Below are 72,089 nucleotides of genomic sequence, written 5' to 3' on the forward strand. Positions count from 1 at the left end.
TTTGCGCCATACATCTCCAGAGACGCAGACACTGTTGCTGATTTGAAAGTGCAAGTACATCCTATAGACCTGCCACATGGCGCTCTTGGGCAGACAAGTTGGACAGAGGAGAGAGCAGAGCGCAGGAGCGAATGTGACACGTGCGCTGTTGGGGAACTCAGATTGCCAGGGCTCGGATACATCGAACAGGACCAGAGCACCATCGACAAAGCGCAAAGGCGGCGGCGCATGGCTGCTAACGCCCGGGAGAGGAGGAGGATGCTCGGCCTCAATGTTGCCTTCGACCGCCTCAGGAGCGTTATCCCTAACCTGGAGAGCGACAAGAAGCTGTCCAAGTCAGAGACTCTTCAGATGGCGCAGATATACATATCGACGCTCAGCGACTTGTTGCAGGACAGGCCCTGCGTAGCGGAATTCAGCACCACTGAACTTGAGAGCAAGGCGAAGGTGGACACGGCCCCAACGGGAAGGCCAACAATGAACTCCACAGCAGAAGACCCAGCTGTAAAGCTACCTGGGCCAGGTACATACAATATATGTAGAGACAGTGGAAACGTGATGCGCGCGCCTTGCGAAGAACAGAAGACAGAGCTGCGAGGGTTTACGAACCTGTGGGAGAGAACTAGTGGCACAAAATAACAGATTGTATTTGTTTGTGCTTACTAATGTATTTTTTTTCTCATACAAAACATGTTGATTCTTGTTTGAAACCTATTTACGCATCAATATGAGCTTTATCTAAAAGCTTCGGCTTCTTTCGCATGTCTGAAAGTTTATGCTCTAAAACGGGCAATCGATTATTCCAAAACATGATACAAAACGTACAGAAGTGTACAAAAATACAAAAAGTATCAGACACAGGTATACTGAAAGTAGCAATTTTTATTCTAGTTAAAATTATATACAGGTAACCAAAGACATTCTTGAAATTGGTACAAAGATCATGTTCCTGCATTTGGCTTTGTATACCTTTTTAATCTGACTTTCAAATAACACAACTGAGAAATGCTGTATAAAATAAAAATAGGATTGGATTCAGAAAAGTAGTCTACCATTTCTAATTTCCAATAGGAAATATTTACAAATTTATTTACATTATTCCATTCATTTCCAGATTTGTGAATAAAGCTCTTGTAAACTTTAGAAGTGTTGAAATAGCTTAGAAAGTACTGATGAGGGCGTGTGTCTTAGCACACCCATGAGAAACAAAACGACACGTTGGAAACACACCAAATGAAAACAAATGCAACTTAAGAACATAAATCTTAGCCTCCCAACCTCAACATCCAAGCTGGGATAAAATGATTTTAGTTTTATGGGAGAAATCTATGGGAAACAACATATGACCAATGCAGTAGCTGACACTGTGCTTAAGCCGATAGCAGTCCCAATCTAGCCTGAAATTAACAAAACTGAGAACACCGGCTATGAAACTTAGATGGAGTATGGGTACAGCAACTGCTACAGGCTCGGTTCATGAATAGTCATCTTATCAGTTCTAGTACTTAATTTAAAAAGTTTGAAATGCTACAAATATGGTAGGCTTCCAGTCCCGTTGATTTATTATGTTGAAATTAATTGAGAAAACCTCAATAAAGCAATTGAAGCAAAGCAGAGAAAAGGGGACTGGTTTGTATTTATTCAAAGACAGAAGTGTTGCTGGCGAGATCAGAAACCAACAATTTGTGAAGTGTTCTACAGCCTTCAATTGGTAGGTGAAGCACTGTGGTCATTCAGACTAACAGAGGCTCTCCAGTACAAATTAAAAGGCACAAACATCCATACTTTCCTCTTGGCCATAATTAATAATGATGGGGTAAGTATAAGCTAAATTATGTAGTTCTCGTACATTAGTGAACAGTACAGATGGGGACCATTTCAGGTCTGTCCTTGAAGAGCTAGAATCTCTAATATTGACTCAGACTGACCAAACTAACAATTCTGTCTCACCCTCACCTCTTTGTGCAATTTGAAAGAGAACTCAAATCTATTCGAACTGGACAAAAACTGGTTGAATAAACGTCGTTGCCACATAATTTCAACAACTAAATGTATGTGATGACAATGAATCAACGTGGAAAACTGATTGGATTTGCAAAACTCCTCAACGTAAGGGCATTTAATCTATTGTTCACCCAACTTTGAACCTAAATCCAATGAAGTAGTGAAATCTTGTTGATTTCACATTAGCTGACAACTCAACCAAATGTAACAGATATTGAACGGATGGACATCTGTGCCTGGTGGGTTTGACACCCTCCACTCAACTACAAAGAGGTTTTTAGAACACAAAAAAAGCGGAACAGTCGTGAAAGCAATACAATGGCATCAGTGCTGCGGGACTATGGGGCTCTGGTGGATTTCAGCATTTCAAAGAAGGCTGAGAGCACTGGCTTCTGCGCTCCTATTCCAGTTCTGTGGGTCACTGCCCAACGCTTTCTATGGATTCAGAGGGGGGAATTCAGGCACTTTGATGACAATCGAAAGTTAATAGAGGAAGGAGGCAGGGAAAGAGCCATATTTTACAGCAGACAGAAAACAAAACCCAAAACAAAGGAGGAAATGATGTCACAGTCTGGCCCTTCCACAAAAACATGTCCAGGCCTATAGCTGTAATAAGGAGTGGAAATATTGATTTGGAATACAAGGAGTTTTTATATAAATGTACAACCTGAATAGCACAAGTGGGGAAATCAATTAAAGAAAAAAATCATATTGAATGAATATCAATGAGTCAATCATAAATTATATTTTCATGAGGGAACAGAAAAACCCAACGTTGAGAACAAAGTCAAGAATAAAACGGGAGTTTTTTGGAATTTACTTCTCTGGTTATTCCAAGCAGACGTCATAATAATAGGAGAGGTGGAATGCTGAAATAGTGCCTCAGGCCTCACGTGTGTGAGGGGAGACCATCACAGTTTGTATAGTGAACGTGGTGATCACAATGATGATGATGGGTGGTCGTTATTAGCAGGCTGTGTGTGGTCTCTGGGGTAGGGTCCATCCAACTGTCCTGGTCTCTGTGTGAGGCGAGTGTTCAGTCCCCAGTGTGGGCCCTTTCTGCAGAGCCAGGCCTCTCTAACAGTGCTCTAGATAGTCAATGACCCGAGAGATGGACTTCTGCCCTGCGGTGCCCACATCACACTATGGACAGAGGGGGAGAGAGAGTGAGAGAGAGAGGGTGAGACAGAAAGGGTGAGAGAGAAAGCAGAGGTCAGTTACCACACACTGAAGCACTCTCCACACAACATCCCTATTTATACACAAGGCTACAGGAACCAGAGATGGATACTACTCATGAGCCTGTACAAGCTCAATGACACATTAAAGAAGCCACAATAAAGACATTTAAAAACAGACATTTTGCCTCCCGAGTGGCGCAGCGGTTTAAGGCACTGCATCGCAGTGCTTGAGGCATCACTACAGACCCGTTACGTCCGGGTTAGGGGAGGGTTTGGCTGGCTGAGATTTCCTTGTCTCATCGCATTCTAGCGACTCCTTGTGGCGGGCCGGGCACCTGCAAGTCGATTTCAGTTGCCAGCTGGATGGTGTTTCCTCCGACACATTGGTGCGGCTGGCTTCCGGGTTAAGCGAGAAGTGTGTCAAGAAGCAGTGCGGCTTGGCAGGGTCGTGTTTCGGAGGACGCATGGCTCTCGACCATCGCATCTCCCGAGTGCGTAGGGGAGTTGCAGCGATGGGACAAGACTAACTACAAATTGGATATCACAAAATTGGGGAGAAAAAGGGGTAAAAAAAGTTATAAAAACTGAAATTTTTTTTATGTGAGAGAACTTACTGTAAGATTCATGAAATTGAGGAACTTCTTGAGCATTTCAGTCATTATTGAGAAATCTCCTTTGGGCAGGCTTTCCCTCACAGTAGTCACATTCATCTGAAAGAGAAGACTATGAATCAGCATTGAAACCTTTGTTAGTTCAACTCAAGTCCAATCTCTGATGACATACAATCACAACAGGCAGATATAGAATGTCAGCAAACAGTAATTCTAGTGATAAACTAATCTCCATGTCCAAATCATCTCTTCGAGGGAAGACGCACCAGAACCGTAGCCACCATAACCAAGGTTGGTCGTGCGCAGCGGATTAAATGCTGGGTGTCAACGAACAGTGGTGATACATGTAGAATCGTCGAGAAAAGAAAATGATGGCCGGTGTTCTGTGGTCAGAGGCCCTAGAATGGCCGGTCCACTCAGCCATCCATCTCTCTGATGCGGTTACTCCATTAAAAGCAGTATTCAGTTAGTTTAGGCTAGTTTAAGTTTCATTCATTGGAACTTGTCCAGTCCTTCTAGTAAACCCAACTAGTTATTTTGTTTGATATATGTTTTTGTTTTATTACAGATGACAGAGGTAGCGAGTAAAAGTTGGAGAGTGCGCTGAAAGAACAATGAGCCGGGTTTGGACCCATTCTGGCAGCAGTACGTATTCTACAGGCAGTGCCTTGGACCGCTAGACCACAGTCATTTTGTTTTAAGACGAAAGTCTTGTTTAAAGTCTGAGGCGTGACCTTTACGAGATAGAACACAGAGCCCTGTCCAGATAAACCTGTACCAGTCCCAGGCTGTAGCTTTTATCAGAGAGGGATAACGTCCATGGCACATCAATCACAACCTAACTGCCTTATGGGAGACTCAGTGAGAGAGAGTCCATTACTGCAGATGTACTAAGCTCTCAAGGCATCATTGGATCGCTAATAACATCTTCAAAAGAGAAATAGCCATTAATGCCGGAATAACATTATCACAGCTTTAATTTTCCTTTTCGACAGTCGGCCGTGAAACTTTTAAGACGGCAATTTTGAAGGAAATCATTGATGGTCCCTGAGAGAGGCTTTAAAATGACACAGATGATGGATGTTTATTACCGACATTCGAACGAGGCATCGCAGACGAGTCAACTTGTCTAAATGGTGATGTGTGTATTTGAAGTGAACGTTGGGTACATGAGAAAACAACAGTCTAGTTTAACATGCATAATGGGGTGACCGCAGCACTAGCTATGCTGTACACAATGGATTCGTTTGCCTTACCTACGTCTGGATAAATGGCCAAAATGTCATGTACAGTGCATTCAGAAAGTGTTCAGACCCCTTGACTTTTTCCACATTTTGTGTCGTTACAGCCTTATTCTAAAATGGATTAAATTGTGTTTTTCCACCCTCCATCTACACAATACCCCATAATGACAAAGCAAAAACAGGTTTTAGAAATTCTGGCAAATGTATTAGAAAAAAAAATATATATCACAAGTATTCAGACCCTTTACTCAGTACTTTGTTTAAGCACCCTTGGCAGCGATTATAGCATCAAGTCTTCTTGGGTATGACGCTACAAGCTTGGCACAACTGTATTTGGGGAGTTGGTCCCATTCTTCTCTGCAAATCCTCTCAAGCTCTGTCAGGTTGGATGGGGAGCATCGCTGCACAGCTATTTTCAGGTCTCTCCAGAGATGTTCAATCGGGTTCAAGTCCAGGACACTCTAGAACCTTGAGACTCGTCCTGAAGCCACTCCTGCGTTGTCTTAGCTGTGTGCTCAGGGTCGTTATCCTGTTGGAAGGTGAACCTTTGCTTCAGTCTGAGGTCCTGAGCAGTCTCAAGCAGGTTTTCATCAAGGATATCTGTACTTTGCTCCGTTCATCTTTCCCTCAATCCTGACAAGTCTCAGTCCCTGCCACTAAAAAATATTCCCACAGCATGATGCTGCCACCACCATGCTTCACTTTAGGGATGGTTCCAGGTTTCCTCCAGACGTGACGCTTGGTATTCAGGCCAAAGAGTTCAATCTTGGTTTCATCAGACCAGAGAATCTTGTTTCTTATGGTCTGAGAGTCCTTTAGGTGCCTTTTGGCAAACTCCAAGCGGGCTGTCATGTGCCTTTTACTGAGGAGTGGCTTCTGTCTGGTCACTCCACATGAAGGCCTGATTGGTTGAGTGCTGCAGAGATGGTTGTCCTTCTGGAAGGTTCTCCCATCTCCACAGAGGAACTCTGGAGCTCTGTCAGAGTGACCATCGGGTTCTTGGTCACCTCCCTGACCAAGGCCCTTCTCCCCCGATTGCTCAGTTTAGCTGGGTGGCCAGCTCTACAGACAATTCCTTCAACCTCATGCCTTGGTTTTTGCTTTGACATGACCTATATAGACAGGTGTGTGTCTTTCCAAATCATGTCCAATCAATAGAATTTATCACTGGTGGACTCCAATCAAGTTGTAGAAACATCAGAAGGATGATCATCGGAAATAGGATGCACTTAAGCTCACTTTTGAGTCTCATAGCAAAGGGTCTGAATACTTATGTAAATAAGTTCTGTTTAGAATTTTTTTATACATTTATAAAAATGTATTCAAACCTGTTTTCAATGTCATTATGGGGTATTGTGTGTAGATTGATGAGGAAAACAAATAATTTAATCCATTTTAGAATAAGGCTCTAACTTAACAAAATGTGCAGAAAGGGAAGGGGTCTGAATACGATCCCGAATGCACTGTAAACTGTAGCCTAAAGTCCACGTGTCTAATGAACAAGGCCAAACTAGGTCTATGCAACCCATTATGTGATGTGACCTTGTCTCATTGCTTCAACATGAAGGGCTGCATCGGTTCAGGGTTAGACAGTTGTGTAGAGAAGGGATCAATGATTTCACTGTTATTATCAACATTTGTTATGTTTCTTTATTCAGCTCTCTTCACCTATTACTTGTGTTTTTATCATTTAAATGATTTTCTGTAATGTGTGTTCCTGATTTCAACTGCAATTTAAATAACAGTTGATTTGATTATGTAGAGCAGCCATGCCACTCAGAGCCGGCAGTGGGAGTGTCCGGAGTGCCCTTACCGGACTCCCCTGACAGAGACAGCCCAGTAGCAGTGCTGTGTATGAGGCCACTATGCTGTCCTCCATGTGCTTCCCAGCATGCTGAAGAGCTGCAGCAGGAAGGGATGGAGGGAGAAGGAGAAAGTGTCAGTCGCCCAAATATTCATAGAATAACCAATACAGCTCCTAACCTATAATCCAAACATGGGTTCTTCTGAATCTCTTTTCAGAGTTACCTAGATGCCATTATGTATCTATTACATTACACCTAGTTAGTTCGATTTTATTGATTTATTTTGTGTTTATTTAACCAGGTAGGTCATTACCTTTGGTAAGGTCTATCTCCTCGTTCTCCTCCTCTTTCTTGGCCTTCTCTTTCTCGCTGATGGCGTTGTTGTTCTCCGAGGCCACCCATTGGATCTCGCCACCCGACTCCTGCCACTCGCCGCTCTGGTCCAGCTTGGGCTTGGGCACGTCGTTGATGAAGTCATCTGTCTCCGCCTCTGCCGCTATGGCCGCTTGCTCCCGCTGGAGGAAGAGCTGAGGGCACAAACACATTCGGGTCAGAAAAGGTCGCATGTGCATGTAAATCAGTAATCAACTCATCCATAAAAAAAGTCCAATCAAATGTTATTTGTCACATGCACCAAATACAACAGGTGTAGACTTTACCACGAAATGCTTACTTACGAGCACTTTCCCAACAATGCAGAGTTAAAAAGTTTTTAAATGTAAAAAAAATAAATAAGGAAATAGTAACAATAATGAGGCTATATACAAGGAGTACCAGTACCGAGTCAATGTGCAGGGGTACGAGGTAGTTGAGTTAATATGTACATGTGGGTAGGGGTAAAAGTGACTAGGCAATCAGGATAGATAATAAAAAGAGTAGCAGCAGTGTAATGTGAAGAGTGAAATAGTGTGAAAGTGTGTTTGGCGTCAACATGCGTGTGTGTGTGTGTGGATGTTGTCTGCGTGTGTGTTGGAGTGTCAGTGTAGTATCTGAGCGTGGGTAGAGTCCAGTGAGTGTGCATAGAGCCATTGCAAGAGAGATAAAAAGGGGGTCAACGCAAATAGTCTATGTAAGGGATAATCAACGAGGGGCTCTGCGTTCTCTGGAAAATAACGAACGGCATGGAAGTAGTGTTCCACGACGCGCTAGCGGGGTGGAACTGACCTCCCACAGAGATGCATTATTTTCCAGAGAACTCAGAGCCCCGAGCTGATTATCCCTTCTATACCATGGCTATAATTTAACACATTTACTGCTGTTAATGTGTTTATTTGCAGGTAGACATGTGTTCAACATCCACTGAAGTTGCTAGCAAATTTACTAGATAGCGACAGTAGTTGCCTAGACAACCAAAACCAGCAGTCCTAGCTATTATGAAAATTTTATTCAACAATGTTTTCAATTTGACTTTTGCTTTTCAAAGCAGCTCAAACAGAGCATAGCCATTGAATTCTACCGTGCAAATAAACCATGTGTTATAGGGAAATAATGCACGCTCTAGAATGTCCATCAAGCCAATCAATATTCAACAATGCCATGGTATAAATCCCTTTCTAAACTGGGTGGTTCAAGCCCTGAAGGCTGATTGGCTGACAGCCGTGGTATATCAGGGGTATGACAAAACATATATTTTTACTGCAATAATAGCAATAAGGCACTCTGGATCTTCCTGTGGCGGTCCTCATGAGAGACAGTTTCATCGTCGCACAGTTGATAGTTTTGGCGACTGCACTTAAAGACTCTTGAAATATTCCGGATTGACTGATCATGTCTTAAAGTAATGATGAACCGTCGTTTCTCTTTGCTTATTTGAGCTATTCTTGCCCGAATATGCATTTTGTCTTATACCAAATAGTGCTATCTTCTGTATACCAGCCCTACCTTGTCACAACACAACTGATTGGCTCAAACGCATTAAGGAAAGAAATTCCACAAATTAACTTTTAACAAGGCACACCTGTTAATTGAAAAGCATTCCAGTTGACTACCTCATGATGCTGGTTGAGAGAATGCCAAGAGTGTGCAAAGCTGTCAAGGCCAAGGGTGGCTACTTTGAAGAATCTCAAATATAAAATATATTTTGATTCGTTTAACACTTTTTTGGTTACTACATAATTCCAAATGTGTCATTTCATAGTTGATGTCTTCACTATTATTCTACAATGTAAGAAAACAGTAAAAATAAAGAAAAACCCTTGAATGAGTAGGTGTCCAAACTTTTGACTGGTACTGAATATATAACTCCAATAATAAACACTGCTCAAAAAAATAAAGGGAACACTTAAACAACACAATGTAACTCCAAGTCAATCACACTTCTGTGAAATCAAACTGTCCACTTAGGAAGCAACACTGATTGACAATAAATTTCACATGCTGTTGTGCAAATGGAATAGACAACAGGTGGAAATTATAGGCAATTAGCAAGACACCCCAAATAAAGGAGTGGTTCTGCAGGTGGGGACCACAGACCACTTCTCAGTTCCTATGCTTCCTGGCTGATGTTTTGGTCACTTTTGAATGCTGGTGGTGCTTTCACTCTAGTGGTAGCATGAGACGGAGTCTACAACCCACACAAGTTGCTCAGGTAGTGCAGCTCATCCAGGATGGCACATCAATGCGAGCTGTGGCAAGAAGGTTTGCTGTGTCTGTCAGCGTAGTGTCCAGAGCATGGAGGCGCTACCAGGAGACAGGCCAGTACATCAGGAGATGTGGAGGAGGCCGTAGGAGGGCAACAACCCAGCAGCAGGACCGCTACCGCCGCCTTTGTGCAAGGAGCAGCAGGAGAAGCACTGCCAGAGCCCTGCAAAATGACCTCCAGCAGGCCACAAATGTGCATGTGTCTGCTCAAACGGTCAGAAACAGACTCCATGAGGGTGGTATGAGGGCCCGACGTCCACAGGTGGGGGTTGTGCTTACAGCCCAACACCGTGCATGAAAGCAGGTTCACACTGAGCACGTGACAGACGTGACAGAGTCTGGAGACGCCGTGGAGAACGTTCTGCTGCCTGCAACATCCTCCAGCATGACCGGATTGGCGGTGTGGGGTGGCATTTCTTTGGGGGGCCGCACAGCCCTCCATGTGCTCGCCAGAGGTAGCCTGACTGCCATTAGGTACCGAGATGAGATCCTCAGACCCCTTGTGAGACCATATGCTGGTGCGGTTGGCCCTGGGTTCCTCCTAATGCAAGACAATGCTAGACCTCATGTTGCTGGACTGTCTCAGCAATTCCTGCAAGAGGAAGGCATTGATGCTATGGACTGGCCCGCCCGTTCCCCAGACCTGAATCCAATTGAGCACATCTGGGACATCATGTCTCGCTCCATCCACCAACGCCACGTAGCACCACAGACTGTCCAGGAGTTGGCGGATGCTTTAGTCCAGGTCTGGGAGGAGATCCCTCAGGAGACCATCCGCCACCTCATCAGGAGCATGCCCAGGCATTGTAGGGAGGTCATACAGGCACGTGGAGGCCACACACACTGCTGAGCCTAATTTTGACTTGTTTTAAGGACATTACATCAAAGTTGGATCAGCCTGTAGTGTGGCTTTCCACTTTAATTTTGAGTGTGACTCCAAATCCAGACCTCCATGGGTTGATAAATTGGATTTCCATTGATTCTTTTTGTGTGATTTAGTTGTCAGCACATTCAACTATGTAAAGAAAAAAGTATTTAATAATATTATTTCTTTCATTCAGATCTAGGATGTGTTGTTTAAGTGTTCCCTTTATTTTTTTGAGCAGTATATATTATTCATATCTATGCCTACGAGATCGCATTATTGCTCATTGAAGTGTATGAGGTCTCTATACGACCCATGAACCCACAAACATACACACCCCTCAGTTCTCTAACCCACCTGCACCAGGGCAGCGATGGCAGTGAGCGATCCTTCTGTCTTGAGCTCCTCTTTGTCAGCCACCAGGACAGAGTTGAAGGGAGCTCCTCCATCCATCGCCATCTCCACCAGGCAGTAGCGGTTCCTGGCACTGTACTCCACCAGGTTGATCAGCAGGCCCAGCCCCTGGAGAATCACCACACTTCAGACTGGAGAAATACACACACAAACACCCTCCTACACACACAACCCCTCCTACACGCCCCCCTCCTACACAAACACCCCCCCCTCCTACACAAACACCCCCCCTCCTCCTACACAAACACCCCCCCCTCCTCCTACACAAACACCCCCCCCTCCTCCTACACAAACACCCCCCCCCCCTCCTACACAAACACGCACCCACCCCCACCACACAAACACGCACCCACCCCCACCACACAAACACGCACCCACCCCCACCACACAAACACGCACCCACCCCCACCACACAAACACGCACCCTCCCACACAAACACGCACCCTACCACACAAACACGCACCCTACCACACAAACACGCACCCTACCACACAAACACCCCCCACACCCACGCAAACACCCCCCCCACACAAACACGCACACACCCCCCACCTACACAAACACCCCCACAAACACGCACGCACACCCCACCTACACAAACACACCCACCCCTCTACACAAACACACCCACCCCACCCCCTCTACAAAAACACCCCCCACCCTACACACCCACACCCTCCTACACCCACCCCCCCTACACAAACACCCCCCCTTACACAAACACCCCCCCCACACACCACAAACACCCACCCCCCACACCACACACAAACACCCCCACAGCCTCCTATACCCCCCCCCCCCACACACACAAACAGCCCCCAGGCACCCCCCCCCCCCCCCCCTACACCCCTCCCCCCTACACCCCCCTCACCAGCACGCGGATGTCGAACCTCCTCTCCTGAGGAAGGTACTGTGGGACCCGGAGCACACAGTTCAACGATGTCATCATCATGTCCTCCTGCTCGCCTGTCTTCGTGCTTCCCCATTCTACACACACGGGGTAGAACACAGTCACTATGGGGCCTCATCAACAGTTGTGCATAACACATATTTTGGAAGCCGAATTTCTTCATGGGTCAAATTAAAAAGCATTAACACACTTCTGTGAAGGAGCGGCGAGTGCTGCCCAGTGCACAAGATAAGCATACCTACACTATGTCCTCAATAACCATAATCATTTACGACCACCACAGTGGCATTGGCAGCGTCTGCTCATTCTGTGTCCAGATGATACTGTGTGAGGCACTGAGTGTGTGCGTCTCTATATTGAAGTGTGTATGCGCACGCCTCTCACCGTTGTCGTGGGTGAGGTTTAGCAGCACGCCGATGATGGCCCTCATGCAGTCCTCCACGGCTTTGCCCACGTTGCTGTGGCTGGGGTAGGGCAGGGCGGTACCCGCCAAACACAAGGCGCTGTTCACTCCCATCTCCCGGCTGTAACGCTGGATCATCTCCTCACAGTGCCACAGGGCCCTGTCAACACCCCCACACAAGGAAAATTGATTATTCATTAGTTTATGTACCAAGGACCAAGCAGGCACAACAGTATTGAACCAGAGGTAGTGAGCTATATAGTGTACTTCCACTTAAGGCCCCTTACATCCACTCAAGTTTGAAGATTCTCATATTTCAGCACTGAACTTTTAGCCTTCTGATGTTGTGCTGGGAGATAACAGCCTTAATATTTGATGGGAGGATTGTTTGGCTGACAGACTGGACTGAAAGGGTCTGGAAGACAGCTCTGGAGGGACTTGATGCTGAATTAAACACTACCACAATGGCAGTGTGTGTCTGGCAAATAAGCTTCAAAGATTTCTTCAGGGCAACAATTCTTCCTATTGGGTTTTCGTATTATTCAGACAACGCGGAAAGCTAGTGCTTGTAAACCAATGAAAAACTGGTATGAAATAATTTTGATGCAGTAACACACGTTTCCATCGGGTCTCTTTACATATACAGCGGGGTCCGAAATGATCGACTCCCTTGATTAAGATGAGCCATAATGACTGTATAAAATACACAATTCAAATACTGAGCTATATTGCATGCAAAAAAGGGGGGAAATTATATTGTATACTAATACAATTGCTCAGAGAAAGAGACCCCCAAAGGGTATTGGGTCAAAATTAGACACCCCTAAAGATTCTTATAAAGTAGTCAAATGTTTTGTATTTGATGTCATATCCCTAGCACGCAATGACTACATCAAGTTTGTGACTCCAAACTTGTTGGATGCATTTGCAGTTTGTTTTGGTTGTGTTTCAGATTATTTTGTGCCAAATAGAAAAGTTGTCATTTTTGACTAACTTTTATTGTAAATAAGAAAATAAATGTTTCTAAATCCATCTACATTCATGTGGATGCTACCATGACTACAGATAATCCTGAACAACTGGTGAATAATGACGAGTGAGAAAGTTAAGAGGGTCAAAGACCATTACCTGCCAGAAGCGCTAACCTCTCACCATTACCAATAACGGGAGGGTTAGCATGTCTTGGTGGTATCATCTTTGACCCTCTAATTTCATCATGCATAACTCTTTACGATTCACTCAGGATTATCCGTAATGGTAGCATTCACATTAAATGTAGAAGAGTTTAGAAACATTCCATTCTTATTTACAATAAAAAAAGTGACAATACATTATTTACCATTCATTTTGACTGAGCACAAAATGTATAACCAAAATGAACTGCAAATGCATCCAACAAGTTTGTAGAGTCACAAGCTTGATGTATTCAATGCATGCTAGGAATATGGCATCAAATACTAAAAATGTTTGAGTAGTTTAAAAAAATCTGAGCAATAATGTACTTCCCAATTTTTTTGGAGCATACAATATAGCTCAGTATTTTGGGGGGAATATATTTATTTTAAATACAGTCATTATTGCTCATCTTTTTTAAGGGTGTCAATTTCGGACTCCACTTTAGACATATGCCTACACCATTAGGCAGACAGCATCCCCGACAATACATTTAAAAAAGGCAGTGCAAAGCGGGAGAGAACGGAGGGTGAATTTAACCACAACAAAAGGTTAGCAACAGACGTGCATGACTGCAGCATGGCTAACCAGCAGCAAAACAGCTTCAAGCAAAATATAAAAAATAATGAGATTTGAAATAATGGGGGATCATCCGTTAAGGCAGAGAGGAGAGCAGAGGCAGAGTTAATATATTATTTTGGGGGGGCTGTTAATGAGGGCCTCTACGCTGCTGTGTACTGCTGTGTGGCTCGACCCCTCTGATTTCTCCCCCCGTAATCGAATTAGCGCGGCCGGCTGAATGCGGCTAATGACGCTGCTGTGTGCGATGTGAGAGCGGCTCTTTGTTGACCCAGTCAGAGAGGCCTCCTGGCTGGGGGTGCAAGGATAGTTCACCAGGGGTGACGCAGGGGTTAAGAACCTGAGCAGAGCGACCAAGGCCCTGGCTGCAGGCAACGAACCCTGCCTGAGACAGGGCTAATTCAGTTATAAAGACGGAGAACAGATAAGTGGCCGTGGTGGGACGAGGGGTGGAGGGGGTGGGGCACTGGAACGATTGGGGGGTGGCTGAACCATACGAGGGGAGGGGGGGTATTGAAAGGGAGATGGTAGGTAAGGCAAACATATGGGGCGGAGTTTGCTTTAGACGGGCATAGGAGCAGGGCGAGGGGGGAATGCTGTGATTGACAATGTCAAAACGGAACCCAACACACAGCATAATGAAAACGGACATTTCCCAATACAGCTGCATACAGACACTTTTGTACATTAATTACTCTTGTAACACAATGTAGTGTCGGTGAGGCGTCCGGTGCATTTCTGTAGCCAAAGACTGAATCGTGTGGGTGTTAGTGGCCCACTATATGGCATGTATCCAAAATGGCACCCTATTCCTTATAAAGCGCACAACTTTTGACCAGGGCCCCTATGTAGGGAACAGGATGACCCTCTCAACCTCATGACCAGGGCCCCTACGTAGAGAACCGGTTGACCCCTCAACCTCAATGAGATGATGTCTGGCGATACAGGTGATAAATGCAATACACAGTCTGGAGCTTAATACACAACACACAGTGTGTGTGTGTGTGTGTATATATCAATACAGGCCACTTACTTGGCTGAAGAGCAGATAAGCTGGGAGTCCTTATAAGCGATCAGGTAGCCCTGGTTCTCTGGGTTGTGAACAGTTACCTGCACAGAGCAACAACAGTTAGAGGAAATACAACACTTTATCTCAAATCAACTGAACGCATTACTGCACACAGAGCCCCTTCTAGAAGACTCCCACTGGATTCACTGACTGAGTTGATCAATAAGCACAGGCTTAGTGCCAGGTTAGCGCACACACACACACACACTAATCTAGCCTCAGCAGACCTGCAATCTAAACCTTCACTCTGTACTCGGGCTGAGAGTGAAACCGAGCACAACTGTAGGCTTAGGAGTCATGAACAGCTGTTACTAAGATCAATGTTTCCCATGGATACTTTATAAGTGACATTAAATAAGATCTAGGAAGCGCTATGAGCGGGGCCCCGATGAGGAATCAAGCCTTCTGGTGGCCAGAAGTGTTGTCCAAGACATTAGTATGTGTACTCACGCTCTCCAACACCCGTAGACACCTCTCAGCTCCCCACAGTGACGCCATCAGCTTCTCCTCGTCATCCTCGTGGCTCAGGTTCTCCACACATTCTTTTACTGCAGAAACAAGAAAAGTCAGTTCAACCACAACCACCTAAATCAGGTAAGAGTTCAACCGAAACAATGAAAACGCCACGTCCGCCCTTGGGGGATAGATCCAACATCTCATTGCCGGACATCAAAATTTGCCTACGTTTAGGCTATTCTTTATTAGTGATTAAAAAAAACATATCACAATATTATTTTGGACGATATCATAGCAATACTAACTCAAAGCAAAATAATTGCTAGGTAGAGTTAGCTAGTGCTAGTCGGTTGTGCCTGCGCCAAAACACCGGTATTTATCATCCTATAGCTTGTTCTCCATCTTTTTAAATAGTGAGCCAACATGTTTTCAGCACTTTTATTTCCATAACTGACCAAAATGAAATTTCTCCTGCCCTCATCTCTGCAGCATAGTGAGCAATATGTTTGGAACATCAAATCGCAACACATATAGAATCATGAGAATCTCAATACATATCGGCATCGAAGTATGGTAATAATATATTGTGAAGTCCCTGGCAACTCCCGGCTCCATTGTTTATACGTTGGGGTAAAAATCTAACTATAATGCTGGTATGGATGGCTCAGTCTCCATAGCAACGGCTCCGCTTGGGCTGCTCTGCTCAATGAAGAGACATAAGAGAGCAGTTAACGACTTGTCACTCAAAACTGTCACTCAAAACTCAAGTAACATTTTCTGTGAAATAATCTCCCTCTATATTTCACAAGGTTGAAGCACTTCTTGCATCATGTTCTGATCTTAATGAGACATGACTATATCACTCCAGAGCGACTTGAACAGGCCCTACCCGGCCCTAACCGGCTGTATAATGTCAGGGTCCGTGGGGCTCGGGGAGCAGAGCTCTAATGTCAACGCCAATACTTTCATGTCATCGCCACCAATCAACTGCATTACACCTAAGAACGACTTCAAATACCACCGATTTCCAGTGGTGTAAAGTACTTAAGTAAAAATGACTGCTTAAGTCGTCTTTTGGGGTATCAAAACTGCCGATTTCTATGTCCTAGCTATGCCACCAGCTTATCCAAAGAGGAGTTGGCATTTAGCAGTCACAATTTTCTAAATCTGAAAATAACAACCTCTAAATATTATGGAGCGAAAAACAGCCAAATATATCCAAATTGGATATTAACCAGACTGTGGGCCTCTTTGAACACAAATACAGTGGCTTTCGAAAGTATTCACCCCCTTGGCATTTTTCCTATTTTGTTGCCTTACAACCTGGAATTAAAATGGATTTTGGGGGGGGGGGTTGTATCATTTGATTTAAACATGCCTACCACTTTGAAGATGCAAAATATTTTTTATTGTGAAAAACAAGAAATAAGACAAAAAAAACAGAAAACTTGAGCGTGCATAACTATTCACACCCCCAAAGTCAATACTGTAGAGCCACCTTTTGCAGCAATTACAACTGAAAATATATTGGGGTATGTGTCTCTATAAGCTTGGCACATCTAGCCACTGGGACATTTGCCCATTCTTCAGGGCAAAACTGCTCCAGCTCCTTCAAGTTGGAAGGGTTGCGCTGGTGTACAGCAATTTGTAAGTCATACCACAGATTCTCAATTGGATTGAGGTCTGTGCTTTGACTAGGCCATTCCAAGACATTTAAATATGTTTCCCCCTAAACCACTTGTGTCGCTTTAGCAGTATGCTTAGGGTCATTGTCCTGCTGGAAGGTGAACCTCTGTCCCAGTCTCAAATCTCTGGTAGACTGAAATAGGTTTCCCTCAACAATTTCCCTGTATTTAGCGCCATCCATCATTCCTTCAATTCTGACCAGTTTCCCAATCCCTGCCGATTAAAAACATACCCCCAGCATGATGCTGCCACCACCATGCTTCACTGTGGGTATGGTGTTCTTGGGGTGATGAGAGGTGTTGGGTTTGCACCAGGCATAGCATTTTCCTTGATGGCCAAAAAGCTCAATTTAGTCTCATATGACCAGAGTACCTTCTTCCAGATGTTTGGGGAGTCTCCCACACGCTTTTTGGCGAACACCAAACGTGTTTGCTTATTTCTTTCTTTAAGCAATGGCTTTTTTTCTGGCCACTGAGGTGTGTACGGCTTGAAGTGGTCTTATGGACAGATACTTCAATCTCCGCTGTGGAGCTTTTCAGCTCCTTCAGGGTTATCTTTGGTCTCTGTTGCCTCTGATTAATGCGCTCCTTGCCTGGTCTGTGAGTTTTGGTGGGCAGCCCTCTCTTGGCAGGTTTGCTGTGGTGCCATATTCTTTAATAATGGATTTAATGATGCTCCGTGGGATGTTCAAAGATTCGGATATTTTTTTATAACCTAACCCTGATCTGTACTTCTCCACAACTTTGTCCCTGACCTGTTTGGAGAGCTCCTTGGTCTTCATGGTGCCGCTTGCTTAGTGGTGTTGCAGACTCTGGGGCATTTCAGAACAGGTGTATATATACACAGGTCATGTGACAGATCATGTGACACTTAGATTGCACACAGGTGGACTTTAACTAATTATGTGACTGAAGGTAATTGGTTGCACCAGATCTTTAGGGGCTTCATAGCAAAGGGGGTGAATACACATGCATGCACCACTTTTCCATTTTTATTTTAAAACAAGTTACCCTTTTCACTTCACCAATTTGGACTATTTTGTGTATGTCCATTACATGAAATTCAAATAAAAATCCATTTAAATTACAGGTTGTAATGCAACAAAATAGGAAAAACACCAAGGGGGATGAATACTTTTGCAAGGCACTGTAGTGACAGATTTGATGAATATCCACTTCATTTGACAAGCTTTTTTTGAATAGGCACCAATGACCGCGTCAGTGTTCTGTCCCCCAACAGTCTGTGTTCCATTGATCTCTGAGCCAAAATGTCCACCCAGCTACAACTCCTTGTAAGAACATTGTTTCATTGTGTTATGGAATAGGTTAGGTAGATGGCAGACTACAGCTTACTACCACTTCCACACTCCATTCCCCCTGGTGGCAGCAGCAACCTTGTCCAGATGTTGAGCCTGGTTGATTAGCACTTTAGGTGCTGCCAATTAGGGTGATCGTGAGTAAGTAAGGCTGCGGGTTTGTTTGGTGGCCATTTCGTTTGGGCATGCCTTTGGTATTTTTCCTTTTTGTACATATTGATGTTTAGTCAGGCATTGCTCTGATTCCGGAAAATCAAGGAAATTAACGAGCACCACAATGTCTACTCCACCCATGCTCTACCAAGTTTTTCCAGCACACAGCTTTGACCCACTACAGTAGCTATGTTGGTCTATTGTACTTCAAACAATGTAGGCAGGTTGCGTAAGATAAACGGTCTCAAACTGTTGGTCTCTCAAGTCTCCACCGTTCTCTTCTCCGTAGAAGCAAGACGTGCGCAGTAGTACACACACACACACACACACACACACACACACACACACACACACACACACACCCTGTCTATAGCCACTCAACAATGCTGTTTTAAGAGCAACCTAATAAGTGAAAATAAGCACAGACCGTGTGCGCACCGGTGCGTGTTGGGACTGGGAGCGGGGTGTCAAAACTATACACTAAAGTGAATGGTCAAAATGTCTCCGCCGAGAGGCAAATCCAGGACCTTCAGATCTTGGTGACATTAAACGTTAAGCTACGAACCCTGTCATGAACGAGTTATCTTGAAACTATTTATTAAAATGGACAGTCTGGTGATGACAGGAAGCTTTCGTTGCACAATGTTTCTGTTGTTCATTCACTCAGTACTGACTGAACGTTGATTTCTCTTGCTTGGTAAAAAGAAAAAGAAAAAAAAAGTAGTCTAAAAACAGTTGTGTTGAAAACAGTCACACAGCCAACCAAGTTACCAAGCATGGCATCATCCTTTGAATACGCAAAGGTCACGCAAGCAAGCAATGTTTGTGTTGTTTAACCTGGGTGCACTCGCACCGCCAGGCTACTTTTTACTTAGATGGCAACTTCAGGTTTTAGAGAACACACTGAAATGTAACTTGACACTGATAGTCAGCGCAACACGTGGATTATAATGACAAGAAAATTGCATCGACAGAGGGAGTGTACTGAATCAATGCATAAGGTAAGGGCTGTAACATTTGCTAGCTACATGGCTAAGCAAGCCAGATTGACCAGTGTATGGAGTAACGTTAGCTAATGTAAGATGAACAACACCCATTGAATGTTTTATACATTAGCAGCGTGGCAGTCTCCCAAAGTTTGGTGTTGACTATGAACTTTATTTACTTTAGCTAGCTGTGCTTTGTGGAAGAATATCAAAATACAGCAAGCGTTAGACCCTTGTTGGCTTGTAGCTAGCTAACGTTACTGGCTAATGTTAGTTGGCTACCTTACTGGCAATATAGTGAATATCCTTGGCTGTTCTTATTTGTGTTTGTGCTTTGATTACATGCTAGTGTCAAGGCCAACAGTTTGAACAGATGACTTCAGCCATGTGAAAAACCTTCCATAGCAAAATAAAGCTAGCTTCCTTTGCTTGTAGGTAGCTTGCCTCCCATCAGACTGGTGTTAGCTAGCTAATAGCACTGTTGCTGCGCAACTCAACTGCTTTGATCCGGTTTTAGAACTCCGTTTCGGCTGAAAAGATGTTAGCATTGTCAGAAATGCTACAAAAAGGTAGCACCTCGTTGGTTCTTAAAGGCAGAAATGAGCACGTAAGTGATAAATTATACATTTAATAAAAACTGTTTCACTTACAAACTTAGTCAATCTAAAAAAATGTCCAATGGTAACTTTATGGACACTACATTCTCGTTTTAATTCAAAGTCTAGAATTTGAGCAGAAAATACTAAATTGCTAAAAGTCCGATGTGTGGTTGTTGGTAATAGCCAGACTGCTCATGACGAGAGGCGGGGAGTGTGTTGTGTCCCTCTAATTGATTTGCGAATATTCGATATTGGTGTCATATTGGCTTAGATATGATGGTAGGGAGATTTGAATTTAACATTGAGCTTCAACCAATGCCATATTGAACATTAGTATACTGCCACATAGTGATTCCACCATTTGGGCTCTCCTTGATTTCCCCACAGGGAGTCATGAGTGAGCTTCATCAGGGCTGTCTGTACCCAGACAAACACAATGAAAAAGTAACACATAAAATACTAATAACATTCAATACAAATGAATTTTTTGTCATACCAACAATGCATTTTGAATCTAATTGAATTGTCAGCTCCTAGGATCAGGGAAACAATCCTTTCGGGGTGTTTAGCCTAGACACAGAACACACAGTTTCAGGGTAATGTGGTGTAGGTCTAGCTCACCTTTATCCACTATGTGGTCCAAGCCTCCCAGAAGCCTTAGCTCCTCTTTAAACCAGTCCCCGGCCCGCTTGGAGGTCAGCGATAACAAGGTCTCCATGGCTAAATGCCCCGTCTGCGTGCGCACACACAAACACAGGGAGTAATGAAAACACAGTTACATCACACATACAAATGGTATAAATGGACATTGCTGACTGTGAACTGTGATTCAAATAGGCCAACTATGACAGACAATAACAGGAGGAGGAACAGGAACAAAAATATGACTTCCTTCATTCCAGTGAAGGAGGGTGCCAGGAGAAGCTAGTTTGCATGCAGGTGGCGTTTGAATCCAACCACAACAATACCGCCGTCTCTAATTACATTGTCGATAGAAATACGCTTTCAAACACTATAATTAAATATTTTAAAGCAAACTGTTGAGCTCAAACGATAAGAGAATCTAATGATTAATTCAACATGGAAGCTAACAGTCTAACATTCAGAAATATAAAGAGTGCTTAAACGAATCAAAATAAGTTGGAGGCATTGAGGTGAATGGTCAGTCTGCTCTGTGAAGAATAGGGCTACATCCCAAATGGCACCCTACTTTTGATCGGTGCCCTATGGGCCCTTGTCAAAAGTAGTGCGCTACATAGGGAATAGGTTGCCATGTGGGACACCGACTACAACATCAGCAGAGAGGATATTTATAGAGGATGGGAGGGAAAAAAGACAGACATCAAAAGGCCTTGTCATGACGTCATCAAACGTCCAAATTAATCAGATCAAACTGTTTAAACTCTGTGCGGTTTGCCAGACCCAATTCAAATACACGATTTCCATTGGCTCTACCGTGCCAAGCCATAGTGTCAGAGTAGACTGTTCATCCATTTCTACAAGGGGATAGGTCACAATTTGTTTTATTTATACATACAGTATCAGTCAAAAGTATGTACACCTACTCATTAAAGTTTTTTTTTACCATTTTCTATATTGTAGAATAATATCGAAGACATCAAAACTATGAAATAACACATATGGAATAATGTAGTACCCAAAAAGTGTTAAATCAAAATATATTTTAGATTGTTCAAAGTAGCCACACTTTGCCTTGATGACAGCTTTGCACTCTCTTGGCATTCTCTCAACCATCTTCACCTGGAATACTTTTCCAACAGTCTTGATGGAGTTCCCACATATGCTGAGCACTTGTTGGCGGCTTTTCCTTCACTCTGCGATACAACTCATCTCAATTGGGTTGAGTTCGGGTGATTGTGGAGGCTAGGTCATCTGATGCAGCACTCCATCACTCTCAATCATGGTCAAATATCCCTTACACAGCCTGGAGGTGTGTTTTAGGTCATTGTCCTGTTGAAAAACAAATTACATCCAATCTGGTTTGCGCTTAGTGGGACTGGTGTGTCGCTGCAGAATGCTGTGGTAGGCATGCTGGTTAAGTGTGTCTGGAATTCTACACAAGTCACAGACAGTGTCACAAGCAAAGCACCCCCACACCATCTCCATGCTTCACGGTGAGAACCACATGCGGAGATCATCCGTTCACCTACTCTGTATCTCACAAAGACACAGCGGTTGGAACCACAAAACTCAAATTTGGACTCATCAGACCAAAGGACAGATTTCCACCAGTCTAATGTCCATTGCTTGTGTTTCTTGGCCTAAGCAAGTCTCTTCTTCTTATTTGTGTCCTTTAGTAGTGGTTTCTTTGCAGCAATTCAACCATGAAGGCCTGATTCACACAGTCTCCTCTGAACAATTCGGCCAAAAAGGCCTGATTCAGTCTCCTCTGAACCGTTGATGTTGAGATGTGTCTGTTACTTGAACTCAGTGAAGCATTTATTTGGGCTGCAATTTCTGAGGCTGGTAACTCTGATGAACTTATCCTCTGCAGCAGAGGTAACTCTGGGTCTTACTTACCTGTGGCGGTCCTCATGAGAGCCAGTTCCATCATAGCGCTTGAGGGTTTTTGTGACTGCACTTGAAGAAACTTGAAATGTTCCAGATTGACTGACCTTCATGTCTTAACGTAAGGATGGACTGTCGTTTCCCTTTGCTTATTTGAGCTGTTCTTGGTATAATATGGACTTGGTCTTTTACCAAATACACTACTGTTCAAAAGTTTGGGGTCACTTAGAAATGTCCTTGTCTTTGAAAAAAAAAAAAAGCACATTTTTGGTCCATTAAAATAGCATCAAATTGATCAGAAATACAGCGTAGACATTGTTAATGTTGTAAATAATTACTATTGTAGCTGGAAACGGCTGATTTGTAATTGAATATCTACATAGGAGTGCAGAGGCCCATTATCAGCAACCATCATTCCTGTGTTCCAATAACACATTGTGTTAGCTAATCGAAGTTTAGCATTTTAAAAGGCTAATTGATCATTATAAAACCCTTTTGCAATTATGTTAGCACAGCTGAAAACTGTTGTTCTGATAAAATAAGCAATAAAACTGGCCTTCTTTACACTAGTTGAGTATCTGGAGATGCATTTGTGGGTTCGATTACAGGTTCAAAATGGCCAGAAAGAAATAACTTTCTTCTGAAACTCGTCAGTCTATTCTTGTTCTGAGAAATGAAGGCTATTCCATGCGAGAAATTGCCAAGAAACTGAAGATCTTGCACAACGCTCTGTACTACTCCATTCACAGAACAACCGCAAACTGGCTCTAACCAGAATAGAAAGAGGAGTGGGAGGCCCTGGTGCACAAATGAGCAAGAGGACAAGTACATTATAGTGTCTAGTTTGAGAAAGAGACGCCCCACAATCCTCAACTGACAGCGTCATTAAATAATACCCGCAAAACACCATTATTCACATTGGCGAAGAGGCGACTCCGGGATGCTGGCCTTCTAGGCAGAGTTCCTCTGTTCAGTGTCTGTGTTCTTTTGCCCATCTTAATCTTTTATTTTTATTGACCAGTCTGAGATATGGCATTTTCTTTGCAACTCTGCCTAGAAGGCCAGCATCCCGGAGTCGCCTCTTCACGCCAATGTGAATAATCCATTAAAAATCTATTGTTTCCAGCTACAATAGTCATTTACAACATTAACATACACTGTATTTCTTATCAATTTTATGTCATTTTAAATGGACAATTTTTCTTTTGCTTTCCTTTTAAAAACAAGGACAGTTCTAAGTGAGCCCAACCCTACCTTGTCACAACACAACTGATTGGCTGAAACGCATTAAGGAAAGAAATTCCACAAATTAACAAGGCATACCTGTTAATTGAAATGCATTCCAGGTGACTACCTCATGAAGCTGGTTGAGAGAATGCCAAGCGTGTGCAAAGCTGTCATCAAGGCAAAGGGTGGCTACTTCGAAGAATCTCAAATATATTTTGATTTGTTTAACACTTTTTTGGTTACTACATGATTCAATATGTTTTTTCATAGTTTTGATGTCTTCACTATTATTCTACAATGTAGAAAGTAGTAAAAATAAAAACCCTTGAATGAGTAGGTGTCCAAACTTTTGACTGGTACTATCTATATAAAAATGTTATTATAAGTCATGTTTTTTTGTTAACCGTTACAGATACCTCTGACTGGCTTGATGAAATTTGTGGGTTTTTTCCCCAACAACGCAAAAGAGAGAGGGGCGGCAGGTAGCCTAGTGGTTAGAGCGTTGGGCCAGTAACCTAAAGGTTGCGGTAGCCTAGTGGTTAGAGCGTAGGGCCAGTAACCGAAAGGTTGCTAGATCGAATCACCGAGCTGACAAGTTAAAAATCTGTCGTTCTGCCTCTGAACAAGGCAGTTAACCCACTGTTCCTAGGCCGTCATTGTAAATAAGAATTTGTTTTTAACTGACTTGCCTAGTTAAATAAAAGGTTAAATAAAATATAAGACAAGAGGAGGACAGAGGGTTGCAGCTAGCCTCCATCCTCTAAGCAAAAACCAGGGTCATATTCATTAGGGAACCAAATGGAAAAAGAATGGACTGAAACCGGGAGGGACCACCTGAACTTGTCCAATAGGGGAAAAAAAAAAGTGTTCTCCATTGCATAACATTTGTAGTTGAGACGAATATGACCCAAGGAGGACTATCTCTATGGGAGACCCGTACCGTGATGTTCTCCAGGTCCAGGTGCTTGTTGTGCACCGTGTCGCACAGCTTGCGGATCTTCTCCTTGACCTTTGACATCTCCTTGGTGGTGAGCTGGTCATCCTTGGCCACTGAGTGGTCCCCATCCAGCTCCAGCAGGCGGATCATCAGGTCTAGACTGGCCCGGTCCAGGTCCATGTTGAGTCTGTCTCGGCTCAGTATGTACATCAAACTAGCTGTGCACAGGGACAGGTTCTAGAAGGGGGAGGGGGAGAAGGAGGACAGAGAAAGGATATGTGAACCTGATATCCTGACTTTTTAAAGTGGTGTCACTAACGCAGGTTGTCACTTGGCAGGCTCCAGTTAACGGACTGAGCTTCTCCACTGATCTGACAGAAACCAAGTCAAGTCAGCCACAGTCTCTGGAGAGGCAGGGGCCTTTACTTACCGGGTGCTGTGGGGCGTCGTTGAGTGTCTTGAAGACCTGGGCCACCTTCCCCCTGGCTCTCAGATGCATTCTGAAGCTGGGCATGGCACACCTGGTGGCCAGGCTAATGACACTGCAGGGGAGGACAGATAAATACTGTTTTATTGAATTGAACAGAGAGGAGGGGAGTGGAGGGTCACTGCCTCTGCTAGATCATCAAGCTCTTAACTGCCCTGAATCATTACCTTAACCATAATGGAGATGCCAAAGAATGTGACCATGTACCAGTGGTTAGCGGAAGCGAGTCTTACCTAAGGCAGCGTGTGTTGAGGGGCTGGCCACTCTTCAGGCCGGTGGCCAGGTACTCGAAGTCGTCTGTGAACTCCTGGTTCTCTCCAAACTCCACCACGTCGTTGAAGTGTTTGACATGCTGGACTACTGTGTATAGCTGGGACAAAGAGTTGTTGGGTTAATCAAATCACATAACGTAGGTACTAGATCAAGCTGTAGAGCCCAGTCCTGCTATTCTCAGCATCAGAGCTATACACCCACCAACCGCCTGCCTTGTTGGTCAGGAGCCAAGACCACAAACACAAGACAGCAAATTAAACTGCAGATGGAATTTAAAGATGTGAGATGCCCATTACACTGCTCCTGCCTATGGAACTGCCCACACTGCAGTTCCTAGAGGGGCTAACACTGCTTAGCATGCAAGACACTGCTGTAATAAGATAAATAACTACAGATGGTTACATTAACCACTGTTTAGGGATTTAGGGATCCTGCAGTATTGTCTTATAGGAGGTATGGAGTAATCGATACACAGCCTCAGAATTCACTGATTCGTTTCAAGAGGCCTTTTCTAAATAAGATGAATTACCCCTGACCAAACCAGGTATGTCCGATCATTATCCTTTCAGTTGAATTGGTGCTTTTGTTTAACTCCATTTCAACATTGTAAACCAGGGCCCATATTCATAAAGTGATCAAGGATCAGGTCCCCCAGTCCAAATAAAACGTATTCATTATGATCTGGAAGGCAAAACTGATCATAGATCAGCACGTTTAATCTAAGATGATTGATACATACAGCCCCAGGACAATTGCTTGTTTTCTTATAGGCTGTGCTTTATAGATACTGAGTTCCAGACACAACCTGTGTTCGAATACCCATACTGTATACTACATACTTAATGAGTATATACACACACTACGTACTATTAGTTCATTTTAGTATACTGTAAACGAACGCTATCCTTTCAGTTGAGCATACTAGTGCTACACCTGTCTCCCAGAAGTTGACGCTGTCGCTATGCAACCTCTTGTTAGCATAACAAATTACTAGCTAGACATTTTACAACTTCGAGTGCATTCTTCAATTCAATCTGGAGTGCCAGAGTGCGCTCTGGGCGTTCGTAAATTCATCAGTTATTCTGAGCTCTGGTACACTCGAGAGTGCTTTGAAATCGGAGTAGCTAGCCAGAGTGAATTTACAAAAGCACCCAAATGTCCATTGAGAACACACGACTATACCACTTAGCTAAGAATGACTGGAATAATCAATAAACGTTGGGTAGTTAGTTAACAGTATATTAACTATATGCTATCTAAGTTAAATGTATTAGTAGCAAACTAACGTTAGGTAGCTAGCTAAAATACCGGTACATACGGCTGTAATGATATGCTATGTGGCGTGTAAGGATAGCCTAGCTAACATATTGTTAGCAAACATAATGTGTAAGGTAATTTATTTGAAAAGTCATTATTTTATTTCTCAATTATTTACAGCAAAGAATTTGTATCCGCTCTCGTTGGACTTCGGCTGCATATTTTACGCCATTTTCTGAAGAATTACATTACGGGCCCTAAAAGCATAGAAATAGTGTCCACTGTTAGTATACTTCGTATTTTGGCAAATTTAATACAACATCCCAGAACTTTTGGCATACTAACTTTATCCCATACTATGACCAATAAGCATACTACATACTCAATTTACATCACAAATAGTACAGTTAGTATGAGTATTCAAAACACAGCTACAGTGATGGGTTGCCAGGTAGAACAGAGAGCGTGTTGTGTTGAAGCTCACCTCCTTGTGCTCTTTCCTACATTTCAGTGCGGTGACGATGTCCTGGTAGGGCTCAGTGGGGAACGACACAGACTTGATGACTTTGGGAGGCGGGCACGGCGGCGCCTTGAACAGGCCATCGGCTTTGTGAGAGTTAGCAGAGTCCTTGCTGCCCCCGCTTGACTGGCTAGCCTGGTAGACGGATAGAACGAGAGAGAGAGAGAAACGAGAGAGAAACGAGAGAGAGAGAGAAACGAGAGAGAGAGAGAAACGAGAGAGAGAGGATAAGGAAGGAAGGAAGGAAGGAAGGAAGGAAGGAAGGAAGGAAGGAAGGAAGGAAGGAAGGAAGGAAGGAAGGAAGGAAGGAAGGAAGGAAGGAAGGAAGGAAGGAAGAAAGGAAGAAAGGAAGAAAGGAAGAAAGGAAGAAAAGGTGTGTGTGTGTGTGTGTGTGAGAGAAGGGCAGAAGTAGAGACTGGGTTCAGAGGGAGACAAGCAGAACCACACAGCCACCTGCTCTCAGCTCAGTACACAGCGCTGCTGCTGATTCATGCTGTTGAACACCAGCCAACAGCCTCCTGCCCCTTACATAAGGCCAGATAAGGCCCAGTAAAAACACTCAGTTTCACACCACACACAGGCTATGAGTCTCTTCTAGCAGTCCGAGGGAAGGCAAGGGATGAGGGAGTTATAGGGACCTGTAATACATGGCTAACATTACGGATAAGGAGGAGTGTTCAGAGCGGTACTAACATCATTGGTAAGACGGAGGAGTGTTCAGAGAAGTACTAACATTATCGGTAAAGAGCGTTCAGAGCTGTGATGCATTTTTAAAAGGATAATGAATTCCAGGAAATGGCACAGTGCCACACATGCATCTAATGACATATGGAAAATGAATCAGACGCAGGGTGCATCCTCAATAGCACCCTAGTGGACTATAAAAAGGGAATAAGGTGCCATTTGGGACACAACATGGAGCAGTGGCCTTAAGGAGGTAAACTACAGTGAAGAGACCAACTGGAGCATGGTTTGTGGTGGAGGGAGCGTGAGGGTGAGGATGGAAAGGGAGTGTCGTATGGAAGTTATGGGTCGAGGGTATGGAAAATTGCATTAGAGTGTTCACTGTCCCGTTTCCATGTGACTGATTCAGCCATGTTGCTTGTACTTGAACAGAGAGCAAGAGAGAATGAGACAGAAAATGAGAACAGTTTGTGGTGCAGTGTTCACCAGCTGCAGAAATCTCATACCTCTAGCTAGCTGGATAGGCAGGCTGATGGGTGTGCCAGGGCTAGTATTTGGCGTGGGGTTGGTGGGTGACACCCGTAACTTGGGTGGTGCTTAGGGGGGGAAGGGGGTTACTCACGGGTGCAGTGGTTGAACGGAGTAAAGGCGGCGGGGGCAGCTCCTCTGGCTCTCTGTTCCAGTGTCTGGCATTGTACACAGCTTTAGTGGGAGACTACAGGGGAAACAGAAAAACATGAGGTAAGTCCATCAGGTTACTTCACATTCCATCACAGTTCAGCCTTTCCTGCTAGAACAGTGTTACTTAGAACACATCAAAATGAGAATCATTGATCATCACACTACAACCCAACTGCAACAGTATACTGTGTTTAAAAGCAACAAAGCTGATTCAAAGTGTAGTCAATTCATCCTAATTTGAGGAGATTTCTGATACTAGACATGATCTCAATGTCTTGGAACATAGCACCTCAATTCACTCATCAAAGTAGAGCAGGGGTTCCCAAACTGTGTTGGCCCGTGACCCCATTTTGATAAACATTTCTTGGTGACCCCACCATGTCAAAAAAAGTGATGTAATCAACAGCCAAAGTTGATTTGTTTTTTTTTAAATTGGGGCCATGCCAGTCTATTACAAATCAGTCCGATAGAACTTTGACAGTATTTTAATCTGAAAGAAATATGGTTTGAAGTGACTGAAATGCATCAGAAAGGTATTGGGAAGTTCAGAAGATCATCAGGCAATAATGTTGTATGATCTTCTGTGTAGAAAACATCATATTTTTCCCCAGTCTAATTTAGTGCCTGGTCTTGTCCACTCAATTCTAACGGCTTGTGGGCATTGTAGAGGGAAACATTACGTATCAAATCAAATTTTATTAGTCACATGCGCCGAATACAACAGGTGTAGACCTTGCATTGAAAGGCTTACTTACGAGCCCCTAACCAACAGTGCAGTTAAAAAAAAATACAGATAAGAAAGTATGTACGTGTTCATTAGAGTTCTATCTTTCAAAATATTTTGTAGCATAAACCGTTCAAAAGATAGCGCCATATTTGTAGGAAGAAAACAGAAACCGCTGTTTACTATAACCGCATCTAGCGACTACCTGATGTAACCCCGGTTCTATGAACCAAAGAGAACTTTTCTCTCGCACCCCCATTTAGAGAGACACGATACAGAGAGCGGATTGGTTACAAGACATCAGTCTTTGTTGGATCCTGTAACAAAGAAGCCCCAGAGAGAGAGAGCGAGAGAAACTAAATGAATGCCTATTAAACCACCAGAGGCAGCCAGGACTGCTCAAACAGCAGGACTGACTAGAGACAACAGCCAGCGCTGTGTACATACACAGACAGGCGTGGGTATGCACACAGTCACACAAACCTCCTCTCTGCTTAAAGGGAGCCTATTGGCTCAGCCTGTTGCTGGGATATTAATAATGAATCAAAGAAAAAGGAAAAAGAGAACGAGAACAAACGTTGTCTGAGGACAGAGCACTGCAGGAAACAATGAACGGAGAGTACGGAGACGTTCATTTAGGCCCTCTACTCTTAATGATCCTAATCAAGAGGACACAGACAGGAAGATTCAACGCCCACCCCGCACCTCACCCCTATGGGAGTGTGAGCTCATGTAAAAGGCATTTTCTGTAAACATGGGCACTTACCGGTCACACGTGCACACACACACACGTGCACACACACACACGTGCACACACACACACGTGCACACACACACACGTGCACACACACACACGTGCACACACACACACACGAGAAGGTCAGATACAAGGAAATGAACACTTGAGCCCTCCCTCCCCAACACTGCCAAATTAAGTCATGTTTGACCAAGGCCCTCAGACTAGACACACACACTTAGCAGAAGACTGAGGAGCTGTCATTTACAGCTGTAGGTGGGGTTCAATTAAACCATTCAACCAGCCATCAGCTGTTGTGCTCCAGGACCACTCAAGACAGTAACAGCAACCCTGCTCTGGTCTTATGAGACATGGGCAATTCCATGATAACGGAAATACGCTGAGACTCCGATTTGTCACTTGAAATTTTTTTTTTATACCAATCAAAAACCATTGAAATCAAAGTTTAACCATAGAACAAGGACTACTTTTAACTTCCACCACTGAATATTTCACAAAAAACATTTATAGGAAGAACTGTGCAGATACAAAGTTTGTAAATTGTTCAGAGTAGTCTTTGTGCATATAGTTGTATGCTTTGTTAAACTGAAATCAATAGTTTTTGTTTGACATACATTTAAGTGAAACATCGGAATCCCAGCTTAGTGATTCCGATACACATGCAAACATACTTGTATGACTCATGAGTACACCATCTCACACGCGCTAATGTCGTTAAACCTCAAATGAGCCTCAGATTTAAACGCTGTCATTAAAACACCAAAACAAAGCTGTGAAAGAAAATAGAAAAAAGCCACTTCATGTTCCTGCCAGCCATCAGCCAACCCAACCCTGTAAACCAGTTAGTTTTGTTAAAGACAGACAATCACAGAACGTGTGGAAACAGAGGGCATTACTATGTATGAATCCAACATGACAACCTACACCAAACATAGCGCCAAAACCTGTGACCTGTGACTAGTGTACTTCATATGTTAGGGAATAGGGTGCCATTTGGAATGTACACTACCACCAGCAAGGTATCTGACGAGATTATTGCCTCTTTCTCTACCGTATTCATCCCAGTCTTCTACGCCATGCTGTCGGTGAGCCACTGAAGTCATTAAGCCAGAGTGAGAATGATTATGATGAGGAGTGGTGGAATGCTGGGTCTTTAAACACCTGTGCATCTCTACCGAGGAGAGAATTGGGCTTGACACTATAAATAACCTGTGGCGCATTCTTAGGGTTCTCTGCAGGATATTTTAACAAGGTGATATGCCGAGTACGGCGTAACTGCCATTTCCTGCAATATAGAGCAAAAAAGGCCTTAAAAAGACAAACCCTGATTCTAATTTAATGACTTTTAACCGTCTGAAATGAGTCATTACCAACCGTCATAAACACCCACAACGTTAAACCCCGTGAGGAGAATAGCTCTCAAGGAAGGTTAAAAATGTTCTGAGTCTTCCTGCAATCCAATGCTGCTGTTTTAAGCGGGCCAGCACCACCCACCCAACCAACCAACACGCATCCTGTTACCGACGCCTGGCCTGCAGAAATCATTTTCACGGCGCAATGAGAGCACACATGCTCTCAGGTTCAACTGTTGCACGTGAAAAAATGCCCAACATCCATCTTGTGCACAAACATTGGAGCTCAAAGCCAAGAGAAAGCAGGAGCCATAAGCCTCTCCTTAGGCAACGGGCACACAAACAGGAAGAGAGGTTGGTTCAGCAGAACCAGACACAATAACAGATTGAAAACAGGAAGAGGAATCCTAGAAAAATCTATAAAGCAATAATAGCAAGACTTTTAAGAGAGATATGGGCCAAATCACTGCCTCGGGACAACCACCAGGGAGATAAAGAGAAAAAACAGCCAAGTTAACTGGAGGACTGAGAGTGGGGAAGATGGACAGACAAAGAGAGTTGAAAAGAGTGTGGGCAAAATGAGAGAGAGTCGGTAGATGTATCATATCCATGATTAATGTAGGAGAGCCAGTCTGGCTCAGAGTCTAGAAGTGTGCTGTGAACAGAGGGGAGGGAAGGGCAGCCTTGGCCTGTCCACACGCAGCAGACAGAGCCCTAACCAGCCTGACAGAGAGCGAGAGAGAGCTACTCAATAAACACAACACACTCGCTGTTCAGCCACGTCCACTCATCCAGACTGGAGCAGTGCTAGGTGCCCATAAACAGAAATGATATGAATTAGTCAGAGACGACATGATAATGATGGTGGCCGTTAAATCAACCTCGAACATCTGACAGCCGACATCAACAGATTGGCATATGGGCAAATCTACGGTAACAGAATGATGTGGAGACTCCAATGTTTCACTTTAAAATGTACGTCAAACAAAAACCAATGACAGCAAAGTTAAACAAACCAAACTCTATGCACAAGGCACACTGAAACTTTGACAAAAACACATTTACTTTAAGCACAGTGCAAATGCAAAGCTTGGTAACAGAATGAAGGCACAAACAGAACAAACCGTCATTCTTTTACCAAACTTTGCATCTGCACCGTTCTTCAAGTAAATGTGTTTATTTTCAAATTCAGTGGAAATTGTTATAAATCGTCCTTGTGCATAGCATGTTAAACTTTGCAATCATTGGTTGTTGTTTGGCATACATTTTAAAGTGACAAATACAGAGGCTCAGAATGTACATACACAAATAATGCATCAAGCACAACTGGTTATGCAGAATGAAAGAGGGAATTGTTGGATTATTATGCAAAACGGCAGCATTTTTCCTGTAATTTGTAAGCAAACTGCATGAGAAGAAGAGATTGTTATGCATCCAATTCAAATCGTTTTTTGTAAGGGTTCTTTAGTTACAGGCTTTGCCCCAAATGGCACCCTATTACCTACATAGTGCACAACGGGGCCCGGATCAAAAATAGTGCACTATATAGGGAAGTGTGCGCAATTCGGGACATGTCTATGTAAACTGCATGCGACAGAGTGCCACTTCACTACCCCTGCAGTTGGGCCAGTCGCAATAGAAAACGCTTCCTTTTGACGACTTATGAATACCCAGGTCCTTTTGGAGGGCTATTGTTTTTCAAATGACTTCAGCGCTTTTATTATTTTACTTGCATGGAGTACATTACAGGGCTATGTATGAGGAATCTCTGAGCAGAAAACACTTCCAAAGACTTGGAAGGCACTTTGGCACTCTACAGGTTTGTAGTAGCTCGAATGCAAAGACAGATTTGAGAATACACCTAAAATGTGCAAGTTGCCTTCACAAATTATGACTATATGAACCATTGTATGACCTATAACTTGTACTTAACAACCTCAACATATATAATGTGTCTGATTTTCCCGCAATATGATTTCACATCCCATTCCAAACATGGTCTTGCTCTTACAAATCAAAAGTGGAGCACTTACAGATGAAGTCCATCTAAGCGATTGGAGAACGGGCATTAATGGTTCTCTGGATGAATAAAAAAAAAAAAAAGAGGATGACCGTTGCTGGGTATGCAACTCCAGCTAAATGAGTGGAGTCCCATAGGTGGGGGCGCTTCACACCTATTGGTACCTAGGACCAGAGACCTTCAGTGACAGCTCTCATCTCTCCATTCATCCACATACAAATAATCCAACAAGCTGTTTTGGCCTGGCATCTCAGCAGCGCATACAGAGTGTAGTCTACTCATTCTCTGATGAACGTTCTGGGTCTAGTTCATTGGGCACCAAACAGACTGAAACAGGGAGGGAACTACCTGACCTTGTCCAATAAAAAGCGCTCTTTTTTGTTTTCTGTTGGAAAACGTTTCGCTGAGGCCTGATGAACACGATCCTGGACTTGAGTGCAGGGAGAGTTGCCATAGAACACTTCTTACCTTTTTGGGGCCACTGAAGATCTTCCTATTGGTCTCCTTGGATTTCTCCACCTGTTTTGCCTGAGTTCTCCTGGGCATCTCTAGGCCCACAGAGGCAGAGTTGTCCTCTGGGAAGTCCATCACATCTACAGCAGACATGCCAAAAGGTTGATGTGTGTTAGATTAGGACAGGAACATCAGTTCATTACCAAATCCATAGAATTACATAAACAGAATCCTATCGTGAATTATAAGATCTGTGACAGAGTCATTACTAGCCTAAATTGTTTGAGTATAGTAGATTTACATTTTAGTCATTTAGCAGATGCTCTTATCCAGAGCGACTTACAGGAGCAATTAGGGTTAACCCTCAAGAGTCGATGTTCGTGCCCTGCGGAAATCTAATTAGCGTCATTAAAAAAATCCACATCAAAATCCATCAGTTTAAGCTAGACACGTTTTATTTAACATGGGCTGCGTCTCAATCCACTGCGCTCGCCTGAAGTCGGTACAGATGATTTGCCAACTTCTGTCTGTAGCGGCCGAACAGTTTGGGCTACACACTAATCCCTCTATGGAAAGGTGAGTCTCTCACGAACATGTCGGTTGTTTTGCTCTAAGATGCCCACAAGCCTCTGAAGACAAGTCTAAAAGGCAAGTCTAAAATTCTCTAAAACGACATTGGAGGTGGCTTATGGTAAATAAATAAACATTAAATTATCTTGCAGCAACTCTGGTGGACATTCCTCCATTCAGCATGCCAATTGCATGCTCCCTCAAAACATGAGACATCTGTGGCATTGTGTTGTGACAAAACTGCACATTTTAGTGGTCTTTTGTCCTCAGCACAAGGTGCACCTGTGTAATGACCAAGCTGTTTAATCAGCTGCTTGCTATACAACACCTGTCAGGTGAATGGATTATCTTGGCAAAGAAGAAAAGCTCACTAACAGGGATGTAAACAAGAAAGCTTTTTGAGTTTATGGAACATTTCAGGGATTTTTTTATTTCAGCTCATGAAACATGGGACCAACACTTGGTGCGTTGATATTTTTGTTCAGTGTAGCTGTCCCAGACAAGTTTTTGAGATCGGAGACAAAATCCCTATGCCGTTGCCTACTCGGGGCACGTGGCCGTCACCAATGCTTGTTTAATGCGAGCGGGTCAGAGACGCAATTCTGAGGGATACCAATCTAGTCTTCGAGCAGTTCCAGACGTCCCGATATTTTCAAACGTTTGATTTTCTCAGCACAAAATCTGCAATGCTCTTGTAGTGTGATATGAGCAACAAGTTTTGAGAACGGTGATCAGCAATAGCCAATGAGAGTTCGCCAAAAAAAGCCAGTGAGATGCCATTGTTTCGCATCACCCAGAACGTGTAGACTCGAGCTGGAGCGATGACTAGTACTAGCATGCATTTGTACTTGCCTTTAACCAAAGCCAAAGGGTAAAATCGTTACAGTTCTGAAATGTACAAGCAATGTTATTTAATTCAAAATGTTTGCTAGATATTGCAACTCTGTATGGCAAGTGTGAATGTCTGACTGAATGCTTATGAGGCTACTTTGCTGCACAGCTAGTAGCTACGTTAAATCTAAGCACATCCTTGTTTTTGCGAGACAACTTGGTATCTTGAATCCTCACAACCAAGTGAAGAATTGTGCAGTGTGATCCGTCTGTGCCACATTGTTTAGTGCGCACCACTACGTTGGCAAGACAACTACAGGAAAGATGGTCGTTTAATGCGAGAAGCTCAGCGACGTTAGGATTTTGAAAGTTGTGTAGTGTCCACCAGGCTTTAGAAGTGTGTGTGTGTAGAGATCTCCATGTTCTTGAAATTGACCTTGACTGAGTCTGTCCTGTACCGATGCTGGTCTGAGTGTGTGTGTGTGTGTGTGTGTGTGTGTGTGTGTTACTACTGGCCTCGCCTGAGGCCCTGTGCCTGACCTGAGTGGCTGCAGATCTGACTGTCCAGCTCCTCGCTGGCGGACAGGGGGCTGTCCGCCCTCATCTCCATGGCAGCAGCGGAGGCAGCATAAGCTGTGACTGCAGCCGCGGCAGCCCTCTTAGCCTTCCTCCTCTCTTTGGCCTGGGAGCCCTCGTCTTCGTCGCTGCCGCTCATATCGTCAAAGCCAAAATACTTGATCTTGTAGTTGGAGCTGCCGGATGCCACCGGGTCGGAACTGGCTTCCTCCTGGGTGGCACCACGACCTGCATCGTTTTCCTCAAAGCCAAAAAAGTCCAACTTGGTGTCTTTCTTGTTCTTGCTCTGTGTGGGTCTGAACCTGGTAGAGAGAAGCAGAGAGAGAAGTTAGAACAACCTACACATATCCAATGTCTTTGAGCAGGTGCGAGATAGGATACATGTTTATCAGGAAAATAGAATCCAAACACATTTGAGAGCATAGCCTATACTGCAGTGTGCAGATTATTCCCACATGAGGAGAGAAACATACCTCATTGTTATGACTCAGTGAAGGGAGCAGAAATAGCCCAAACATCATCATAATCTAACAACACTGATTATCCCAGTCTAGGGGTAAGTAGGTAGGTAGGTAGCAGTAGGTCACCTGGTGGGTTTAGCTGGTGCTGGTTCGATCTTCTTCCTCAGACGGCCAGTCTCTCCCTGGTCTGTCAGGGGCGCAGCCACGGCGGCAGCAGGGGTGTATTCCTCCATGACCCGGTCCTGAATGGTGACGTTAAACACCGACAAGCAGGACGGGTGAAGCACTGTGAAGTCTCTCGTCCGCCCGCGGCCCGCCGGCTTGCTGCTGTTCTCTGTATTGTTGGTCTCGAGTGGGCCAGATCCGGGCCCACTACTGAAGGCTGTACTGGTGCTAGTACTACTGGTACTGTAAGAGTCCCCGGCCTGCTTGCCTTTATTGGGCCGGCGGTATGTCCGGCAGTGGGTGCTGACCCTGAGCAGAGACTGGGAGTAGTCCTGGGACTCGGAGGGCTCGATCGGGATCTCGAAGTCCCCCAGGCCCACAACGTCACTGGGAGTGGGCTCTGGGGAGGTCTTGTCCTGCCTGGCCAGACCGAGACCATAGCCCCACTCGCCACTCCACATTGACGAAGGGGGGCTTCTGGGGGGCTCTGGGGTGGGGGAGGTGGGCCCCAGACCCATCACTGCGTCCCAGTTGTCGTAAGAGTCCTTGGCCTCGCTCTTTAGAGTGGTGGTCTGCGCAATAGGCTTCTTGTCGCTTTCCGAGGCGTTGCAGTACCATGAATAGCTGTGTTTCTCCACAGTCGCACCCTCGCTGGACCAGCAGGGTTGGCTTGGCTTGGCTGGGGGAGGAAAGGCAATCTATTAACACAGTGTATTAGCACCACATTTTAAAAGTGCAATATGCCAAAATCGCACCGGCATTTCCTGGTTACTAAAATTCTAGTGGTAAATCAGTTGGTGACACAAAACAAGCACTCAGAGTGTATAGAATCATTGTATCATCTAAAACGCTGTGAAATATATTTTTTTAATATTTAAAAAATATATAATTCAGTTGTTTGAAGCTGGCGTACAAAAACGAAAGTAAAAGACGCAAAAACTAAACATAAGGGAAGAATAGAAATAGCAGAAATACAGTGTATTCAGAAAGTATTCAGACCCCTTGACTTGTTCCACATTTTGTTACGTTACAGCCTTATCCTAAAATAGTTTTTTTAATTACCTACACACAATACCTCATGAAGAGAAAGCAAAAACAGGTTTATAAATTTGCACAAATGAGTTTAAAAAAAATTGACATTTACATAAGTATTCACATCCTTTACTCAGTACTTTGTTGAAGCACATTTGGCAGCAATTACAGCCGAGTCTTGTGTATGACGCTACAAGCGGGAGTTTCACCTATTCTTCTCGTCAGATCCTCTAAAGCGCTGTAAGGTTGGATAGGGAGCATCGCTGCACAGCTATTTTCAGGTCTCTCCAGAGATGTTCGATCGAGTTCAAGTCCAGGCCACTCTAGAACATTCAGAGACTCCTGAAGCCACTCCTGCTTCTTGCCTGTGTGCTTAGGGTCGTTGTCCTGTTGGAACCACTCTGGAGCAGGTTTTCATCAAGGATGTCTCTGTACTTTGCTCCGTTCATCTTTCCCTCAAACCTCACTACTCTCCCCCAGTCCCTGCCGCTGAAAAACATCCCCACAGCACGATGCTGCCGCCAACATGCATCACCATAGGGATGGTGCTAGGTTTCCTCCAGACGTGACGCTTGGCATTCACGCCCAAGAGTTCAATCTTAGTTTCATCAGACCAGAGAATCTTGAAGGGCGGGGGTGTATGCTTCATGATTAACAACTCATGGTGTAATCGTAACATACAGGAACTCAACCTTTTGTTCACATGACCTAGACTTCCTCACAATCAAAAGCCAACCATATTATCTCCAAAGAGAATTCTCGTCGGTTATTGTCACAGCCGTGTATATCCCCCCTCAAGCCGATACCACGACGGCCCTCAAGGAACTTCACTGGACTCCATGCAAACTGGAAGGCCACATTTATTAGAGCTAGGGATTTTAAAGCAGATTTGATAACAAGGCCACCTAAATTCTATCAGCAAATTGATTGTAGCACTCTTGCGGGCAATACACTGGATCACTGCTACTATAACTTCCGCGATGCATACAAGGCCCCATCCCGCCCTCCCATCAGCAATTCTGACCACGACACCATTTTGCTCCTCCGGTCCTATAGGCAGACACTCAAACAGGATGTACCTGTGACGAGAACTACTCAACGCTGGTCTGACCAATCGGAATCCACGCTTCAATATTGTTTTGATCATGCGGACTGGGAAATGTTCTGGGCAGAGAATAATATCTATTTATACCCCGACTCTGTGAGTGAGTTTATAAGGAAGTGCATTAGAGATGTTGTACCCACCGTGACTATTAAAACCACCCCTATCCAGAAACAGTGGATAGATGGCGGCATTCGCGCAAAACTGAACGAGCAAACCACCGCATTTACCCATGGAAAGAGGACTGGGAATATGTCCGAATACAAACAGTGTAGTTATTCCCTCCGCAAGGCAATCAAACAAGCAAAATATCAGTATCGGGACAAAGTGGAGTCGCAATTCAATGGCTCAGACCCGAGATGTATGTGGCAGGGTCTACAGGCAAATACGGACTACAAATAGAAAACCAGTCACGTCAATGACACCAACATCACGCTTCCAGACAAACTAAACACCTTCCTTGCCCGCTTTGAGGAAAATACAGTGCCTCCGAGCGGCCCGCAACCAAGGAGTGGGCTCTCCTTCTCCATGGCCGACGTGAGTAAGACATTTAAACGTGTTAACCCTCGCAAGGCTGCCATCCCAGACGGCATCCCTAGCCACATCCTCAGAGCATGTGCAGACCAGCTGGCTGGTGTGTTTATGGACATATTCAATCGGTCTCTATCCCAGTCTGCTGTCCCCGCATGCTTCAAGATGGCCACCATTATTCCTGTACCCAAGAAGGCAAAGGTCATGAAGTGTTTTGTGAGACTAAGGATCATATCAGCTCCACCTTACCTGCCACCCTAGACCCACGTCAATTTGCATACTGCCCCAATAGGTCCACAGATGATGCAATTGCCATCACACTGCCCTATCCCATCTGGACAAGAGGAATACCTATGTAATAACGCTGTTCATTGACTACAGCTCAGCAATCAACATCATAGTACCCTCCAAGCTCATCATAAAGCTTGCGGCCCTGGGTCTCAACCCCGCCCTGCACAATTGGGTCCTGGACTTCCTGATGGGCCACCCCCAGGTGGTGAAGGTAGAAAACAACATCTGCACTTCGCTGATTCTCAACACTGGGGCCCCACAAGGGTGCGTGCTCAGCCCCCTCCTGTACTCCCTGTTCACCCATGACTGCGTGGCCATGCACGCCTCCAACTCAATCAAGTTTGAAGACGACAACAGTAGTGGGCTTGATTATCAACAACGAGAGATTACAGGGAGGAGGTGAGGGCACTCGGAGTGTGGTGTCAGGAAAACAACCTCTCACTCAACGTCAACAAAACAAAGGAGATGATCGTGGGCTTCAGGAAACAGCAGAGGGAGCACCCCCCATCCACATCAACGAGACAGCAGTGGAGAAGATAGTTTTAAGTTCCTCGGCGTACACATCACGGACAAACTGAAATGGTCCACCCACACAGACAGTGTGGTGAAGAAGGCGCAACATCGCCTCTTCAACCTCAGAAGGCTGAAGAAATTTGGCTTGTCACCTAAAACCCTCACAAACTTCCACAGATGCACAATTGAGAGCATCCTGTTGAGCTGTATCACCGCCTGGTACGATAACTGCACCGCCCACAACCGCAAGACTCTCCAGAGGGTAGTGCGGTTTGCACAACGCATCACCTGGGGAAAGCTACCTGCCCTCCATGACACCTACAGCACCCGATGTCATAGGAAGGCCAAAAAGATCATCAATGACAATAACCACCCAAGCCACCATCTGTTCACCCCACAAGAAGGCGAAGTCAGTACATGTGCATCAAAGTTGGGCCACAGAGACTGAAAAACAGCTTCTATCTCAAGGCCATCAGACTGTTACACAGCCATCACTAACACAGAGAGGCTGCTGCCTACATATAGACTTGAAATCATTGGCCACTTTAATAAATGGATCACTTGTCACTTTCATACTGCCACTTTAATAATGTTTACATATCCTACATTACTCATCTCATATGTATATACTGTACTTTATACCATCCATTGCATCTTGCCTATGCTGCTCGGTCATCGCTCATCCATATATTTATATGTATATATACTTACTCCATCCCTTTACTTAGATGTGTGTATTAGGTAGTTGTGGAATTGTTAGATTACTTGTTAAATATTACTACACTGTTGGAACTAGAAGCACAAGCATTTTGCTACACTCGCAATAACATCTGCTAACCATGTGAATGTGACCAATAGAATGTGATTTTATTGGATTTTGGTGCCTTTTGGCAAACTCCAAGCAGGGCTGTCATGTGCCTTTTACTAAGGAGTGGCTTCTGTCTGGCCACTCTACCATAAAGGCCTGGTTGGTGGAGTGCTGCACAGATGGTTGTCCTTCTGAAAGGTTCTTGCATCTCCACAGAGAAACTCTTGAGCTCTGTCAGAGTGACCATCAGGTTCTTGGTCACCTCCCCGACCAAGGCCCTTCTCCCCCGATTGCTCAGTTTGGCCAGGCAGCCAGCTCTAGGTAGTCGCCAGCTCTGGTGGTTCCAAACTTCTTCCATTTAAAAATGATGGAGGCCACTGTGTACTTGGGGACCTTCAATGCTGCAGAAAGGTTTTGGTACCCTCCCCAGATTGAGAATACGGCTGTAACGTAACAAAATGTGAATACTTTCCTAATGCACTGTAGAACCGATCTACCGCTTTTTAGACTTGCTACCAATGAGAATGATCGATCTATATATAACTCACCTTTTTTTTAATGCGAATTTGGTCAAGTCGCCCAAAAGTCAAGCATTAGGCAGTTAATGTCTCTGACAGATGTAGCATACAGCAGATGAATTCAAGCTATCTTGACGCCTGCCACACGGGTGCCATTTTTACATTGGATGGTGGTTTCAACCATGTATGAGAGAGTACTAACTAATTGCTAGGGCTGTGAGAGGACCAGCACACCCTGGTAAAGCTTTTGGCACAACGCTGAGAATATGCTGAGTCAGAAAATGTCTCCAACTCTGTTGGTCTAAGTCACCACAACACCAGGAGACTGGGTTAGCCTACATGTGATGACAGTGTGGACATTGACAACACTGGCTCTTGTAATTATTTACGTGCACTTTAAAACCTACTGGGTGGGACAATAATGGCTTGCTAAACAACTATACTGGCAGTTGAGTTCCAATAGGCTGCTACATACCACTTGCATTCAGGTTCTGGTATATACCCCTCCCTAAGGAATGTTTAGGCTCGCTAGGCTATATGACTAGGGTAATAGTGCACAGAATATACCTTAGGCCAGGTTTCCCCAAATGGCGGCCCGCGGCTGAATCTGGCTGATGACCCTTGCCTTAGTCTCCTCCCTAGGATAATTTTTGACAAGTCCCAATCTAATCCTTCCAAGGCTCGGAATCTCAAAATCAGTCGCAGAAGATAGAAGATTCATCACTGACAAGAGCTGACACCTCAGTCCAAAACGTCCATAGAATTCAAAGCTCTTCAGCCAAGGGAATTGAAGAGATTCTCCTGTACTTCTGTATACTTTTTAGCCAGTAGTTCTAAAAGTAGCACTCACAAGGCAAAAGTAGTCCTCAAAAATTGCATACTACATCACACATGTGCAGATATGTGCACCACATGCAAACAAAATTGAAAAGCTGTCTAACAAAAAAAAATCCTCAACTTAAGAGATATTTTGGCATGTTGGCAATGAGGCCATATATCTACTTCCCCAGATTCAGATGAAAGTGTGGATACCACTGTCTCCAGTATGAAGAAAGTTAGAGGTAGTTTCACAAGCCAATGCTAACTAGCGTTAACACAATTCATTCCAGTCATTGCACTAACGCTAGTTAACAATTGTGCTAATGCTAGTTAGCAATTGCTCTAGTTAGCAACTTCCTAGTCCTAGCGCAATTATCCACGAGTTAATCTGACTCTGGGAAGTAGATAAATGGAATTGCCAAAATCCCAAATTCCCCTTTAACGGAGCTCCAAGTACCCCTTTAACTGAGCTCCAAGTACCCCTTTAACTGAGCTCCAAGTACCCCTTTAACTGAGCTCCAAGTACCCCTTTAACTGAGCTCCAAGTACCCCTTTAACTGAGCTCCAAGTACCCCTTTAACTGAGCTTGGCATATCAATGAGAAATATCCTATCACAAAAAAGACAGTAAGTAGACCTACATCCTCAATCTACATTTTACTTCAAAATAACTTGGGTTTTGTCATTAATTCAGGGTGTTGTGGTTTTTGCTGAGAATGCCAAGACATTTGATGAACAGGTTTTGTTTTGAATTACCCTTCCGCCTCTGTAAATATATATATTTTTAAATGTAATGGGAATGTTTTATTTTCAAACCCTTTGCACTTAAGAAATCATCGGACTGAGAAAATGCCTGATTAGATTTCAATCAGAGCCGTAACAGGCCTGGTTTATTATGCAGTTGGTACTTGAGGGATTTTGAGACTACCCTCTCGCTGTCTGGCCACTCTGAATGCAAAGACAATCACGCCATCGTCGCTAAAGACTGAGCACCTCGGAGTTAAAAAGTTTTCTAGATCCAACTAAGCTTTTCAATAATTAGCCACATAAAAAAGGGCCGGTCGGAATGCTTTGCTTGACGAATCCTTATACGAGGCTCAATAAGTATTAACATCAGTCTGACCGCAAGTCCCGGCTGTGAAAGGTTTCCTTTAATCCCTGATCTGCTCATATTGATTTCTCCGCCAGACAAACAAGTAGAGAGTTTCTATGGGTGGACAAGTGAACACTGGGCCTTGGAGGATATCCTGGGTTTGTGTAGGAATGTGGCAGTGCTGTTGCTAAATGTGCCAATGAGTAATACTTTCAGTTCAGTTTTCAGACTGACAGAACTTTTACTCATGTGACTAACGCTAACTTGCATGACAAAGGATTTGCTTGTGGCTATTGTGCCATACCTGAGCCTGCAACTTCAATGCCTACAGAAATGTATCAAACAAGCCCATCCTCTAAGTGACTCAAAGCCTAGACAAGTTCCAGTGCCACTGATTTGAATGACAGAGTCACAGAGGGCATACAGCCATATGGAGGAGTGAAAAATTATGTGATACTGTTTTTGCAGTGGACAAGGGCACACAACAGCAGGCAGCATTGCATTGAAACGGGCCCGTAACTAGACCAATAAGTTGCTGCCTCTGGCAGTAAATAACATTCAGCGTGTCTGCTTAGCAATGCGGAATACAATCAGAACCACCTGCCATAGAGGAGATGGCCTCCTAAAACGAGGCTGTACCCGTCAAGTGGACCAGTTTCGTATTAGAGAAGAGCATCAACATAATGCAGACTGTAAATTTTGATGGGTTTGCTTCTCCCCAGCGAGTGCTTTGGGTGTAATCCACAAGAGCCACCTGCTAGGCTGACAGTTGGTGCCCATTATTCCAGTCCAGAGGGTAAGCTAAACTCACTCCTGGCAGCCTGTTGAAGCCTGCTCCAAAAACACACTGCCAGATTAGATGTTTTTCTGTTCCAAGATTTGGGCTATCAAAGTTTTCCCAAAGTCAAAAGCGATGTTTGTAAAGTGGTAAATTGCTGTTCAATTGAAATGACTACTTGTCTGAATCCTAAGGTCAGCTACTAATCTGCTGTCTACATCAGATGGCTGGATGACATCATATGGTCCGAAATTAATAAGCCTAATTGCAAGTGCATTCTAACTTGATCATTTAGCATTTTCCTTTTGTAGACTCACTAGCACAACTAATTTATTCTTTACAACTCAGCTTTTATGATATTGGATTACTAATATTGGATCACTAAAGACAAACAAAATATTTGGTACTCAGTCCTATAACTACCTTAAAAACACATTTGCTTGAAATCAATGACAGGAAATAACTGTTTCAATAATTATAACAGAAGTTGGATGGCACTGCACACAACATTTGATCTTAACAAATGAGTCCGCCACATTGCAAGCAATTTATCCCTTCAACCTTACACCCCCTGGAAGCAAAGGTCTTCTGGCCCAAGATTCGATTCTACATTGGATTAGTAGTCCTACTTTGCAACACGAAGCTCCTCCTACCTGTTGTGGTGGTGGTGTTGAAGAACCTGGCTGTGTCCTCTGTGACCCTCAGTTGACTTCTGTCACTACCCATGCTAGAGGTAGCTTTACTGGGAACAAGGCTGCTCTGCTGGCTGCTCCTGGACTCCAGGCAGAAGCCTGGCCTCCCTGCCTGAGGCGGCTCTGCTGATGCCGGCTTGGTGGGGGAGGCCTTGGCGTGTGGGAAGCGAGAGGTGACCGTCTTGGACTCATCATCGCTGTCAAAGCCAAAGGGGTCCTCTGAGATCTCGTCTGAGAGTTTGGGCCTCTTGGGCTGCTCTGCCACCTCACTCCTCTGGCCCGGGCGCTTGGAGCTCACCTTGGCCTTGTATGTCGTCTCGCCCCATTTGGTGCTGAGCGTGGCTCTTTTGTTGGACAGGACCTCATCAAACTTGGATGATGATGATCCATCGCCGCCCTTACGGCTGTAGGTTTTACCAAATCTCGATGTCATTGTGGCATCTGTTTCATATTCTCTGGGACGGACACAAAATATAAAATGCATTAGTTGCTGTCATCATAGGCCATTTCTCATAAAAGCAATCACAACATTGTGGTTGAAATGTACTTTTACTGTAATGTTTTGATTTTGGATGTAATAATGAATTATTGGCGATTCAGTTCATCAGCACCCAAATGTTATTGGGAAGTTGGCATTTCACCACTACGTTATTGTAATGTTAGTGCAGTGCGGTTCCCAAACTTGGGGTCAGGACCCCAAGCAGCATACTACCCTACATCCCACTGCTTGCTTGCCTCAAGCTAAGCAGGGTTGGTCCTGGTCGGTCCCTGGATGGGAGACCAGATTCTGCTAGAAATGGTGTGGAGGGCTAGTAGGAAGCACTCTTTCCTCTTGTCTAAAACAAATATCCTAACGCTCCAAGGCAGTGATTGGGGACATTGCCCTGTGTAGGGTGCCCTCTTTCAGATGGGACGTTAAACAGGTGTCCTGACTGTGATCACTAAAGTGCCCATGGCACTTATGTTAAGAGTAGGGGTGTTAACCCCGGTGTCCTGGCTAAATTCCCAATCTGTCCACCTAATCATCCCCAGCTTACAATCGTCTCATTCATCTTCAAATGAGCATAGAATACAACCTTTTAGTGTCAACTAAGGACCCCTTACACTTCATGTCATTGTGTTGAGACAGCCTGCAGGACCTAAAATTGTGTTAATATTAACACACAGCTTTAACTAGGGAATCAAATGTTTCCAAGTGAGGTATGCTTTATTTTCCAGTTTAAATGTGTAGTAGTGCAGTAAAATGTAGGGAACTCTTGCGTTAGTGGGATCTTTATTATCAGCTTGAGTAAACTGAGACTACTGCCGCGTTAGCATACTAACCGGAACTAGAAAACTCGGAAATGTCCGACTTGCTTAATCGTTGAACGCGGCACGTGTATGACTACAACCAGTTAACAAGTCGCAGTTTCCTCGTTCCGATTAGCACTTTAAGGCAGCATCAACTACTCTGGATGTGGCTAACGCAATGTGTGTACAACTAGCTAACGTTAGCAACAATACACCACAATTAGCATAGCCACTATACAGTTAGCGAGCTAAATCAATTATCTGACGTTATTGAAAGAAAATAGGGTGTCTAGCAGCAGTACATAGAAGCAAAGTTAACGTTATCTAACTAGCCTCGATAGTATCATGATATTGACCTAGGTAGTTATAGTACTAATTTAGTGTTGAGACCAAAACAGACCCATATGGCGAGCTAGCTAGTTGCGACGTTAGCTAGGTAACTAACTTAGCCATTAACGTCGTGTGACAGTGCGCTGGCTAGCTACCGTTAGCTAAATAACGCCAACGCCATCTGCAAAAAAAGTTAAACGTCCTGTGCGTTGTTCATTAATATAATAATATTTGGCTAACACGAACATAATTTAGTCATCACATTATCTGTGTGGCTAGAAAGTGAGCAAAAAACAATTTAGCTAGGTAAGTATAGTAACGAACTAGCTACTTGGCTAGTTAGCTATCAGGTTAGTATCAACAGACAAAACATGATTGACGAACATCCACTTTTCACATTGATTTGAAGGTTTAAAGTAGTTTGAAAAATCACTGTATATTTCATAAAATGTAAGTGAACACAACAGCCTCACTTACTAGGTGCGCGAAAAGACCGAACCACTCAACAACACTCCGAAGGCGTCCGCTTCCCGCAGCAGATTGGGCCTCCCTTACAATATAAACAAGGCTAAATTGCCTGTAGTAATGACAGATAGAGGACAGTCAACGACTGCACAAAGTCCTGTGTTTTCTGTGCAACAAAGTTATTTTGATAATGTTGGTTTTACGTCTGATATATTCCTTTTTTGAAGCTATATTAAACTCAATTGTCTCCTCTTGTGTTACACCGATGGCTTGCATTCGGGTTCCCCCTCCCTTTCGCTTCCAACCGCACTGTCACCTACCCGCTATTACACTGTGGTCCAATCAGGAAGCTACATCTTTGGATGTGACAGTGAACTAGCGCTGCGAAGCAGTATTCTTCGTTGTGATTGGTTCAAAAGCCGACAAGACCCAAACACCTTCGCATTTCATTGGACTGTTGGTGAGAGGCGTCCTCTTTGGGGGGTGTCGAAGCCGTTCATATATAGCTCATTCAGTGGTTGAAGCTCCTGGAATGTAATACATGTGCAAACTGAAGGCAAATTGTGTGCTGAAATAAATAATAAATCAATCAATCAAATTGCATTTTTATGGTACGTTTGACTAGGTGCTGGCTAATATCCCAAAGGAACAATTAGCCTACAGTGACAAGAAAAACACAAGTTGAAGACCCTATCAATTGCCAAAATTGGCCCAAACACAACATGCAACAATTTCATTGATTTTACTGAGTTAAAGTTCATTAGAGGAAATCAGTAAATTGAAATAAATAAATTAGGCCCAAATCTATGGATTTCACATGACTGGGAATACAGATATACCTCAGTTGGTCACAGATACCTTAAAAAAAATGGGCCTCACAATGGGCCTCAGGATCTCATCATGGTATTTTTGTGCATTCAAATTGCCATCGATAAAATGCAATTGTGTTCGTTGTCCATAGCTAATGCCTGCCCATACCATAACCCCACCACCACGGGGCACTCTGTTCAAAATGTTGACATCCTCAAACCGCTCGCCCACACAACGCCATACATGTGGCCTGCAGTTGTGAGACTGGTTTGGACATACTGCCAAATTCTCTAAAACGACGTGGTAGAAAAATTAACATTAAATTCTCTGACAACAGCTCTGGTGGACATTCCTGCAGACAGCATGCCAATTGCGAGCTCCCTCAAAACTTGAGACATCTGTAAGTGCTGTTATTGTAAAGTGTAAACGTCTAGGAGCAACAACAGCTCAGCCGCGAAGTGGTAGGCCACACAAGCTCACAGAACGAGATGACAGAGTGCTTCTACATCTGCATTGCTTGCTGTTTGGGGTTTTAGACTGGGTTTCTGTATAGCACTTTGTGACATTGGCTGATGTAAAAATGGTTTTATAAATCTGTGGCATTGTGTTGTGTGACAAAACTGCTAATTTTCGAGTGCCTTTTATTGGCCCCAGCACAAGATGCACCTGTGTAATGATCATGCTGTTTATTCAGCTTCTTGATATGCCACACCTGTCAGGTGGATGGATTCTCTTGGCAAAGGAGAAAAGCTCACAAACAGGGATGTAAACACATTTGTGCACAAAATTTGAGAGAAAAAATATTTTTGTGCAAATTAAACATTTCTGGGATCTTTTATTTCAGCTCATGTTTACATGTTGCGTTTGTATTTTTGCTTGTTTGAGTGGTAAGGTGTAAGCAAACGACTGTAGATGAAAGTCGGGGGAGGTGCATCTGCGACAGGCGAAAGTTGGACACTAATGTAGTTTTCCAACAGCAAGAATTAGATCAACATGGCAGTATTGCCATTGTTCATACAAGTTGTTCTTTATAATGTCTAATTAAAAATGTCTCCAACCCGCATATCACACACTCATGAACTGAAATCATATGTGTGTTCATTGTACAATCAACTACTGGGAGAGAGACTCAAATATTACATTAACTTGTATATAGGCTTTTAACTGTATGAATTATGTAGGTTCCTGTTTCAGTCATGTCTTTGGTGACATTCGATTGGGTCAAACAAAAACACCCTAACGATTGATTAACAATAGAGCCTCCGACAATGCAAACAAGGCTGCAGGCAGAAGTTGGTGAAGAGCAACTGCAGAAACTTGGAGTCGACTGCAATCAAGACTTGATGACCTTTGATCACATAACTTCTGTAAAGTTCATGCAGTCGTCATGCAAGTCAGACAATTTTTACCCCCATAATGCAACACACTTTGAAAGGCGGTGACCATCAACTTAACTAACGTGATATGCACGAATGTGATCCAAATAGGGAAGACCATAGCCCAAGACCCCTAGAGGGCGGCGTTCTTCCTGATGTGGTATACGGCCCCACAGTGGAGGTGTCATAATACGCATAAAACCTAGCAGTCAAACCGGGAAATAGTTCCAATTGTTTTTCCACCATTAATTTTTTCCCATATGGGATTTTAGAAAGACTTAAAATACGGCTTGTGTTTCGTGTAGGCTTACCCTGGCGTGATGTGTTGATAACCATTTTTACTTTCACCTCCAAAACACATACATTCCCCTTACCTCAATGTTTTGTCATGCTGACATGAATTGACTAGGTGGATGAGTTCTTTCAAATAATTCACAAATGTTAAAGCTTCAAAATTCTACACAGCACCACTTTCGATTGGTAATAATTAGCACTGTGACATCCAACCCTTGAGTCAACCAAGCAGGTCCCCCCTAGCCTGAGCATCTGCTAGTGTGCACTATGGATTCTCACTATCATCTGGGATTCATCTGGGATTAATGCGCTCCCGGCGACGAGTTCATGCATAAAGCGCCCTCCATTCAGGCTGCAAAGGCGTTGATTTCCTCCTTAACTCAATTTGATGTCTTGTCGGTAGAAAATAAATTGGGGAAATATGCGTACTGTCTTAAATAGAACACAATTTTCCACCACCATTTGGGGATTTTCTGACAATTTACAGATGTTGCACACTGCATGAGTCTGTTGTTTACCCCTTGCTGAATGTGGTGGGCACCATCAGGAAGTAGTATTAGCCCCCCTAGCAAGGTGGTGGAAAATAGTGTTTCATTAAGGCAGTATGCATATTTTCCACTTTTATTTTCCACTGACAGGCCATTAAATCGAGTTAATAAACCGACGCCTTCGCAGCCTTCCTTCTTCTTCTTCTTCATTTTCTTCTATGAGGTTTAACGGCAGTTAGCATCCAATTTGTTGCATTACTGCCACCTACTAGACTGGAGTACAACTCCCTTATACTTTGCTTGAAAAATAAAAATGTACTAAATAAATACCATCTAACACTACCATCTAACACCTCGACAACTACTGTGATTCTTATTATTTGACCATGCTGGTCATTTATGAACATTTGAACATCTTGGCCATGTTCTGTTATAATCTCCACCCGGCACAGCCAGAAGAGGACTGGCCACCCCTCATAGCCTGGTCCCTCTCTAGGTTTCTTCCTAGGTTTTGGCCTTTCTAGGGAGTTTTTCCTAGCCACTGTGCTTCTACACCTGCATTTCTTGCTGTTTGGGGTTTTAGGCTGGGTCTCTGTACAGCACTTTGAGATATCAGCTGATGTAAGAAGGGCTATATAAATAAATTTGATTTTATTTCTCCCATTCTTCTCTGCAGATAATCTTAAACTCTGTCAGGTTGGATGGGGAGCGTTGCTGCACAGCTATTTTCAGGTCTCTCCAGAGATGTTCGATCGGGTTCAAGTCCATGCTCTGGCTGGGCCACTCAAAGACATTCAGAGACTTGTCCCAAAGCCACTCCTGTTTTGTCTTGGCTGTGTGCTTAGGGTCGTTGTCCTGTTGGAAGGTGAACCTTCGCCCCAGTCGGAGGTCCTGAGCTCTCTGGAGCAGGTTTTCATCAAGGATCTCTCTGTACTTTGCTCCGTTCATCTTTTCCACGATCCTGACTAGTCTCCCAGTCCCTGCAGCTGAAAAACATCCCCACAGCATGATGCTGCCACCACCACGCTTCACCGTAGGGATGGTGCCAGGTTTCCTCCAGACGTGACGCTTGGCATTCAGGCCAAAGAGTTCAATCTTGGTTTCATCAGACCAGAGACTCTTGTTTCTCATGGTCTGAGAGTCCTTTAGGTGCCTTTTGGCAAACTCCAAATGGGCTGTCATCTGCCTTTTACTGAAGAGTGGCTTCCGTCTGGCAACTCTACCATAAAGCCATGATTGGTGGAGTGCTGCAGAGATGGTCCGACCACATTCTGTCCCCTATCAACACTTTTTAAACTTTTGGTGCCCGTGAGAATGACATAAGAACATAGTCAAGAAGACTAGCTTGATTGAGCCTCCATGTATATCTCACTAGGTCAGGATATTTAAGCCTCCATATATACACTAGTTCAAATATATCCATGATATTTGTGATTTCCTTAAGTCATAGTTTCTAGTGTGATTTCCTTTACGGTTCATTGAGGTATCTAAAACCGTATTTTAATCTCCCACCATAATAATAGAGTCTTGTATTGCTTGAAGGTTTGATAAATTATTACTTAGATTTTCAAAGAAGCATGGATCATTATTATTTGGATCATATAGATTAATGAGCCATATCTGTTTGTGGTCCAATAACATACTTACAACTTAAAATCTACCTTGCGGATCTGTTAGGACAATTTGCACATTCGAATCAAAATTATTATCAATCACCCCTTTCGAGTTTCTTTGCTCATGGGAGAAGTATATTACCCCAGTCCTTTTTCCACACAACTGGAAACAATAGATATTATATTCTTTGTCTTTTAGCCAGGTAAATACTGATCCTCTTTTCTTATTATCTTCTAAGCCATTACAATTATAGCTGGCTATACTTATTTCACCATAATGAGATACAAGTTTCAATTCATCATTATGTTTTTAAATTTACCATTAAACTGTTCCATGACATTTTTTTTCATATAGCTGTACCATGATATTACCATTGCTACTAAGTAAACCTCCAATTGTCCTCCACTGTTCCACCTGCTAAACCTGGGTTGTCGACAGACCACTTCTGTCCCACCGGATCCCAGGGCCCGAGAGACCAGGACCCATCCTTTGAAAAGAGCACACAGTGCCACGCACAGAACAGAAGCAGATCAACCGCTTCACTAATGTGCGTCGTATAGAGGGGACCAAGCTGCGGCGTGTTGAGTGCTCATGATATACTTTAATGAAAACTAAACACTTTTACAAAGAAACAAAACGACAGCAAACAGTTCCGTCAGGCAACAGACAACAAAACAGAAAACAACTACCCACAAAACACAATAGAAAAAACCCCAACTGCCTCCAATTGGAGATCAACCCCAAAAATAAAAACATAGAAATAGACAAATTAGACTTGTTACCTATACCCAGTATTGTTACCTATACCCAGGATTGTTACCTATACCCAGGATTGCTACCTATACCCAGTATTGTTACCTATAACCAGGATTGTTACCTATACCCAGTATTGTTACCTATACCCAGGATTGTTACCTATACCCAGGATTGTTACCTATACCCAGTATTGTTACCTATACCCAGGACTGTTACCTATACCCAGGATTGTTACCTATACCCAGTATTATTACCTATACCCAGGATTGTTACCTATACCCAGTATTGTTACCTATACCCAGGATTGTTACCTATAGCCAGGATTGTTACCTATACCCAGTATTGTTACCTATACCCAGGATTGTTACCTATACCCAGGATTGTTACCTATACCCAGTATTGTTACCTATACCCAGGATTGTTACCTATACCCAGGATTGTTACATATACCCAGGATTGTTACCTATACCCAAGATTGTTACCTATACCCAGGATTGCCATTACAAAGAGTACATTTTTGGCAAGCAATTACTATTTTAGCAAACATTTATTGTGATTCATCCTATATTGTCCCTAACATCATAACCCCATAGATACAATTGTTTCCTTATAGAGTTATCAAGGGTTGTCATTCCAATGTTTCTTTCCTATTCTAATTAGTTTATTTTTATTTCACTGGCAGTGTTTGTTTTTTTGGATGCATGAATCACGGTGTGAGTTGTGTCCAAAGGGGGAATGGTAAGTGCTTGTAATGGAAAGTGCTTGTAGAGAAGAATGGTGCGCATCCAAATTTACCACGATCACTGCACAAACCTGTCCCCAATGTCTAATTTGTCAAGAACACAATGCAGGAAAGCAAGTACCAACCTCTTTGTCAAGCCTACCAGTCCTCTGGGGCCCTGCAAATTGATATTGCTCACATGCCTGCCTGTAGGGAGAAAAACATATACAGTACCAGTCAAATGTTTGACAACTACTCCAAAATGGATTGAAGCCTTCCTCACATCAAATGAGAAAGCAAGGACTGTAGCTAAGTGCCCGTTGCAAGACACTGTTTCACGATTCGGTGTCCCACAAAGTTTAGATAGCGATAGGGGGACACATTTCACCTTGAAGATAATTAAATACATGTGTGACCTGATGCAAGTTATGAGGAATTTGCAAGTACCGTTTCACCTTCAACGTTCTGGACTTTGTAGAACGCTTAAAACTGCCTTCTGAAAAATAAACTGGCAAAAATATGTGCTCAAACAGGACTCACCTGGGTGGATGTGCTACCCATAGCCTTGTTTTCAATGAATTCCACGCCAGTCTGGAAAACTGGACACAGTCCACATGAGGTACTGATCACCCGTCCCATGAGGACCCCTGCATCACCACCAGTTGTAGTCCCGGATCTGCATCTGTCAGATGACACTATGATGAAGTACTGTATAGCTCTGACTAACTGTATTCGAGCTGTTCACTCACAGGTCTCTGCTGCCCAAACTCCCCCAGACGACCGTCCCCATCACCATCTCCAGCCTGGAGATTGGGTAGTGGTCAGGAGGCACGACAGAAGTAAAGAACCTTTGAAACCCATGTGGAAAGGACCACATCAGATTGCCCTCATCACCCCAACGGCGGTAAAGTGCTTAGGGAAAGACACCTGGATCCACATTTCCCACTGTAAGCAAGTAGCAGAGCCAGAAGAAGACGTTATTCCTTTTACTCCTACAACCAAGTAGGGAAACTCTGTTTACCCTGGGATTTGCAGCCATTGTGGTTGCGGCCATCTTCTGGATGGTAGCAGACTCCGAGCTAGTAGCCTCACCCCATCCTCTCTGCTCCAACGAGGCCCGGCTTCCACAGGGGGAAGGCCAGAAGTAGACTACCCCGCTGACCTGAACCTTGACCCGATGACCCCGCCGACCCGAAGAGAAGAAAAAGAGGACATGAACGTTATGGGGTTTTCCCCGGGTCAAACACTTTCTTACCATTAGCTAGTAATATCTCTGTACTACAGAATGTATCAGATTGTTGGGGTTGTGGATTGTTACCAGACAGTGCTGAGACTATGCCATTACTAGCGATACCCCTAGGTGCTTATGAAATATTGATGTGGACCAAAGCAGGTAACCTTACAAACAGAGAGCTTGATTGGGTGGAGGATAGGGTGTTTTATATGAGAATATTTGATTTTAATAGTCCCACCTCTCTGCCCAAGCAACCCATCACCCTGGCCTAATCTCCCCCAGGTGATTTGTGTTATATAGCAAATGGAACCGGTCTCCAGTTGGGGGAAAGTCATTGTAAGTATAACCTTTCTGTCTACAATAACATAACCAAATCAAATCAAATCAAATTTATTTATATAGCCCTTCGTACATCAGCTGATATCTCAAAGTGCTGTACAGAAACCCAGCCTAAAACCCCAAACAGCAAGCAAAGCATGTGAAAGAAGCACGGTGGCTAGGAAAAACTCCCTAGGAAAAACTCCCTAGAAAGGCCAAAAACCTAGGAAGAAACCTAGAGAGGTGGCAGTAACATTACCCAATCTTTCTTCTTCATTGGCTAGTTCTCAAATGGAATCAAGCACAGTTGTCATTCCATAATTCGGAAGTAATGCAGATAAACCTGTTTTGCGGGGCCAGCTACAATGGTTCTCCTATACAAATGAGAAAGGGTGATTTTTGGGGACTGGGGTAGCACGCACAGCAGGAACAACATAGGCATGTTGAGAAATGGAACATTCCACCCTAATATGTCATTGGGAATACGTTATAAACTGAAGGATGTCAGTGTGTATGCTCAACCTACTTCCTCAGTAAATGGAACTATGTATGTGTGTGGGGGGGAAAGTATACTATTATCTGCCTACAAATTGGTCAGGATCCTGCTATGATGCCTATGTTGTTCCTGCTGTGCGTGCTACCCCAGTCCCCAAAAATCACCCTTTCTCATTTGTATAGGAGAACCATTGTAGCTGGCCCCGCAAAACAGGTTTATCTGCATTACTTCCGAATTATGGAATGACAACTGTGCTTGATTCCATTTGAGAACTAGCCAATGAAGAAGAAAGATTGGGTAATGTTACTGCCACTGATTTGAAAGCATTAATTGCTGAACTTGTAGCTACATGTACCATGGTCTTACAAAATAGATTGGCTTTGGATATTCTCCAAGTGGATAAGGGGGAGGCTTGTGCGGTGGTGGGGACAGAGTGTTGTATTTACATCCTAGAATCCTCCATTGGGGTTGCTAAGTCTGTGGCAACTATCAGACAGGTGGTAGCTACTGTAAACAAGCGAGATAACGAGTGGGGTTGGGATCTGTTTGCATGGGTGAGAACTAGACTGGGGAACATTGGAACTCTCGTGTTGCAAGGTCTCCTAGGCCTGGTTGGAGTACTTATGCTATCACTCTGCCTGTTCTCATGTCTGATGACCTTGGTGAGGAGATTGTGTGAAACAGCAGTATCTCCTCCCAACCAGATGGTCTTGACCACCAAAGTCAACTTGAATGACCTGACGAATGTCGCCACTGACTCACCCTTTATTGGGAATCCAAATTGCCCTATTGGAGATGATAGTGCCTACTGCCATCGAAATGACCCCGATCCCTACGAACCTCCCTTTTCCCTGGATTGTTATTATTAAATTACCTTTTCGGAGTTTCATTCAGACCACCACTTTCTGTGTAAAATGTCAATTTCCCAGCAACCAAAAGGTTTACAATTCTGTCTGACAGCTCAGATACTGTATGCCATGTATGATGATGCCTATGGTTTCCATGGCATCAAAGTGGGAATTGTGGCGGCAGAATTTGGGGTGAGCTGTTGTAACTTCTCAAGGAATATGTTCTGTGTTGGACTGTGATCTTATGCCTTTCATAGACTCCTGGTATGTCTGCAACCTAACACAAGGCCATTGTGTTCCAGAACTGTTGCTTCTATTGAAAGTGTGATTGTATTATTACCTCCCACTATATAAGGGACATATAATCATTTATTCTTGGAGTTCTTCCCTGTGAAATTAGAGGTGGATCTCCCCTGCAGCTGCATGTATTAAGGATGTTTCTATTATATCATTAAATAGTCTCTGTCTTAATCTTTGGATCGAATTTTCCACAGCAATACCCATAAAACCAAGTTGTCAAACAGGGAAATGGTTCCAATCGTTTTTCCACCATTCCTTTTTCCCATAAGGGATTGGTATTTTCTTTGATTAAGATGGAATCCGCAGTAGGGGGAAACCGTGCCACTGGCCGCCCCACCACCATTGTTATTGTTTTTGTTGCTGAGGTGAGGAGCATCCCGCAGCATGGTAAAAACACAACAGCACATAATGTGCTCATCTATTGCGCATGCAATGATGTCCGAGGGGAATAACAGTGTTGATTGGTAGAAGTCATTTTTTGTTGTTGTAATATCGCAAAAGGACGTGGCTGTTTCACCATTAAGGATTCCAGCTTTAATGTTGGAATTATTGAAGTATCCATGAACAATTATGTTTGTTGAAAAGAGGAAAGGGAGAGCTATATTTCAAACATATTTCTGAGTTCCTTGGTCAAGCTTATGTGGTGCCTAGAATCTTAATTAGCATTGGGTAGTGGGGGGGCAAAAAACCCACAATGGGGCCGATTGTCACAAGTGGACAGAGTGTGTTGGATAGTTTATAACTCCATGTTGGGATAAGACAAGGGGATAAAAAGAGTCCCCATTTCAACTCAATACCTTGGTCTTTCTCCTAATATTGAAACGAGCCCTGTAAGATATACTGGTGCTGAGAAATACACAAGAGTAAAAAGTGTGACAACCAACCCTGGTCTCCCCTTCCATTCTGTAGGCTTGTTGAAAATGTCTTCACACGTCCTAGAAAACTCTAGGTCACCATCAAATAAGCGAAAGTTTGAAGGCATAGTTTGATGGACCAGTTGCACGAAATGATGCCTCAGATCAGAACACGCTCACCAGATACCTCATAGGAGCATCATGCCTCAGAAAAAAATGTAGTCAAAAAGTCAATGTAATTTTTTGTGTCTGGTTGATGGTCATGTGGGCGGGTACGTTTTCAACGTAAATATTTACTGTTGTAGGTTCCCTATGGAACGCTCTGACTAAACTCAACTCCACGATGTACTTACAGTACTTCATACATGAAATAAATATTTACTGTATTTACAATATTTGCTGTTGTAGAGTCCCATGCACCTTGCTGACTAAACTCATCTCCACTATGTACTTCCGTTGATGTGAAGTACATCGTGGAATTTAGTTTAATCAGCACTCAGCATCCTTCACCCGGCCCGATTTATAACAATAGATGTTGGTTAGCCTTTATTTTATCAGGGAGTCATACAGTATCGCTATTCTGTGATTCCGTAGCCTCTTCGGTGTGGGAGACCTGGAGCTAAGACGCTACATGTAGCCTACATATGAGATTATTGCTTACATCTGATGTGTGAAGTTTTATTGTACCCACACCCACTGGGTGTATCATGCATGTAAATGTCATTTGGTTTGAAATGTGAATTTGGGTATTTGTGCACTTCTACTCTGTTTGACTTGACGAAGATCCCGCTAGTTGGTAATTATGTTATTTTCAAATTAATTGATACACAGCGGTGATTGACTTGGACATAATATCTCTCACTCAATGAATTTCTGGACTGACTAGGGTTTTTGGGCACATAGATTGTGACTTTCAATTGAGAGTAAATTAAATTAATTAATTCACTGACATCTACTGGGAATGTGTTTTTAATGTGGGGCCTAACGAATAGGAATAGACAGATTCACTTCTAAACGGCGAAGTGACAATTTTCGCGATCATTTTACTTCTGGGTAACGGATATTAGCCTAGACGTGGTCCCTATGATAATATGGCAGTACAGATCAATTCAATTCCAATGGTCAAGGAATCGGACCGTGCGTGCGTAATAATCACCTGTCACTTTTAGAACATCTTGATTCTCTGTCGAAGGAGAGATTTTGACAGTTTTTTTGCCACCAGAGTCACTTTCCAAACGGTCCTTTTTCCGTCTTTGGTGTGAGAGGGGATCCCGTATGGCGACGATGACGCATATATTGCCTATGAATGGAGGTGGATGCAGCTCGGGCAACTCTATTGGAAAAATCTTCGGAAACCCTCTATTTCATAGAAGTGTGACGTCTGGCTTAAAGCCCGTGTAAGTCAGAAGACATACAAATACTTAACTCTGTGATTAACCGTTATTAACGACACGTTACTAAATACACATTCCCGATCTTGCTGTGCATAGATCAGTGTTGAAGGCTCCGGTCAAGGCATTCCGAGGCCATGTGTCACTAGAGAGAATGGTGAGAGACGTGGAATTATACTCCCCAGTACTGATAGTTCGACATTTTTCTTTTACTTCTAGCAGGGTAGTTGAAGGACTAGGACAGAACCACGATTATTGCTGTGTCAAATTGAGTAGGTTAGAGATACATCATAAATGTCCTAATCCTGACAGGCAACCAATGATTAATAGTAATCAGTCTTTACCTGCGTTCCACTTGAGAGCTGCATGAGCTGGTGCATGAAGGGACTATAGGGATAAGATGAGCATGAATGTGTACCAAACATTTCTATCTTAACCATATCGTCATGTTTTTTTTTCTTCTATCTTATCTTATTATTTTGATTTTGACTGGTTACTATTTGTGTCCAGCTGTCTGCCTCTTCACATGGCCGTCAAAGGACACAAGCAGGCCACACCAACCGCTGGCAGCTGCGCCACCCCCTTGGCAGTGATCTGCTGGGGCAAGCACAAGCTGAGAGAACCATGAGAGTGGCCCTCAACACATCACTCAGGACCATAAGGACAGGTGTGTGTGTGTGTGTGTGTGTGTGTGTGTGTGTGTGTGTGTGTGTGTGTGTGTGTGTGTGTGTGTGTGTGTGTGTGTGTGTGTGTGTGTGTGTGTGTGTGAGTGACCTATGTGCTACAGTTTGACAGAAGTGTTTACATTTATTATCCTAAGATAAAGGTCTTGAATGGTACAGTATTAACAGTATTAAGATTAGTTGAGGTTGGCAGAGGCCCTTGGTTCTTCAAGGAGGTACTCCTCCAATGTTACCACAGAGCTCTAAGCCTGCCGAAATCTGTACGTGGCATGCTGTGTCCACAGTGCCAAAGTCAGTGTGACCCAGCCAAGAGCCCTGCCTACCAGGAGGGGTGCTAGACCCGATTGATGCCAACCACGCCAACCTGGTGTTGAGAAACTGGCAAAGTTATGGGGAGATTGGCACCTGGAGAGATCTGACAGCAGCCGGTTTTCAACTAGACTGGCAGTGCCATCCCAGAGACAATTAGGCCTTTGACATCTTCCAGATACGCTGTGTGCATCTGTGAGAGCAGAGGAGCGTCACAGGGGAAAACAATCGCAGATAAACTAAACAATGATGAATACTTTTTAAAGGTTACATTGGGATGCAAAATGCCAAATCAAGTTGAACATGAGAGGTTTTTATTCAACACTGATCATTTGGGGGGCTTTTACAGTATCACAACATTTTCAATGCCAATCCATCATTGCACCTCCAAACTTAACGTGAAAGTCTGCCATTGTTACTGTCACAGAGTTGTACGTGTCTACTGTTGAGTCCAAACCCCCCTTGTGTATCACCCCTCTCCTCACCCTTCTCCTGTCTGTTTGTTTTCCAGCTGACTCTCCACAGCCCTACCCTCATGATGAGCCCCCCCTGCCACGGCTTACCCTCCTAGCGAGCACCAGCCTGCCCAGAAGCCCCAGACGCTGGTACGCTGCCAGGCCCGCAAGGGCTCACACTGACAACCATGGAGAAGGAGAGACAGAGGGAGGACAGTTGATCAGACATTTGGGGCCTGCTGCCAGCCGCATGCAACCAGTATGGAGCAGGCTGCATGCCACATTGGAACATGATTATCTTTCATTTGGTCTGCTTTTGTGTGGAGCACAATGGCCACCATAAAGGGGGCAGACCCACCTGTAGAGTTGGTGAGATGGTCACGCTGGGAGCATTTGGGCTGGACGGGAGGGGTGACTTCTGATGGGGACAAAATGGTTGTGTTCTGAAGGGCTCACCTTTTGTTAGTTCGCTTTTTCAAGTTGCTGACAAGAGTTAGATGATTTTCCATGAGATAGGTGTTTACCGTTTGAGTTTTTGATTTGTGAGCTTATGATGTTGTATTTTTGTGTGTATTTGTTATGTAGTGTGCCAGGTCATTCCAGCAAGGCTACACCAGAGGACCTGTTCTACCTCCTGTCCCGCAGTGTTGTCCATTACAACCAACCAGGTTTTTCTTCAACCTGTCCGTCTGTTTCTCTCTCTCTGTGTGTCTCTCTCTCTCTCTCTCTCTCTCTCTCTCTCTCTCTTTCTTTCTGGCTCTCTCTCGCTTTGTCTCTCCCTCTCCTTCTATGCCTTTCTCTCTTGCTCTCTCGCTCTCTGTCTCGTCCTCTTTCTCTCTCCCTCTCCCTCTCCCTCTCCCTCTCCCTCTCTCTCTCTCTCTCTCTCTCTCTCTCTCTCTCTCTCTCTCTCTCTCTCTCTCTCAATTTTCAATTAAATATGCTTTATTGACATGATGTAACAATGTACAAATTATCAAAGCTTACTTTGGAGATTTACAATATTAACATAATTAAAATAATAATCATCAATATTGTCAACGGGACAACAGTAACAACAATAATCAAGGGTCAAAATAACCATACATTGAAAATAAAACAATAAGCATAGAGGACATGTTGCAGGTTGGTTGGTCTGTCAGACACTGTCCCTCATCTTATGGCAGGCAGCAATGTAGTGTGCTGCCAACCCACAGCTCTCTGCGTCCTCCCCCAACAGGACGGGTAGCCTATTCTCACCAGAGAGGTCTTTGAAACCTTGAATAAGGGGTTCAAATTTGGGGAAATGACACTCTAATTTTGAAAATATTTTTTACATTTTGTCAGGAAATGCAGCTCTGTCTCTCTGTCTCCCTCTTTCTCTGTCTCTCTCTCTTTCCCTCTTTCTTTCTTTCTTTCTTTCTTTCTTTCTTTCTTTCTTTCTTTCTTTCTTTCTTTCTTTCTTTCTTTCTTTCTTTCTTTCTTTCTTTCTTTCTTTCTCTCTCTCTCTCTCTCTCTCTCTCTCTCTCTCTCTCTCTGTCTCTCCCTCTTTCTCTCTCTCTCTCCCTCTTTCTCTCTCTCTTTCTCTTGCTCTCTCTGTCTCTCTTTCTCTCCATGAACGTTGTTTCCAGTTATTTTTTCCCCTCTTGCTCTTTTTAACGAGGTGAAATATGTAATGTACCATTTTTAAAGTAAAGTAACAAAATGCTTGGAGGGTGCTGTCTCACTGAAAGGGTGACGACCCCCAGTTAAAAAATGTGCCATGAAAGGTCATGATACCGTAGCAGTGGGAGCTGTCAGCAAACGTAACGTCAACAACAACAACAAAAGCAAAAACTAGCCTGGCTCAGTGTGTTGTCTGTTTGTTGTCAGACGTGGTGCTGGAGTGCCTGGGAAGCCAGTGGGAGCTGCACTGCCCTAATCTCACCAAGTCAGGCACCCTAAGCGACCTCTACATGTCAACCAGACAGCAGAGGGCAAGGAGCCTTCAGGACAGAGCAGGTGCGCTGCTTAAATGTGTCTCCCAGAGGCCAGAGTTCTGATCTGATTACAGTATCTCTGCATCTCTTACTGACTTTGCTATACTTTTTAGTGTTATCTGTGCTGTGTATTGGAGATAAGAGTATTACAACCCTAATGTCTCTGCATCCTCTCTCTGGCTCCTTGGAAGTTGTGGAAATGTACATTTTCCATTTCCCATTGGTTCTAGGAACGAAGCCATAAGTTTCCTCACCGGTAAAGCTGAACGTTTTTTTTAAACGTTCTGAGAACTGAAGTGAAAATGTCTGTTCTGGGAAAGTTTATTTTAGGTTGCAAGGAGGTTCTGAGAACATTTTACTTTGGTTCCTTTGAAAGTTTTCCTGGGAGGTTTTATTAACGTTCTGAGAATGGAACTTATAGGTTATTTGTAGTTTTTTAATAACTTCCTTAAAACTTTTGCAGAATGTTTCAATAAAACTTTTAATAACACTGCTAGTTTATTTTGGGTTCACTTTTTTGAACTCCAAGTACAGATAGGACATATAGAAATCATTTTCTTTAGGCATTAATCACACAAACACATTACTTTTTTATTATGACACGGCATCAGTGAGATTCAAACCTATAATCTACTGCCCTCTATCCATGGAATTAGTCCACTGGGTCACCAAATGAAGCTGAACGCACTAAACAAAGAAAGAGGATAGAGTTTTGTTGATGCTGAGAACAGAATGTATATGTTTTTAAATAACATTCTTAGATTCTGACCACATCGCTCGCATCACGTGCGTGGCAGAATAAATGTACACATACATGTTATTCAATCATTGCACCCACACTGCTCGCGCACGCCAACAAGCGCCTGTGTTGCCAAGCGCTAAAATAGAAGTCAGTTCTATTTGTGACGCTGAACGCGGTGCATGCCCTGCCTCTCCCATCTTCTCATTGGTTTATAGAAGTATATACGTGCCATCTCCTCATTGGTTGTACCCATGTGGATGATTGAAAGATGAACTGAGGTCGGTCAGTTGGTTGTGGTAATACACCTTATTATGAAAGTTAGATGCCAATCGCCATATAAAGTCCAAAGAAGAAAAGGCCTGGAAGGAGGAGAGATGACTAGAAACGATTCAGTTGACCGTTTTATGTGTGGATTAATTGTCGGAATTGTTAGCATTCATGAATATGTTATTCAATGTATTTCTTTGGGCTAATAGCAATAAGTATTTCGTGTTTTTTTTTTGTTTTTCTCAAAGGTATTTTTATTTGCCATTTTTTATGATAATACAGATAATATAAACAGAACAGGTAGAGGACAGAACACACACAGATCCCCTACCAAATCAAACCCACCCTAACCTCCCTTGCTCCAACAGAACACACACAGATCCCCTACCAAATCAAACCCACCCTAACCTCCCTTGCTCCAACAGAACACACACAGATCCCCTACCAAATCAAACCCACCCTAACCCACCTTGCTCCAACAGAACACACACAGATCCCCTACCAAATCAAACCCACCCTAACCCCCCTTGCTCCAACAGAACACACACGGACCCCCTACCAGATCAAACCCACCCTAACCCCCCTTGCTCCAACAGAATACACCCGGACCCCCTACCAGATCAAACCCACCCCAACCCCCCCATTCTCCAACAGAGCCCCACCTCAATTCCAGACTTAAAGAATTTAAATATAATTTTTATAATATAATCAAATAACAAAAAAAAAATGAGATATAATCAAACAAAAATTAACGAACATTAACAATAGTGATTCAAATTCTAACTTGGGTTGGTTTATGTCTTCCATGTCTAACTGGGTCCATGTCTTCTACAAAGGATAGGAAAGGTTGCCAGATATTCTAAAATGTAATTGCAGATCCCCTAACGGAGTAGCGCATTTTCTCTAGCTTGAGATGTTGCATAACTTCCTTTATCCAATGGTTAAAAGTAGGAGGAAACCGATCCTTCCACTTAAATAGTTTAAGACGTCTAGCTAGAAGAGTAGTACATGCCAGTATGTTGCCCATAGAATTGTTTAGAGGGGCCTCCTGTGGTGCCACTCCAAGTAATGAAAAAAAAAGCAGAAGGTTTATAGGCCTCTCCACTACATTAGAAAACGTCTCAAAAATGGATATCCAGAAATCTGTCACTTTTGTCCAAAACGTGCAATAAAGTAGCAGGAGCCTGCTTACGTCGGTCACACGTGGGATCTATTTCTGATCTAATCTTGGATAATTTTGCCTTTGACCAATGCAGCCAATTAACTATTTTTTTTAAAATCTCTCTTAGACAAATAGATGAAGAATGTATTCTCTGAAGCATATTCTGCCAAATTTCATCTGAAGTTGCTCACCTAAATCCTCTTCCCATTGATTTTTAAGAGATTATCAAATGCTTTTTTAAATATATATTTTTGATACTTACAGGGGTCATAAAATTCCAAATCAAATAGCTAAATGATCGTTGGTATGACCTTCTTAAAACAATTCCATATGTTAGCTTAGTAAAAACCCAGCCCCGGGCCCTTAGATCTTATAGAACCATGAGGAAACTTGTAGGAAATGTTAGAAACATTGTTTCTGTCATGACTTCCGCCGAAGTCGGGTCCTCTCCTTGTTCGGGCGGCGCTCGGCAGTCAGCGTCGCCGGTCTTCTAGCCATCATCAATCCACTTTTCATTTTCCATGTGTTTTGTCTTGTTTTTCCTCACACCTGGTTTCAATTCCCTCAATTAATTGTTGTGTATTTAACCCTCTGTTCCCCCCATGTCTTTGTGTGGGATTGTTTATTGTAGTGCTTGTGCACGTTCCCCGTGAGCGCACGACGGGTTATGTTTGTGCCCATTTATCTTGTTGTTCTGGATGCCGTTGGTTTTGCTTAATTCATCTCCGGTTATTACCCAGTTCTGCTCTCCTGCGCCTGACTTCCACCACGGTAAAGGAAGTGCTGCGGTTCCTAGGGTTTGCCAATTACTACCGGAGGTTTATCCGGGGTTTTGGTCAGGTAACGGCTCCCATTACCTCACTACTGAAGGGGGGCCTGGTACGTTTGCAGTGGTCGGCTGAGGCGGACAGGGCTTTTGGTCACCTGAGGGCTCTGTTTACCTCGGCTCCCGTGCTGGCCCATCCGGATCCCTCTTTGGCGTTCATAGTGGAGGTGGACACGTCCGAGGCTGGGATAGGAGCCGTGCTCTCTCAGCGCTCGGGTACGCCACCGAAGCTCCGCCCCTGTGCCTTCTTCTCGACGAAGCTCAGCCCGGCGGAGTGAAACTACGTGGGGGACCGGGAGCTGTTGGATGTCGTCAAGGCTCTGAAGACATTGGCTTGAGGGGGACTGACCACCGCAATCTGGAGTACATCCGGGCAGCGAGGAGACTGAACCCTCGCCAGGCAAGGTGGGCCATGTTTTTCACCCGTTTAGTTTTTTCCCTTTCCTACAGACCAGGTTCCCAAAACATGAAGGCACACGCACTGTCCCGACTGTATGACACAGAGGAGAGGCCAATGGCTCCACCTCCCATACTCCCGGCCTCCTGCCTGGTGGCACCGGTAGTGTGGGAACTGGACGCGGACATTGAGCAGGCGTTACGTGCAGAGCCTGCTCCCCTCCAGTGTCCCGCTGGGCGTCTGTACGTTCCGTCTGCTGTCCGTGACCAGTTGATCTATTGGGCCCACACGTCACCCTCCTCTGGTTATCCTGGGATTGGTCGGACGGTGCGCTGTTTGGTTGGGAAGTACTGGTGGCCTACCTTGGCCAAGGACGTGAGGGTTTATGTTTCCTCCTGCTCGGTGTGCGCCCAGTGTAAGGCTCCTAGGCACCTGCCCAGAGGGAAGCTACACCCCTTACCCATTCCACAGCGGCCTTGGTCGCACCTGTCGGTGGATTTTCTTACTGACCTCCCCCCTCACAGGGAAACACCACGATCCTGGTCGTTGTGGATCGGTTCTCCAAGTCCAGCCGTCTCCTCCCTCTGCCCGGTCTCCCTACGGCCCTACAGACTGCGGAGGCCTTGTTTACGCACGTCTTCCGGCACTACGGGGTGCCTGAGGATATAGTGTCTGATTGAGGTCCCCAGTTCACTTCGAGGGTCTGGAAGGCGTTCATGGAACGTCTGGGGGTCTCGATCAGCCTTACCTCTGGGTTTCATCCCGAGAGTAATGGGCAGGTGGAGAGAGTGAACCAGGATGTGGGCAGGTTTCTGCGGTCGTATTGCCCAGATTGGCCGGGGGAGTGGGCAGCGTTCGTACCCTGGGCCGAGATGGCTCAGAACTCGCTCCGCCACTCCTCCACTAACCTCTCCCCCTTCCAGTGCATACTGGGGTACCAGCCTGTTCTGGCGCCTTGGCATCAGAGTCAGACCGAGGCTCCTGCGGTGGACGACTGGTTCAGGCGCGCGGAGGAGACATGGGTCGCCGCCCATGTTTACTTCCAGCGGGCCGTGCTGCGCCAGAAAGCCAGCGCAGACCGTCACCGCAGTGAGGCCCCGGTGTTTGCACCGGGGGACTGTGTCTGGCTCTTGACCCGGAACGTGCCCCTCCGCCTGCCCTGCCGGAAGCTGGGTCCGCGGTTTGTGAGGCCATTTAAAGTCCTGAGGAGAGTGAACAAGGTTTGTTATAGGTTACAGCTTCCCCCTGATTACCGTATTAACCCCTCGTTCCATGTGTCTTTCCTCAGGCCGGTGGTGGTTGGCCCGCTCCAGTAGTCTGAGGTGCAGGAGGTTCCTCCGCCCCCTCTGGACATCGAGGGGGCCCCGGCATACTCCGTTCGCTCTATACTGGATTTGAGGCATCGGATGAGGAGCCTTCAGTACCTCATGGAGGGGTACGATCCGGAGGAGAGGTGCTGGGTTCCGGTGGAGGACGTGTTGGACCCTTCAATGCTGCAGGAGTTCCACCGTCTCCGTCCGGATCGCCCTGTGCCTCGCCCTCCGGGTCGTCCCGGAGGTCGAAGTAGGCGCACTGCTGGAGCCGCGCGTCTGGGGGCTACTTTCACGACTTCTACCAAAGTCGGGTCCTCTCCTTGTTCGGTTATTACCCAGTTCTGCTCTCCTGCGCCTGACTTCTCTGCCGCCAATTACGTACAGTTTCTTAACATTCTCTGGACTATTTGAGAACATTCTCAATGTCAAATCAGTAGGCAAACATTCCTAGAACATTACCAAAATTGAAATTAAATGTCACCATGTTTGAACGTTTAGTAAATGTTCTGTTAAGTAATGAAATACCAAGAAAATAACATTTTTTGTCAAGTTCCTTAAATGTGCTGACAATGTTCCAAAGCCAAGCAACTAACCTGCACCATTCCTAGAAAGTTGTGGGAAGGTTGTATGCAAAATAACCATACGACAACCACACTCTCACCAAGCTCTAAAAAACATATGGTTCTCAGAACAAAATGTGCTAGCTGGGTTGGCCCTATTCACAGTTAGTGCCAAATGCTTGTCCTCTGACGACATTTTTCTGAAATTTGTGAGGAATTAACACCTCTATATAATGTTTTATAGAGAAAATCCGGAATTCAGACAGCTGGTTTCCATTAGTCCCTTCTGCAAAGACATACAGTATGTGATTAGATTATTGGGAGTGTTCTCTCCCAGTGTAACCAGCGTCGTAAGGATTAGACCAAGGTGCAGTGGGAACGTGTATACTCATCTTCTTTATTAAATCAAAAGAAGGAAAAACAAACAAATCATGTATACAAAACAACGAACGACACTAAACAGTCCTGTCAGGTGCACAGACACAAAACAGGAAACAACTACCCACAAATCCCATTACAAAAACACCCCTATACATACGACCTTCAATCAGAAGCAACGAGGAGCAGCTGCTTCCAATTGAAGGTCAACCCCATTAACTAAACATAGAAATAGAAAGACTAGAACTAACATAGAAATACACTTACGTAGAACATAGACCAAAAAACTCCGGAAAACATAAAACAAACACCCCTCTTACATAAGCACATAGCCCAACAAACCCCGAACCACATAAAACAAACACCCCCTGCCACGTCCTGACCAAACTACAATAACAAATAACCCCTTTACTGGTCAGGACGTGACAGTACCCCCACATAAAACAAACACCCCCTGCCACGTCCTGACCAAACTACAATAACAAATAACCCCTTTAGTGTTCAGGACGTGACAGCACCCCCCCCCCCCCAACAACACAAAACCTAATCCAATAACTCTAAACACAAACAAAAAATAATCCCCAACTAAAGGGAGGGAAGGGAGGGTGGCCACCATCACCGACGGTTCTTGTGCTACACCCCCCTCTCCCCAACCCACCTACTATGGAGGTGGCTCAGGCTCCGGCCTTACTCCCCAACCTAACCTGACCACCCCCGCTAAATACTTATTACATTTTACCCCTCCCGAAGTCTCTGGGCTATGGCGCATCGCTGAAGACCTCTGGCTGATGCGCGTCGCTGGAGACCTCGGGCTGAAGGGCGACTCTGGGAGCTCCGGACTGGAGGGCGACTCTGGCTGCGCCGATTCCGGACTGTAGGGCGTCTCTCTCGGTTCCGGACTGTGGGCCGTCTCTCTCGGTTCCGGACCATCTCTCTCGGTTCCGGACTGTGGGCCGTCTCTCTACGGGGCACTTTTGCCGGACACTCTGGACGAGGCACTGTCGCCGGACGCTCTGGACGAGGCACTGTCGCCGGACGCTCTGGACGAGGCACTGTCGCCGGACGCTCTGGACGAGGCACTGTCGCCGGACGCTCTGGACGAGGCACTGTCGCCGGACGCTCTGGACGAGGCACTGTCGCCGGACGCTCTGGACGAGGCACTGTCGCCGGACGCTCTGGACGAGGCACTGTCGCCGGACGCTCTGGACGAGGCACTGTCGCCGGACGCTCTGGACGAGGCACTGTTGCCGGAAGCTCTGGACGGGGACTGCGCACTGAAGGCCCGGTGCGTGGGGCTGGCTTAGGAAGCGCCAGACTAGGGACACGCACCACAGGGCTAGTGCGAGGAGCAGGAGCAGGACGAGCTGGACTGGGCTGACGCACTGGAGGCCTGGTGCGTGGGGCTGGTAGAGGAGTTACCAGACTGGAGACACGCACCCCAAGGCTAGAGCGAGGAGCGGGAACAGGATGTACTAGACTGGGCTGACGCACTGGAGGCCTGGTGCGTGGTGCTGGCTTTAGAGGTGCCAGCCTAGAGACACGCACCTCAGGGCTAGTACGAGGAGCAGGAACTGGATACACCGGGCCATGGGTAAGCACTGGAGGTCTGGAGCGCACCTCCTGCACAACCCGTCCTGGCTGGATGGTAATAGTAGCCCTGCACGAGCGGAGTGTTGGCACAGGGCGAACTGGGCTGTGCAGAGGCCTGATGGTTGCCGTGTGTAGAGCAGGCGTAGGGTAGCCTGGGCCTAGGAGGCGCACTGGTAGCCAGATGCGCTGCGCAGGCATCCTCCTTCCAGGCTGGATGCCCACTCTAGCACGGCACTTGCGAGGAGCTGGGATCACTCGCACCGGAATGTGCGTGCGCATGGGCGAGATTGTGCGCACTTCCGCATACACCGGTGCTCTCGTCTCCACACGCTCCCCATAATAAGCACGGGGAGTTGGCTCAGGTCTACTGCCTGCCCTAGCCAATCTCCCCGTGTGCCCCCCAAAAAAAACTTTCTTGAGGGTGCCTCTCGTACTTGCCCATCGGCGCGTATAATGCCTCATAATGACCCCGCTCTGCCTTGGCTACCTCTAGCTCCTCCTTAGGGCGTTTGTACTCCCCAGCCTGGTGCCATGGTCCTGCCCCGTCCAGGATCTCCTCCCATGTCCATGATTCCACATAGACCACATAGTTCCTCTGCTGCTCCTTCCTCCGCTGCTTGGTCCGTTCGTGGTGGGTAGTTCTGTCACGGGCGTCGTAAGGATTGGACCAAGGTGCAGCGGGAACGTGTATACTCATCTTCTTTATTAAATCAAAAGAAGGAAAAAACAAACAAATCACGTATACAAAACAACGAACCACACTAACCAGTCCTGTCAGGTGCACAGACACAAAACAGGAAACAACTACCCACAAAACCCATAGAAAAAACACCCCTCTTAAATAAGACCTTCAATTAGAAGCAACGAGGAGCAGCTGCTTCCAATTGAAGGTCAACCCCATTAACTAAACATAGAAATAGAAAGACTAGAACTAACATAGAAATAAACTAACAAGAACATAGACCAACAAACCCCGAAACACTCTAAACAAACACCCCTCTTACATAGGAACATAGCCCAACAAACCCCGAACCACATAAAACAAACACCCCCTGCCACGTCCTAACCAAACTACAATAACAAATAACCCCTTTACTGGTCAGGACGTGACACCCAGCATATTGGTCTAATTTTTCTCATTCAGTAAATAAAACCAATAAATTGGACCTTTCAAGTGTTGTGTAGTTGATGTTTTCTTGATGTTTTTCTTGTTTTTCACTGCCTTATCATTGCAATATTTGCATCTTAGGTGTGTGTTTGTGTACAGTTGTGTAAATATCTACAGTTGACGTCAGAAGTTTACATACACTTAGGTTGGAGTCATTAAAACTTGTTTTACAACCACTCCACAAATTTCTTGTTAACAAACTATAGTTTTGGCAAGTCGGTTAGGACATCTACTTTGTGCATGACACAAGTAATTTTTCCAACACTTGTTTACAGACAGATTATTTCACTTATAACTCGCTGTATCACAATTCCAGTGGGTCAGAAGTTTACACTAAGTTAACCTTGCCTTTGTAAAAAAGCTTGGAAAATTCCAGAAAACGATGTCATGGCTTTAGAAGCTTCTTATAGGCTAATAGACATAATTTGAGTCAATTGGAGGTGTACCTGTGGATGTATTTCAAGGCTTACCTTCAAACTCAGTGTCTCTGCTTGACATCATGGGAAAATCAAAAGAAATCAGCAAAGACCTAAAAAAAAAAAATTTGTAGACCTCCACAAGTCTGGTTCATCCTTGGGAGCAATTTCTAAACGCCTGAAGGTACTACGTTCATCTGTACAAACAATAGTACGCAAGTACAGCCGTTATGCCTGTCAGGAATAATGACCATCGTTATGTTTGGAGGAAAAAGGGGGAGGCTTGCAAGCTGAAGAACACCATCCCAACCGTGAAGCACGGGGGTGGCAGCATCATGTTTTTGGGGTGCTTAGCTGCAGGAGGGACTGGTGCACTTCACAAAATAGATGGCATCATGAGGCAGGAAAATTATGTGGATATATTAAGGCAATATCTCAAGACATCAGTCAGGAAGTTAAAGCTTGGTCGCAAATGGGTCTTCCAAATGGACATTGACCCCAAGCATACTTCCAAAGTTGTGGCAAAATGGCTTAGAGACAACAAAGTCAAGGTATTGGAGTGGCCTGACCTCACAAGAAAATGTGTGGGCAGAACTGAAAAAGCGTGTGCGAGCAAGGAGGCCTGCAAACCTGACTCAGTTACACCAGCTCTGTCAGGAGGAATGGGCCAAAATTCACCCAACTTATTGTGGGAAGCTTGTGGAAGGCTACCCGAAACGTTTGACCCAAGTTAAACAATTTAAAGGCATTGCTACCAAATACTAATTGAGTGTATGTAAACTTCTGACCCACTGGGAATGTGATGAAAGAAATAAAAGCTGAAATAAATCATTCTATCTACTATTATTCTGACATTTCACATTCTTAAAATAAAGTAGTGATCCTAACTGACCTAAGACAGGGAATTTTTACAAGGATTAAATGTCAGGAATTGTGAAAAGCTGAGTTTAAATGTATTTGGCTAAGATGTATGTAAACTTCCGACTTCAACTGTATGTAATCTGATTACTTCAGAAGTACAGTAGTTGTAGCATGTGCCTCTTCTTGCATGGACCAGGAAGTGGTAAGAGTGGGAAAGACAAGTTATACAGCCGACCTGGCAGCAGCAACTCCAGCAGAGACAAACAGAATGGGAAGAAACCCGCAGGCCCCCTGGTCCTCCAACTCTCTGTGAAAGAAGCCACCGTCACCAAAGAGGGTAGCTACAAGAATCATATACCCATGACATATATCCAAGACAAATTTCCTCTCGGGGACAAATAAGTAAATCCTAATTTCAATTGACAAACAGTACATTTGGTTCAATCACAGTTCATGTACCCATATTGCTCATACAGTATACTCACGGCTGATGAATGAAATGAATGGTCAGACTATTAACCCTGTGGTTTCCCCCAGCCCTCTCTTTTGCCCTCAGGACTCTCTATAACCCAGAGGCATGTCCTGAACACTGGGGAGAGGGGGTGCTCTCTACCGCCGCCCTGCTGGGCCTGCCACACCTTTTCCAGA

The 72,089-nt window shown here is 44.5% G+C and overlaps 2 protein-coding genes across 2 annotated transcripts; one reads left to right on the top strand and one right to left on the bottom strand.

Annotated features, from left to right (window-relative positions):
• Nucleotides 1-864: 864 nt before the first annotated feature.
• LOC106578987 (wings apart-like protein homolog) lies at nucleotides 865-47,180 on the bottom strand. The gene is made up of 20 exons (XM_082965784.1): nucleotides 46,872-47,180; nucleotides 44,736-45,229; nucleotides 36,560-37,277; nucleotides 35,937-36,274; nucleotides 34,011-34,135; nucleotides 28,631-28,723; nucleotides 27,289-27,459; nucleotides 25,508-25,644; nucleotides 25,218-25,329; nucleotides 24,791-25,024; nucleotides 20,716-20,827; nucleotides 15,350-15,447; nucleotides 14,864-14,940; nucleotides 12,060-12,238; nucleotides 11,637-11,752; nucleotides 10,708-10,872; nucleotides 7,159-7,372; nucleotides 6,854-6,942; nucleotides 3,800-3,895; nucleotides 865-3,147 (listed from the first exon to the last, which is right to left on the bottom strand). The coding sequence occupies exons 2-20, from the start codon at nucleotides 45,205-45,207 to the stop codon at nucleotides 3,082-3,084; spliced, it is 3,612 nt and encodes a 1,203-aa protein (XP_082821910.1). The 5' UTR covers nucleotides 45,208-45,229; nucleotides 46,872-47,180; the 3' UTR covers nucleotides 865-3,081.
• Nucleotides 47,181-58,117: 10,937 nt separating this feature from the next.
• LOC145862306 (BTB/POZ domain-containing protein 16) lies at nucleotides 58,118-63,355 on the top strand. The gene is made up of 5 exons (XM_082965785.1): nucleotides 58,118-58,516; nucleotides 58,870-59,026; nucleotides 59,863-59,956; nucleotides 60,392-60,474; nucleotides 61,655-63,355. The coding sequence occupies exons 1-5, from the start codon at nucleotides 58,514-58,516 to the stop codon at nucleotides 61,822-61,824; spliced, it is 507 nt and encodes a 168-aa protein (XP_082821911.1). The 5' UTR covers nucleotides 58,118-58,513; the 3' UTR covers nucleotides 61,825-63,355.
• Nucleotides 63,356-72,089: the final 8,734 nt, after the last annotated feature.

Source organism: Salmo salar, chromosome 19, assembly GCF_965601325.2.
Source record: "Salmo salar chromosome 19, fSalSal1, whole genome shotgun sequence".
Lineage (NCBI taxonomy): Eukaryota > Metazoa > Chordata > Actinopteri > Salmoniformes > Salmonidae > Salmo > Salmo salar.

Coding starts and splice junctions, on each gene's coding strand:
- LOC106578987 (XM_082965784.1), bottom strand. CDS start 45,207: ATGACATCGAGATTTGGTAAAACCTACAGCCGTAAGGGCGGCGATGGA. Junction 11,753..12,059: donor AAACCTCACCCACGACAACG/GTGAGAGGCGTG, acceptor CCGTGTGTGTAG/AATGGGGAAGCACGAAGACA. Junction 7,373..10,707: donor CCATCGCTGCCCTGGTGCAG/GTGGGTTAGAGA, acceptor TTGTGCCCTCAG/CTCTTCCTCCAGCGGGAGCA.
- LOC145862306 (XM_082965785.1), top strand. Junction 59,027..59,862: donor ACTCAGGACCATAAGGACAG/GTGTGTGTGTGT, acceptor TTTGTTTTCCAG/CTGACTCTCCACAGCCCTAC. Junction 60,475..61,654: donor TGTCCATTACAACCAACCAG/GTTTTTCTTCAA, acceptor GTTTGTTGTCAG/ACGTGGTGCTGGAGTGCCTG.